General features: G+C 46.2%; 4 protein-coding genes across 4 annotated transcripts in view; all 4 read left to right on the top strand.

The window, feature by feature from the left end:
* Positions 1-42650: 42650 nt before the first annotated feature.
* Positions 42651-44300, top strand: LOC308304937 (EH domain-containing protein 1-like; the record flags this gene model as incomplete). The annotated part of the gene is made up of 1 exon (XM_080749561.1): positions 42651-44300. One exon carries the CDS (start codon positions 42651-42653, stop codon positions 44298-44300), a length of 1650 nt encoding a protein of 549 aa, XP_080605687.1.
* Positions 44301-58075: 13775 nt separating this feature from the next.
* On the top strand, positions 58076-59032 carry LOC308304938 (lysosomal thioesterase PPT2-A-like; the record flags this gene model as incomplete). The annotated part of the gene is made up of 1 exon (XM_080749562.1): positions 58076-59032. The coding sequence occupies one exon, from the start codon at positions 58076-58078 to the stop codon at positions 59030-59032; it is 957 nt and encodes a 318-aa protein (XP_080605688.1).
* A 6573-nt stretch (positions 59033-65605) lies between these two features.
* Positions 65606-66955, top strand: clp1 (cleavage factor polyribonucleotide kinase subunit 1; the record flags this gene model as incomplete). The annotated part of the gene is made up of 1 exon (XM_080749563.1): positions 65606-66955. The coding sequence occupies one exon, from the start codon at positions 65606-65608 to the stop codon at positions 66953-66955; it is 1350 nt and encodes a 449-aa protein (XP_080605689.1).
* Positions 66956-69661: 2706 nt separating this feature from the next.
* Positions 69662-71595, top strand: part of LOC308304940 (carbonic anhydrase 9-like) — a gene marked incomplete at both ends in the record, with an annotated part of 7248 nt that continues 5314 nt past the window's right edge. The window contains 2 exons of the mRNA XM_080749564.1: positions 69662-69722; positions 70289-70465. Coding sequence (XP_080605690.1) covers positions 69662-69722; positions 70289-70465 — 238 coding nt within the window. The remainder of the gene's footprint in view (positions 69723-70288; positions 70466-71595) is intronic.

Consider the following 71595-nt stretch of genomic DNA (forward strand, 5'->3'; position numbering starts at 1 on the left):
CAGTAGAAGGAGAGAGAGAGGTGGATGGTGGTGGGACAGTAGGAGAGAGAGAGAGGTGGGTGGGTGGTGGGACAGTAGAAGGAGAGAGAGAGGTGGATGGTGGTGGGACAGTAGGAGAGAGAGGTGGGTGGTGGTGGGACAGTAGGAGAGAGAGAGAGAGAGGTGGGTGGTGGTGGGACAGTAGGAGAGAGAGAGGCGGATGGTGGTGGGACAGTAGAAGGAGAGAGAGAGGTGGGTGGTGGTGGGACAGTAGAAGGAGAGAGAGAGGTGGGTGGTGGTGGGACAGTAGGAGAGAGAGAGAGGTGGGTGGTGGTGGGACAGTAGAAGGAGAGAGAGAGGTGGATGGTGGGACAGTAGGAGAGAGAGAGAGGTGGATGGTGGTGGGACAGTAGGAGAGAGAGAGGTGGGTGGGTGGTGGGACAGTAGGAGAGAGAGAGGTGGGTGGTGGTGGGACAGTAGGAGAGAGAGAGGTGGGTGGGTGGGTGGTGGGACAGTAGGAGAGAGAGAGAGGTGGATGGTGGTGGGACAGTAGGAGAGAGAGAGGTGGATGGTGGTGGGACAGTAGGAGAGAGAGAGGTGGGTGGGTGGTGGGACAGTAGGAGAGAGAGAGGTGGGTGGTGGTGGGACAGTAGAAGGAGAGAGAGAGGTGGATGGTGGTGGGACAGTAGGAGAGAGAGAGAGGTGGGTGGTGGTGGGACAGTAGAAGGAGAGAGAGAGGTGGATGGTGGGACAGTAGGAGAGAGAGAGAGGTGGATGGTGGTGGGACAGTAGAAGGAGAGAGAGAGGTGGATGGTGGGACAGTAGGAGAGAGAGAGAGGTGGATGGTGGTGGGACAGTAGGAGAGAGAGAGGTGGGTGGGTGGTGGGACAGTAGGAGAGAGAGAGGTGGGTGGTGGTGGGACAGTAGAAGGAGAGAGAGAGAGGTGGGTGGTGGTGGGACAGTAGGAGAGAGAAAGAGGTGGGTGGTGGTGGGACAGTAGAAGGAGAGAGAGAGGTGGGTGGGTGGTGGGACAGTAGGAGAGAGAGAGGTGGGTGGTGGTGGGACAGTAGAAGGAAAGAGAGAGGTGGGTGGTGGTGGGACAGTAGGAGAGAGAGAGAGGTGGGTGGTGGTGGGACAGTAGGAGAGAGAGAGAGGTGGGTGGTGGTGGGACAGTAGAAGGAGAGAGAGAGGTGGATGGTGGGACAGTAGGAGAGAGAGAGAGGTGGGTGGTGGTGGGACAGTAGAAGGAGAGAGAGAGGTGGATGGTGGGACAGTAGGAGAGAGAGAGAGGTGGATGGTGGTGGGACAGTAGGAGAGAGAGAGGTGGGTGGGTGGTGGGACAGTAGGAGAGAGAGAGGTGGGTGGTGGTGGGACAGTAGAAGGAGAGAGAGAGAGGTGGGTGGTGGTGGGACAGTAGGAGAGAGAGAGAGGTGGGTGGTGGTGGGACAGTAGAAGGAGAGAGAGAGGTGGGTGGGTGGTGGGACAGTAGGAGAGAGAGAGGTGGGTGGTGGTGGGACAGTAGAAGGAGAGAGAGAGGTGGGTGGTGGTGGGACAGTAGGAGAGAGAGAGAGGTGGGTGGTGGTGGGACAGTAGGAGAGAGAGAGGTGGGTGGTGGTGGGACAGTAGAAGGAGAGAGAGAGGTGGATGGTGGGACAGTAGAAGGAGAGAGAGAGTTGGGTGGTGGTGGGACAGTAGGAGAGAGAGAGGTGGGTGGGTGGGTGGTGGGACAGTAGGAGAGAGAGAGAGGTGGATGGTGGTGGGACAGTAGGAGAGAGAGAGGTGGATGGTGGTGGGACAGTAGGAGAGAGAGAGGTGGGTGGGTGGTGGGACAGTAGGAGAGAGAGAGGTGGGTGGTGGTGGGACAGTAGAAGGAGAGAGAGAGGTGGATGGTGGTGGGACAGTAGGAGAGAGAGAGAGGTGGGTGGTGGTGGGACAGTAGAAGGAGAGAGAGGTGGATGGTGGGACAGTAGGAGAGAGAGAGAGGTGGATGGTGGTGGGACAGTAGAAGGAGAGAAAGAGGTGGATGGTGGGACAGTAGGAGAGAGAGAGAGGTGGATGGTGGTGGGACAGTAGGAGAGAGAGAGGTGGGTGGGTGGTGGGACAGTAGGAGAGAGAGAGGTGGGTGGTGGTGGGACAGTAGAAGGAGAGAGAGAGAGGTGGGTGGTGGTGGGACAGTAGGAGAGAGAGAGAGGTGGGTGGTGGTGGGACAGTAGAAGGAGAGAGAGAGGTGGGTGGGTGGTGGGACAGTAGGAGAGAGAGAGGTGGGTGGTGGTGGGACAGTAGAAGGAGAGAGAGAGGTGGGTGGTGGTGGGACAGTAGGAGAGAGAGAGAGGTGGGTGGTGGTGGGACAGTAGGAGAGAGAGAGAGGTGGGTGGTGGTGGGACAGTAGAAGGAGAGAGAGAGGTGGATGGTGGGACAGTAGAAGGAGAGAGAGAGGTGGGTGGTGGTGGGACAGTAGAAGGAGAGAGAGAGGTGGGTGGTGGTGGGACAGTAGGAGAGAGAGAGAGAGAGGTGGGTGGTGGTGGGACAGTAGAAGGAGAGAGAGAGGTGGGTGGTGGTGGGACAGTAGGAGAGAGAGAGAGAGGTGGGTGGTGGTGGGACAGTAGAAGGAGAGAGAGAGGTGGATGGTGGGACAGTAGGAGAGAGAGAGAGAGGTGGGTGGTGGTGGGACAGTAGGAGAGAGAGAGAGGTGGGTGGTGGTGGGACAGTAGAAGGAGAGAGAGAGGTGGATGGTGGGACAGTAGAAGGAGAGAGAGAGGTGGGTGGTGGTGGGACAGTAGAAGGAGAGAGAGAGGTGGGTGGTGGTGGGACAGTAGGAGAGAGAGGTGGGTGGTGGTGGGACAGTAGGAGAGAGAGAGAGAGAGAGAGAGGTGGGTGGTGGTGGGACAGTAGAAGGAGAGAGAGAGGTGGGTGGTGGTGGGACAGTAGGAGAGAGAGAGAGGTGGGTGGTGGTGGGACAGTAGAAGGAGAGAGAGAGGTGGATGGTGGGTGGTGGGACAGTAGGAGAGAGAGAGGTGGGTGGTGGTGGGACAGTAGGAGAGAGAGAGAGGTGGGTGGGTGGTGGGACAGTAGGAGAGAGAGAGGTGGGTGGTGGTGGGACAGTAGGAGAGAGAGAGAGAGGTGGGTGGATGGTGGGACAGTAGGAGAGAGAGAGAGAGGTGGGTGGTGGTGGGACAGTAGGAGAGAGAGAGAGAGAGGTGGGTGGTGGTGGGACAGTAGAAGGAGAGAGAGAGGTGGATGGTGGGTGGTGGGACAGTAGGAGAGAGAGAGGTGGGTGGTGGTGGGACAGTAGGAGAGAGAGAGAGGTGGGTGGGTGGTGGGACAGTAGGAGAGAGAGAGGTGGGTGGTGGTGGGACAGTAGGAGAGAGAGAGAGGTGGGTGGGTGGTGGGACAGTAGAAGGAGAGAGAGAGGTGGATGGTGGTGGGACAGTAGGAGAGAGAGAGAGGTGGGTGGGTGGTGGGACAGTAGGAGAGAGAGAGAGGTGGGTGGTGGTGGGACAGTAGAAGGAGAGAGAGAGGTGGATGGTGGGACAGTAGAAGGAGAGAGAGAGGTGGATGGTGGGACAGTAGAAGGAGACAGAGAGGTGGGTGGTGGTGGGACAGTAGGAGAGAGAGAGAGGTGGGTGGTGGTGGGACAGTAGAAGGAGAGAGAGAGGTGGGTGGTGGTGGGACAGTAGGAGAGAGAGAGAGGTGGGTGGTGGTGGGACAGTAGAAGGAGAGAGAGAGGTGGATGGTGGGACAGTAGAAGGAGAGAGAGAGGTGGATGGTGGGACAGTAGAAGGAGAGAGAGAGGTGGGTGGTGGTGGGACAGTAGGAGAGAGAGAGAGGTGGGTGGTGGTGGGACAGTAGGAGAGAGAGAGAGAGAGAGGTGGGTGGTGGTGGGACAGTAGGAGAGAGAGAGAGAGAGGTGGGTGGTGGTGGGACAGTAGGAGAGAGAGAGAAGTGGGTGGTGGTGGGACAGTAGGAGAGAGAGAGGTGGATGGTGGTGGGACAGTAGGAGAGAGAGAGGTGGGTGGGTGGTGGGACAGTAGAAGGAGAGAGAGAGGTGGATGGTGGTGGGACAGTAGGAGAGAGAGAGAGGTGGGTGGGTGGTGGGACAGTAGAAGGAGAGAGAGAGGTGGATGGTGGTGGGACAGTAGGAGAGAGAGAGGTGGGTGGTGGTGGGACAGTAGGAGAGAGAGAGAGGTGGGTGGTGGTGGGACAGTAGGAGAGAGAGAGGTGGGTGGTGGTGGTGGGACAGTAGGAGAGAGAGAGAGGTGGGTGGGTGGTGGGACAGTAGGAGAGAGAGAGGTGGGTGGTGGTGGGACAGTAGGAGAGAGAGAGAGGTGGGTGGGTGGTGGGACAGTAGGAGAGAGAGAGGTGGGTGGTGGTGGGACAGTAGGAGAGAGAGAGGTGGATGGTGGTGGGACAGTAGGAGAGAGAGAGGTGGGTGGTGGTGGGACAGTAGAAGGAGAGAGAGAGGTGGGTGGTGGTGGGACAGTAGGAGAGAGAGAGAGGTGGGTGGTGGTGGGACAGTAGGAGAGAGAGAGAGGTGGGTGGTGGTGGGACAGTAGGAGAGAGAGAGGTGGGTGGTGGTGGGACAGTAGGAGAGAGAGAGAGGTGGGTGGTGGTGGGACAGTAGGAGAGAGAGAGAGGTGGGTGGATGGTGGGACAGTAGAAGGAGAGAGAGAGGTGGGTGGTGGTGGGACAGTAGAAGGAGAGAGAGAGGTGGGTGGTGGTGGGACAGTAGAAGGAGAGAGAGAGAGAGGTGGGTGATGGTCAAGGTTATAATAGTTTTGGATTTTTCCATTAGTTTGTATTTTGTATTAGTTTTGAGGTTTTGTTTTCAATTACAGTTTAGTTTTAATTCGTTTTTAAAGTGAGGTTGCTAGTTTCGTTTCGTTTTAAATTTTTTGAAAACGCTTAGTTTTAGTTTAGTTTTTGTTAGTTTTAGTGTTAGTTTTAGTCTTTTACGTAATATTTAGTTTTTATTAGTTTTAGTGTTAGTTTTAGTCTTTTACGTAATACGAGGTATTTGTCAGGGGTGAGATTAAAAAAAGCTGGAGATTTTCTCTAAAATTTTAGTTTATTTTAGTTAGTTTTGTAAACACAATACCGTTTCAGTTAGTTTCCGTTTTTTTTTAAAGCTTAGTTTTTATTTTTATTTCAGTTAACTAAAATGTTTTTCCATTCTAGTTTTCGTTTTTTAGTTAGTTTTAGTTTTCTATAATAACCTTGGTGGTGGTGGGACAGTAGGAGAGATAGAAGTGGGTGGTGGTGGGACAGTAGAAGGAGAGAGAGAGAGGTGGGTGATGGTGGGACAGTAGGAGAGAGAGAGGTGGGTGGTGGTGGGACAGTAGGAGAGAGAGAGAGGTGGATGGTGGTGGGACAGTAGGATAGAGAGAGAGAGAGAGAGAGAGAGAGGTGGATGGTGGTGGGACAGTAGAAGAGAGAGAGAGGTGGGTGGTGGTGGGACAGTAGGAGAGAGAGAGAGGTGGGTGGTGGTGGGACAGTAGTAGATAGAGAGAGAGAGGGGTGGGTGGTGGTGGGACAGTAGGAGAGAGAGAGAGAGAGGTGGGTGATGGTGGGACAGTAGGAGAGAGAGAGGTGGGTGGTGGTGGGACAGTAGGAGAGAGAGAGAGGTGGATGGTGGTGGGACAGTAGGATAGAGAGAGAGAGAGAGAGAGAGAGAGAGAGAGGTGGATGGTGGTGGGACAGTAGAAGAGAGAGGTGGGTGGTGGTGGGACAGTAGGAGAGAGAGAGAGGTGGGTGGTGGTGGGACAGTAGGAGAGAGAGAGAGGTGGGTGGTGGTGGGACAGTAGTAGATAGAGAGAGAGAGGGGTGGGTGGTGGTGGGACAGTAGGAGAGAGAGAGAGAGAGGTGGGTGGTGGGACAGTAGGAGAGAGAAAGAGAGGGGAGGGTGGTGGTGGGACAGTAGGAGAGAGAGAGAGGTGGGTGGTGGTGGGACAGTAGGAGAGAGAGAGAGAGAGGTGGGTGGTGGTGGGACAGTAGGAGAGAGAGAGAGAGAGGTGGGTGGTGGTGGGACAGTAGGAGAGAGAGATAGGTGGGTGGTGGTGGGACAGTAGGAGAGAGAGAGAGGTGGGTGGTGGTGGGACAGTAGGAGAGAGGACAGAGGTGGGTGGTGGTGGGACAGTAGGAGAGAGAGAGAGAGAGAGAGAGAGGTGGGTGGTGGTGGGACAGTAGGAGAGAGAGAGAGAGAGAGGTGGGTGGTGGTGGTGGGACAGTAGGAGAGAGAGAGAGGTGGATGGTGGTGGGACAGTAGGAGAGAGAGAGAGGTGGGTGGTGGTGGGACAGTAGGAGAGAGAGAGGTGGATGGTGGTGGGACAGTAGGAGAGAGAGAGAGAGAGGTGGGTGGTGGTGGGACAGTAGGAGAGAGAGAGAGAGGTGGATGGTGGTGGGACAGTAGGAGAGAGAGAGAGAGAGAGGTGGGTGGTGGTGGGACAGTAGGAGAAAGAGAGAGAGAGGTGGGTGGTGGTGGGACAGTAGGAGAGAGAGAGAGGTGGGTGGTGGTTGGACAGTAGGAGAGAGAGAGGTGGATGGTGGTGGGACAGTAGGAGAGAGAGAGGTGGGTGGGTGGTGGGACAGTAGAAGGAGAGAGAGGTGGATGGTGGTGGGACAGTAGGAGAGAGAGAGAGGTGGGTGGGTGGTGGGACAGTAGGAGAGAGAGAGAGGTGGGTGGTGGTGGGACAGTAGAAGGAGAGAGAGAGGTGGATGGTGGGACAGTAGAAGGAGAGAGAGAGGTGGATGGTGGGACAGTAGAAGGAGAGAGAGAGGTGGGTGGTGGTGGGACAGTAGAAGGAGAGAGAGAGGTGGATGGTGGGACAGTAGAAGGAGAGAGAGAGGTGGGTGGTGGTGGGACAGTAGGAGAGAGAGAGAGGTGGGTGGTGGTGGGACAGTAGAAGGAGAGAGAGAGGTGGGTGGTGGTGGGACAGTAGGAGAGAGAGAGAGGTGGGTGGTGGTGGGACAGTAGAAGGAGAGAGAGAGGTGGATGGTGGGACAGTAGAAGGAGAGAGAGAGGTGGATGGTGGGACAGTAGAAGGAGAGAGAGAGGTGGGTGGTGGTGGGACAGTAGGAGAGAGAGAGAGAGAGGTGGGTGGTGGTGGGACAGTAGGAGAGAGAGAGGTGGGTGGTGGTGGGACAGTAGGAGAGAGAGAGAGAGGTGGGTGGTGGTGGGACAGTAGGAGAGAGAGAGAGAGAGAGAGAGAGAGAGGTGGGTGGTGGTGGGACAGTAGGAGAGAGAGAGGTGGATGGTGGTGGGACAGTAGGAGAGAGAGAGGTGGATGGTGGTGGGACAGTAGGAGAGAGAGAGAGAGAGAGAGAGGTGGGTGGTGGTGGGACAGTAGGAGAGAGAGAGAGGTGGGTGGTGGTGGGACAGTAGAAGGAGAGAGAGAGGTGGGTGGTGGTGGGACAGTAGGAGAGAGAGAGGTGGGTGGGTGGTGGTGGGACAGTAGAAGGAGAGAGAGAGGTGGGTGGTGGTGGGACAGTAGGAGAGAGAGAGAGAGGTGGGTGGTGGTGGGACAGTAGAAGGAGAGAGAGAGGTGGATGGTGGGACAGTAGAAGGAGAGACAGAGGTGGATGGTGGGACAGTAGAAGGAGAGAGAGAGGTGGGTGGTGGTGGGACAGTAGAAGGAGAGAGAGAGGTGGATGGTGGGACAGTAGAAGGAGAGAGAGAGGTGGGTGGTGGTGGGACAGTAGGAGAGAGAGAGAGGTGGGTGGTGGTGGGACAGTAGAAGGAGAGAGAGAGGTGGATGGTGGGACAGTAGGAGAGAGAGAGAGGTGGATGGTGGGACAGTAGAAGGAGAGAGAGAGGTGGGTGGTGGTGGGACAGTAGGAGAGAGAGAGAGGTGGGTGGTGGTGGGACAGTAGGAGAGAGAGAGAGAGAGAGAGAGAGAGAGAGAGGTGGGTGGTGGTGGGACAGTAGGAGAGAGAGATAGGTGGGTGGTGGTGGGACAGTAGGAGAGAGAGAGAAGTGGGTGGTGGTGGGACAGTAGGAGAGAGAGAGGTGGGTGGTGGTGGGACAGTAGGAGAGAGAGAGAGAGGTGGGTGGTGGTGGGACAGTAGAAGGAGAGAGAGAGGTGGATGGTGGGACAGTAGAAGGAGAGAGAGGTGGGTGGTGGTGGGACAGTAGGAGAGAGAGAGAGGTGGGTGGTGGTGGGACAGTAGAAGGAGAGAGAGAGGTGGATGGTGGGACAGTAGAAGGAGAGAGAGAGGTGGATGGTGGGACAGTAGAAGGAGAGAGAGAGGTGGGTGGTGGTGGGACAGTAGGAGAGAGAGAGAGGTGGGTGGTGGTGGGACAGTAGGAGAGAGAGAGGTGGGTGGTGGTGGGACAGTAGGAGAGAGAGAGGTGGGTGGTGGTGGGACAGTAGGAGAGAGAGAGAGGTGGGTGGTGGTGGGACAGTAGAAGGAGAGAGAGAGGTGGGTGGTGGTGGGACAGTAGGAGAGAGAGAGGTGGATGGTGGTGGGACAGTAGAAGGAGAGAGAGAGAGAGGTGGGTGGTGGGACAGTAGGAGAGAGTGAGAGGTGGGTGGTGGTGGGACAGTAGAAGGAGAGAGAGAGGTGGGTGGTGAGACAGTAGGAGAGAGAGAGAGGTGGGTGGTGGTGGGACAGTAGAAGGAGAGAGAGAGGTGGGTGGTGGTGGGACAGTAGGAGAGAGAGAGGTGGGTGGTGGTGGGACAGTAGAAGGAGAGAGAGAGAGAGAGGTGGGTGATGGTCAAGGTTATAATAGTTTTGGATTTTTCCATTAGTTTGTATTTTGTATTAGTTTTGAGGTTTTGTTTTCAATTACAGTTTAGTTTTAATTCGTTTTTAAAGTGAGGTTGCTAGTTTCGTTTCGTTTTTAATTTTTTGAAAACGCTTAGTTTTAGTTTAGTTTTTGTTAGTTTTAGTGTTAGTTTTAGTCTTTTACGTAATATTTAGTTTTTATTAGTTTTAGTGTTAGTTTTAGTCTTTTACGTAATACGAGGTATTTGTCAGGGGTGAGATTAAAAAAAGCTGGAGATTTTCTCTAAAATTTTAGTTTATTTTAGTTAGTTTTGTAAACACACAATACCGTTTCAGTTAGTTTCCGTTTTTTTTTAAAGGTTAGTTTTTATTTTTATTTCAGTTAACTAACATGTTTTTCCATTCTAGTTTTCGTTTTTTAGTTAGTTTTAGTTTTCTATAATAACCTTGGTGGTGGTGGGACAGTAGGAGAGATAGAAGTGGGTGGTGGTGGGACAGTAGAAGGAGAGAGAGAGAGAGAGAGAGAGAGAGAGAGAGAGAGAGAGGTGGGTGGTGGTGGGACAGTAGGAGAGAGAGAGGTGGGTGGTGGTGGGACAGTAGGAGAGAGAGAGAGGTGGATGGTGGTGGGACAGTAGGATAGAGAGAGAGAGAGAGAGGTGGATGGTGGTGGGACAGTAGAAGAGAGAGGTGGGTGGTGGTGGGACAGTAGGAGAGAGAGAGAGGTGGGTGGTGGTGGGACAGTAGGAGAGAGAGAGAGGTGGGTGGTGGTGGGACAGTAGGAGAGAGAGAGAGGTGGGTGGTGGTGGGACAGTAGTAGATAGAGAGAGAGAGGGGTGGGTGGTGGTGGGACAGTAGGAGAGAGAGAGAGGTGGGTGGTGGGACAGTAGGAGAGAGAAAGAGAGGGGAGGGTGGTGGTGGGACAGTAGGAGAGAGAGAGAGAGAGGTGGGTGGTGGTGGGACAGTAGGAGAGAGAGAGAGAGAGAGAGGTGGGTGGTGGTGGGACAGTAGGAGAGAGAGAGAGAGAGAGGGGTGGGTGGTGGTGGGACAGTAGGAGAGAGAGATAGGTGGGTGGTGGTGGGACAGTAGGAGAGAGAGAGAGGTGGGTGGTGGTGGGACAGTAGGAGAGAGAGAGGTGGGTGGTGGTGGGACAGTAGGAGAGAGAGAGAGAGAGAGGTGGGTGGTGGTGGGACAGTAGGAGAGAGAGAGAGAGAGGTGGGTGGTGGTGGGACAGTAGGAGAGAGAGAGAGAGAGGGGTGGGTGGTGGTGGGACAGTAGGAGAGAGAGAGAAGTGGATGGTGGTGGGACAGTAGGAGAGAGAGAGAGGTGGGTGGTGGTGGGACAGTAGGAGAGAGAGAGGTGGGTGGTGGTGGGACAGTAGGAGAGAGAGAGAGAGAGAGAGAGAGATAGGTGGGTGGTGGTGGGACAGTAGGAGAGAGAGAGAGGTGGGTGGTGGTGGGACAGTAGGAGAGAGAGAGAGAGAGAGAGAGGTGGGTGGTGGTGGGACAGTAGGAGAGAGAGAGAGAGAGGTGGGTGGTGGTGGGACAGTAGGAGAGAGAGAGAGGTGGATGGTGGTGGGACAGTAGGAGAGAGAGAAAGGTGGGTGGTGGTGGGACAGTAGGAGAGAGAGAGGTGGATGGTGGTGGGACAGTAGGAGAGAGAGAGAGGTGGGTGGTGGTGGGACAATAGGAGAGAGAGAGGTGGATGGTGGTGGGACAGTAGGAGAGAGAGAGGTGGGTGATGGTGGGACAGTAGAAGGAGAGAGAGAGGTGGATGGTGGTGGGACAGTAGGAGAGAGAGAGGTGGGTGGGTGGTGGGACAGTAGAAGGAGAGAGAGAGGTGGATGGTGGTGGGACAGTAGGAGAGAGAGAGAGGTGGGTGGGTGGTGGGACAGTAGAAGGAGAGAGAGAGGTGGATGGTGGTGGGACAGTAGGAGAGAGAGAGGTGGGTGGTGGTGGGACAGTAGGAGAGAGAGAGAGGTGGGTGGTGGTGGGACAGTAGGAGAGAGAGAGGTGGGTGGTGGTGGGACAGTAGGAGAGAGAGAGAGGTGGGTGGTGGTGGGACAGTAGGAGAGAGAGAGGTGGATGGTGGTGGGACAGTAGGAGAGAGAGAGGTGGGTGGTGGTGGGACAGTAGGAGAGAGAGAGAGGTGGGTGGTGGTGGGACAGTAGGAGAGAGAGAGGTGGATGGTGGTGGGACAGTAGGAGAGAGAGAGGTGGGTGGTGGTGGGACAGTAGAAGGAGAGAGAGAGGTGGGTGGTGGTGGGACAGTAGGAGAGAGAGAGAGGTGGGTGGTGGTGGGACAGTAGGAGAGAGAGAGGTGGATGGTGGTGGGACAGTAGGAGAGAGAGAGGTGGGTGGTGGTGGGACAGTAGAAGGAGAGAGAGAGGTGGGTGGTGGTGGGACAGTAGGAGAGAGAGAGAGGTGGGTGGTGGTGGGACAGTAGAAGTCGAGAGAGAGGTGGATGGTGGGACAGTAGAAGGAGAGAGAGAGGTGGGTGGTGGTGGGACAGTAGGAGAGAGAGAGAGGTGGGTGGTGGTGGGACAGTAGAAGGAGAGAGAGAGGTGGATGGTGGGACAGTAGAAGGAGAGAGAGAGGTGGGTGGTGGTGGGACAGTAGAAGGAGAGAGAGAGGTGGATGGTGGGACAGTAGAAGGAGAGAGAGAGGTGGGTGGTGGTGGGACAGTAGGAGAGAGAGAGAGGTGGGTGGTGGTGGGACAGTAGAAGGAGAGAGAGAGAGGTGGGTGGTGGTGGGACAGTAGGAGAGAGAGAGAGGTGGGTGGTGGTGGGACAGTAGAAGGAGAGAGAGAGGTGGATGGTGGGACAGTAGAAGGAGAGAGAGAGGTGGGTGGTGGTGGGACAGTAGGAGAGAGAGAGAGAGAGAGAGGTGGGTGGTGGTGGGACAGTAGGAGAGAGAGATAGGTGGGTGGTGGTGGGACAGTAGGAGAGAGAGAGAGGTGGGTGGTGGTGGGACAGTAGGAGAGAGAGAGGTGGGTGGTGGTGGGACAGTAGGAGAGAGAGAGAGAGAGGTGGGTGGTGGTGGGACAGTAGAAGGAGAGAGAGAGGTGGATGGTGGGACAGTAGAAGGAGAGAGAGAGGTGGGTGGTGGTGGGACAGTAGAAGGAGAGAGAGAGGTGGGTGGTGGTGGGACAGTAGGAGAGAGAGAGAGGTGGGTGGTGGTGGGACAGTAGGAGGAGAGAGAGAGGTGGGTGGTGGTGGGACAGTAGGAGAGAGAGAGAGGTGGGTGGTGGTGGGACAGTAGGAGAGAGAGAGAGGTGGGTGGTGGTGGGACAGTAGGAGAGAGAGAGAGGTGGGTGGTGGTGGGACAGTAGTAGGGAGAGAGAGAGGTGGGTGGTGGGACAGTAGGAGAGAGAGAGAGAGAGGTGGGTGGTGGTGGGACAGTAGGAGAGAGAGAGGTGGGTGGTGGTGGGACAGTAGGAGAGAGAGAGAGAGAGAGAGGTGGGTGGTGGTGGGACAGTAGGAGAGAGAGAGGTGGATGGTGGTGGGACAGTAGGAGAGAGAGAGAGGTGGGTGGTGGTGGGACAGTAGGAGAGAGAGAGGTGGATGGTGGTGGGACAGTAGGAGAGAGAGAGGTGGGTGATGGTGGGACAGTAGAAGGAGAGAGAGAGGTGGATGGTGGTGGGACAGTAGAAGGAGAGAGAGAGGTGGGTGGGTGGTGGGACAGTAGAAGGAGAGAGAGAGGTGGATGGTGGTGGGACAGTAGGAGAGAGAGAGAGGTGGGTGGGTGGTGGGACAGTAGAAGGAGAGAGAGAGGTGGATGGTGGTGGGACAGTAGGAGAGAGAGAGGTGGGTGGTGGTGGGACAGTAGGAGAGAGAGAGAGGTGGGTGGTGGTGGGACAGTAGGAGAGAGAGAGGTGGGTGGTGGTGGGACAGTAGGAGAGAGAGAGAGGTGGGTGGTGGTGGGACAGTAGGAGAGAGAGAGGTGGATGGTGGTGGGACAGTAGGAGAGAGAGAGGTGGGTGGTGGTGGGACAGTAGGAGAGAGAGAGAGGTGGGTGGTGGTGGGACAGTAGGAGAGAGAGAGGTGGATGGTGGTGGGACAGTAGGAGAGAGAGAGGTGGGTGGTGGTGGGACAGTAGAAGGAGAGAGAGAGGTGGGTGGTGGTGGGACAGTAGGAGAGAGAGAGAGGTGGGTGGTGGTGGGACAGTAGGAGAGAGAGAGGTGGATGGTGGTGGGACAGTAGGAGAGAGAGAGGTGGGTGGTGGTGGGACAGTAGAAGGAGAGAGAGAGGTGGGTGGTGGTCGGACAGTAGGAGAGAGAGAGAGGTGGGTGGTGGTGGGACAGTAGAAGGAGAGAGAGAGGTGGATGGTGGGACAGTAGAAGGAGAGAGAGAGGTGGGTGGTGGTGGGACAGTAGGAGAGAGAGAGAGGTGGGTGGTGGTGGGACAGTAGAAGGAGAGAGAGAGGTGGATGGTGGGACAGTAGAAGGAGAGAGAGAGGTGGGTGGTGGTGGGACAGTAGAAGGAGAGAGAGAGGTGGATGGTGGGACAGTAGAAGGAGAGAGAGAGGTGGGTGGTGGTGGGACAGTAGGAGAGAGAGAGAGGTGGGTGGTGGTGGGACAGTAGAAGGAGAGAGAGAGGTGGGTGGTGGTGGGACAGTAGGAGAGAGAGAGAGGTGGGTGGTGGTGGGACAGTAGAAGGAGAGAGAGAGGTGGATGGTGGGACAGTAGAAGGAGAGAGAGAGGTGGGTGGTGGTGGGACAGTAGGAGAGAGAGAGAGAGAGAGAGGTGGGTGGTGGTGGGACAGTAGGAGAGAGAGATAGGTGGGTGGTGGTGGGACAGTAGGAGAGAGAGAGAGAGAGAGAGAGAGAGAGGTGGGTGGTGGTGGGACAGTAGGAGAGAGAGAGAGGTGGGTGGTGGTGGGACAGTAGAAGGAGAGAGAGAGGTGGATGGTGGGACAGTAGAAGGAGAGAGAGAGGTGGGTGGTGGTGGGACAGTAGGAGAGAGAGAGAGAGAGAGAGAGGTGGGTGGTGGTGGGACAGTAGGAGAGAGAGAGGTGGGTGGTGGTGGGACAGTAGGAGAGAGAGAGAGAGAGAGAGAGGTGGGTGGTGGTGGGACAGTAGAAGGAGAGAGAGAGGTGGATGGTGGGACAGTAGAAGGAGAGAGAGAGGTGGGTGGTGGTGGGACAGTAGAAGGAGAGAGAGAGGTGGGTGGTGGTGGGACAGTAGGAGAGAGAGAGAGGTGGGTGGTGGTGGGACAGTAGAAGGAGAGAGAGAGGTGGGTGGTGGTGGGACAGTAGGAGAGAGAGAGAGGTGGGTGGTGGTGGGACAGTAGGAGAGAGAGAGAGGTGGGTGGTGGTGGGACAGTAGGAGAGAGAGAGAGGTGGGTGGTGGTGGGACAGTAGGAGAGAGAGAGAGGTGGGTGGTGGTGGGACAGTAGTAGGGAGAGAGAGAGGTGGGTGGTGGGACAGTAGGAGAGAGAGAGAGAGAGGTGGGTGGTGGTGGGACAGTAGGAGAGAGAGAGGTGGGTGGTGGTGGGACAGTAGGAGAGAGAGAGAGAGAGAGAGAGAGAGAGGTGGGTGGTGGTGGGACAGTAGGAGAGAGAGAGAGAGGTGGGTGGTGGTGGGACAGTAGAAGAGAGATAGAGGTGGGTGGTGGTGGGACAGTAGGAGAGAGAGAGGTGGATGGTGGTGGGACAGTAGGTGAGAGAGAGAGAGAGGTGGGTGGTGGTGGGACAGTAGTAGATAGAGAGAGAGGTGGGTGGTGGTGGGACAGTAGAAGGAGAGAGAGAGAGGTGGGTGGTGGTGGGACAGTAGAAGGAGAGAGAGAGGTGGGGGTGGTGGGACAGTAGTAGAGAGAGAGGTGGGTGGTGGTGGGACAGTAGAAGGAGAGAGAGAGAGAGAGGTGGGTGATGGTCAAGGTTATAATAGTTTTGGATTTTTCCATTAGTTTGTATTTTGTATTAGTTTTGAGGTTTTGTTTTCAATTACAGTTTAGTTTTAATTCGTTTTTAAAGTGAGGTTGCTAGTTTCGTTTCGTTTTTAATTTTTTGAAAACGCTTAGTTTTAGTTTAGTTTTTGTTAGTTTTAGTGTTAGTTTTAGTCTTTTACGTAATACGAGGTATTTGTCAGGGGTGAGATTAAAAAAAGCTGGAGATTTTCTCTAAAATTTTAGTTTATTTTAGTTAGTTTTGTAAACACACAATACCGTTTCAGTTAGTTTCCGTTTTTTTTTAAAGCTTAGTTTTTATTTTTATTTCAGTTAACTAAAATGTTTTTCCATTCTAGTTTTCGTTTTTTAGTTAGTTTTAGTTTTCTATAATAACCTTGGTGGTGGTGGGACAGTAGGAGAGATAGAAGTGGGTGGTGGTGGGACAGTAGAAGGAGAGAGAGAGAGAGAGAGAGAGAGAGAGAGAGAGAGGTGGGTGGTGGTGGGACAGTAGGAGAGAGAGAGGTGGGTGGTGGTGGGACAGTAGGAGAGAGAGAGAGGTGGATGGTGGTGGGACAGTAGGATAGAGAGAGAGAGAGAGAGAGAGGTGGATGGTGGTGGGACAGTAGAAGAGAGAGGTGGGTGGTGGTGGGACAGTAGGAGAGAGAGAGAGAGAGGTGGGTGGTGGTGGGACAGTAGGAGAGAGAGAGAGGTGGGTGGTGGTGGGACAGTAGGAGAGAGAGAGAGGTGGGTGGTGGTGGGACAGTAGGAGAGAGAGAGAGGTGGGTGGTGGTGGGACAGTATTAGATAGAGAGAGAGAGGGGTGGGTGGTGGTGGGACAGTAGGAGAGAGAGAGAGGTGGGTGGTGGGACAGTAGGAGAGAGAAAGAGAGGGGAGGGTGGTGGTGGGACAGTAGGAGAGAGAGAGGTGGGTGGTGGTGGGACAGTAGAAGAGAGAGGTGGGTGGTGGTGGGACAGTAGGAGAGAGAGAGGTGGGTGGTGGTGGGACAGTAGAAGAGAGAGGTGGATGGTGGTGGGACAGTAGGAGAGAGAGAGAGGTGGGTGGTGGTGGGACAGTAGGAGAGAGAGAGAGGTGGGTGGTGGTGGGACAGTAGGAGAGAGAGAGAGGTGGGTGGTGGTGGGACAGTAGAAGGAGAGAGAGAGGTGGGTGGTGGTGGGACAGTAGGAGAGAGAGAGAGGTGGGTGGTGGTGGGACAGTAGGAGAGAGAGAGGTGGGTGGTGGGACAGTAGGAGAGAGAGAGAGGTGGGTGGTGGTGGGACAGTAGGAGAGAGAAGGGTGGGTGGTGGTGGTGGGACAGTAGGAGAGAGAGAGAGAGAGGTGGGTGGTGGTGGGACAGTAGGAGAGAGAGAGAGAGAGAGGTGGGTGGTGGTGGGACAGTAGAAGGAGAGAGGTGGGTGGTGGTGGGACAGTAGGAGAGAGAGAGGTGGGTGGTGGTGGGACAGTAGAAGGAGAGAGAGAGGTGGGTGGTGGTGGGACAGTAGGAGAGAGAGAGAGAGGTGGATGGTGGTGGGACAGTAGGAGAGAGAGAGAGAGGTGGGTGGTGGTGGGACAGTAGGAGAGAGAGAGAGAGGTGGGTGGTGGTGGGACAGTAGGAGAGAGAGAGAGGTGGATGGTGGTGGGACAGTAGAAGGAGAGAGAGAGAGGTGGGTGGTGGTGGGACAGTAGGAGAGAGAGAGGTGGGTGGTGGTGGGACAGTAGGATAGAGAGAGGTGGGTGGTGGGACAGTAGGATAGAGAGAGAGGTGGGACAGTAGGAGAGAGAGAGAGAGAGAGAGAGAGAGAGGTGGGTGGTGGTGGGACAGTAGTATAGAGAGAGGTGGGTGGTGGGACAGTAGGATAGAGAGAGAGAGAGAGAGAGGTGGGTGGTGGTGGGACAGTAGGATAGAGAGAGAGGTGGGTGGTGGTGGGACAGTAGGAGAGAGAGAGAGGTGGGTGGTGGTGGGACAGTAGGATAGAGAGAGAGAGAGGGGTGGGTGGTGGTGGGACAGTAGGATAGAGAGAGAGGTGGGTGGTGGTGGGACAGTAGGAGAGAGAGAGAGAGAGAGAGGTGGGTGGTGGTGGGACAGTAGGAGGAATCTGGAACCAGAGGAACTTTCCAGTGTGGTTTGACTTTGTATTGTCCTGTATTGTCCTGCACATAGACATAGAAAGGTAGACGCCTCCTTCAGCTAGGGGGCGTATGCATTGAGCAACTAAGGGAATCTTCGTTGCTTCCGTGTTCATTGCATCCGCGTGCGTCACACATACGGAAGTCGCTAAGCCAATCAGAGGCAGGTAGGGGCTGGTCTTTACGTATGCAGCCTATAAGAACAGCTGAGCAGCGCAACATCGGAACTGTTTGTTGAATTGAATTGTGGTCCTTGGTTAAGTCACGGAAAAGACACGCTGTGATTGGCCAGTAGTCACTTTGACTGACAGCGTTCCCTTTGTTTTTTCAGGAAGTCCGGACTAGAACTTTTGCACATCGCTCTAATTAACTGCAGAGGCGAATGAGGCATCTAGCTCTTTATATCTGTGGGTGGTGGGACAGTAGAAGGAGAGAGAGAGGTGGGTGGTGGGACAGTAGGAGGAATCTGGAACCAGAGGAACTTTCCAGTGTGGTTTGACTTTGTATTGTCCTGCGAACATCTGACACGCCCCTTTGCATCAGGTATCATCTGTGTGACTACTCCATCTCTTCCAAAACAAGTCAGCAAGACACGTCACTTGCTTCCAACTTTAGTGTGCATCCTTTGGTGAACGGTCCAAGTGGCATGACAAGTCTGTTCCTACATTAGCAATAGTCTTTAGAAGTCAGTGGCTCAAGATCTGTAGGATCATCTGATAACTTGGCAATCAACTTAAGTGTCTGTCTCACAGATGAGGCATAGCTTGTGAACAAGTCTTTCCAGTGTGCTGTCGTTGGCTTGTCCTGCACACATCTGACAAGCTCAGGTTTCATCGGTGTGACTCTACCCCATCTCTTCTTTTGTGAACAGTCCAAGTTCCATGACTGGCTTCTTCTTCAAGTCCGTAGCAATCGCAGATGTCGTGCTGTCAATATTGGGCACAAGCCACAGCTGATGGGGTAGGTTCTGCCAGGTATTCTGGACTGCACATTCCAGTAGGTGGGACCTTGTGTGCACTGATCCACAGCTGCACGTGTCTTATGTTGTGTAGTTCCAGACTTTCATGCGTTGCACCTCCCTTCGCACGCAGTCTATTAAATGATATCCATACTGGCCAGCCAAGGTTGTGGCCACTATAGCAAGGCTTTCTGTTGGTGCGATTCCCCTGTCCAACCATTCTGGAGTTTGTGTGTCGTTGATCTGCCATTCTTCCCAGATGTTGGCCCTTGCTTCTTCTTTGGTTCTCTGGAGGGCAGGACTGTCTGCATAAAACTGGATCTGGATCAGAGCCTGCGTGGGGGTGCTACCTGGCAATGCAAGGGATGTATAATGTCCCTCTCCTGTGTTCTCTGTTCACCTTGAGCTATATGAATTCTTCTGATGTGTGGGGGAGAGATGCCGGCTATTCCCAACCTCCTCCTGGCGGTTTCAAAAAGGGTTTTCACTCTGGTTCAGTAGTCAACCCCACGACCTCCCACGCTTGCCAGCACCCCATGATATTCTCTGGGCATTGAAGTCGCCGATGCTGATGTGAAATCTTTCTGGTAGTTTTGTGTACAGGAAGGGGATTGCAGGTGATGTGAGACATTTGGGAGGGCAACCGTTATGGTTTCCATGTGCACTTCCATAGTTTGGGTCCAGACTTCCTCAAGCTTGAGGTTTGGTTTGCTGAGAACAGCTGATTCATACCGTCTCTGTCGGATATCTATGGCCATTGTCATCCCAGTAGGTCATTCAGGGGTCAAACGTATTCGCTGATAGCTTCCACAGATGGTTGTTCTTCGACTTTGATTCTAGTCAGTGTATGGCTCACGATGCAAAGCAGTTGGGATCTATGACCAGAGAGGAATATATGCCAGTAAAGCATTGTTTGATGTTATTTGCGATTTGAGGTTAACATAAAGCCAGTCCACGGTCTGTTGTGCCAAATTACATTGCAGGAGTCAAATTGGATTTTAATACAGGTTTGAAAGATGATGCCAATGTAATGGAGGCCTAAAATGACTAAATGCCTCTTGCACAGTTGCGCAATTGCTGGTAGGTGAGGGCTAACAGTTAAATTACCTCAGCTACACAAATTTAGAATGCAATCACACAGTTAAGCAAACGCAAAAAAAAAAGAAAAAAGAAATCATACAAATAATGTAAGCCTCAAGTGACTAAACTGCCTCTTGCACAGTTGCGCAATGGCTGGTAGATGAGGGCTAACCGTTAAATATAATGTACTTTTAAGAAAAGACAGGTCTTCTATTTGTTAAAATTGCATGACGGGCTGAATTCATAGGGCCGGAAAATTCTTGAGGTCTTCTAAGTACACTGTATTTACAACGTATTCTTCCAGTCTGCGTTGTGCAATTCTGCAAGATCAAAAAGGCAAACAAGCGGCAATCCTATGCCCTACTTCAACCTCACCTCCATCTTGGTTGTTGTTCTCATAACCCCATGATGTTCTCTGGGCATTGAAGTCGCCGATGCTGATGTGAAATCTCCTCCTGCATCTTTCTGGTAGTTCTGTGTACAGAAAGGGGGTTGCGGGTGATGTGAGACATTTGGGAGGGCAACCGTGATTTTTTTTCCATGTGCACTTCCATAGTTTGGGTCCAGACTTCCTCAAGCTTGAGGTTTGGTTTTCTTGAGAACAGCTGATCCATATTTTCTCTGTCAGATATCTATGGCCATTTTCATTCCAGTAGGTCATTGAGGGGTCAAATGTATTTGCTGATAGCTTCCACAGATGGTTCTTCTTCGACTTTGAGTTCTAGTCATCTTATGGCTTACGATGCAAAGCAGTAGGTATCTATGGCCAAAGAGGAATATATGCCAGTAAAGCATTGTTTGATATTATTTGCGATTTGAGGTTAAAGCCAGTCCAAGGTCTGTTGTACCAAATGACATTGCAGGAGTCAAATTGGATTTGATTACAGGTTTGAAAGATGACAGGATCTTACTGCATACTCCAGATAAGACTCACGTATGAATGAACCCGTCATGCAAATTGATTCCTGAAAGAGAAATCTCATGGATACCCCCCACCCCCCCAATCAATACCAACAAACAACTAGTAGAAAGCAACACATTTGCGCTGCTTTTCATTCCAAATAAAAGCTGCACAATGCACAGCTTACCTCAGCTAAACAAATTTAGAACGCAATTGCACAACCGCAAAACATTGTTCACTAAGTAATGGAGGCCTAAAATGACTAAACTTACACAGTTGCGCAATGGCTGGTAGGTGAGGGCCAACAGTTAAATTACCTCAGCTACACAAATGATTTCCTTTGCTGACACACAGCAGAGGCCAGGTCTAGGTTGGTATGGGTGTTGCATTGTGCAGTGAAGAAGCTTGGGGGCTCTTTTGGGTCAAACAACAGCCGCTAGAGGCCCATGGGCTCTGTATCTCTACATTTGATGTTTAGCTGTCACTCCAATCCTTGTGTTAGCAGTTCAAGTCTCCTGCATAGATGGCAAGTGCAAGCACCAGTGGGAGTGGCAAGTTCACATTGTCATGCATCTTCTACAGATCCGCTTCCACCACCACCACTAAGACCTCATGGAAAGAGATGGTGTTAGGAGATGGTGTTAAAAGGTGGTGTTAGAAAGAGGTGTTAGGAGGTTTTGTTAGAAGGAGGTGGTGTTAGAAAGAGGTGTTAGAAGGAGGTCTTAGAAGGAGGTGTTGGAAGCCGATCTGTTGAAGACACATGACAATGTGATTCGCCACTCCCACTCGTACCTGCACCTGCCATCTATGCAGGGAACTTCAACTGCGAACACAAGGATTGGGGTCACAGCTAAACATCAAATGTAGAGATACAGAGCCCATGGGCCTCTAGAGGCTGTTGTTTGACCCAGAAGAGCCACACAAGCTTCTTCACTGCACAATCTAACACCCATACCAAAGACTAATATATGCCAGTAAAGCATTGTTTGGTATTATTTGCGATTTAAGCTTAACATAAAGCCAGTCCAAGGTCTGTTGTGCCAAATGACATTGCCGGAGTCAAATTGGATTTCATTACAGGTTTGAAAGATGATGCTAATGTAATGGAGGCCTAAAATGATTAAAATGCCTCTTGCACAGTTGCGCAATGGCTGGTAGGTGAGGGCTAACAGTTAAATTACCTCAGCTACACAAATTTAGAATGCGTTCGCACAGTTACGCAAACGCAAAAAGAAAAAACCATACAAATAATGTAAGCCTAAAGTGACTAAACTCCCTCTTGCACAGTTGTGCAATGGCTGGTAGATGAGGGCTAACCGTTAAATATAATGTACTTTTAAAAAAGACCGGTCTTCTATTTGTTAAAATTGCATGACGGGCTGAATTCATAGGGCCGGAAAATTCTTGAGGTCTTCTAAGTACACTGTATTTACAACGTATTCTTCCAGTCTGCGTTGTGCAATTCTGCAAGATCAAAAAGGCAAACAAGCGGCAATCCTATGCCCTACTTCAACTTCACCTCCATCTTGGTTGTTGTTCTCATAACCCCATGATGTTCTCTGGGCATTGAAGTCGCCGATGTTGATGTGAAATCTCCTCCTGCATCTTTCTGGTAGTTCTGTGTACAGAAAGGGGGTTGCGGGTGATGTGAGACATTTGGGAGGGCAACCGTGATTTTTTCCATGTGCACTTCCATAGTTTGGGTCCAGACTTCCTCAAGCTTGAGGTTTGGTTTTCTTGAGAACAGCTGATCCATATTTTCTCTGTCAGATATCTATGGCCATTTTCATTCCAGTAGGTCATTGAGGGGTCAAATGTATTTGCTGATAGCTTCCACAGATGGTTCTTCTTCGACTTTGAGTTCTAGTCATCTTATGGCTTACGATGCAAAGCAGTAGGTATCTATGGCCAAAGAGGAATATATGCCAGTAAAGCATTGTTTGATATTATTTGCGATTTGAGGTTAAAGCCAGTCCAAGGTCTGTTGTACCAAATGACATTGCAGGAGTCAAATTGGATTTGATTACAGGTTTGAAAGATGACAGGATCTTACTGCATACTCCAGATAAGACTCACGTATGAATGAACCCGTCATGCAAATTGATTCCTGAAAGAGAAATCTCATGGATACCCCCCACCCCCCCAATCAATACCAACAAACAACTAGTAGAAAGCAACACATTTGCGCTGCTTTTCATTCCAAATAAAAGCTGCACAATGCACAGCTTACCTCAGCTAAACAAATTTAGAACGCAATTGCACAACCGCAAAACATTGTTCACTAAGTAATGGAGGCCTAAAATGACTAAACTTACACAGTTGCGCAATGGCTGGTAGGTGAGGGCCAACAGTTAAATTACCTCAGCTACACAAATGATTTCCTTTGCTGACACACAGCAGAGGCCAGGTCTAGGTTGGTATGGGTGTTGCATTGTGCAGTGAAGAAGCTTGGGGGCTCTTTTGGGTCAAACAACAGCCGCTAGAGGCCCATGGGCTCTGTATCTCTACATTTGATGTTTAGCTGTCACTCCAATCCTTGTGTTAGCAGTTCAAGTCTCCTGCATAGATGGCAAGTGCAAGCACCAGTGGGAGTGGCGAGTTCACATTGTCATGCATCTTCTACAGATCCGCTTCCACCACCACCACTAAGACCTCATGGAAAGAGATGGTGTTAGGAGATGGTGTTAGAAAGAGGTGCATGTTAGGAGGTTTTGTTAGAATGAGTTGGTGTTAGAAAGAAGTGTTAGAAGGAGGTTTTGTTAGAAGGAGGTGGTGTTAGAAAGAGGTGTTAGAAGGAGGTGATAGAAAGAGGTGTTGGAAGCCGATCTGTTGAAGACACATGACAATGTGAATCGCCACTCCCACTCGTACCTGCACCTGCCATCTATGCAGGGAACTTCAACTGCTAACATAAGGATTGGGGTTACAGCTAAACATCAAATGTAGAGATACAGAGCCCATGGGCATCTAGAGGCTGTTGTTTGACCCAGAAGAGCCACACAAGCTTCTTCACTGCACAATGTAACACCCATACCAAAGACTAATATATGCCAGTAAAGCATTGTTTGGTATTATTTGCGATTTAAGCTTAACATAAAGCCAGTCCAAGGTCTGTTGTGCCAAATGACATTGCAGGAGTCAAATTGGATTTCATTACAGGTTTGAAAGATGATGCTAATGTAATGGAGGCCTAAAATGATTAAAATGCCTCTTGCACAGTTGCGCAATGGCTGGTAGGTGAGGGCTAACAGTTAAATTACCTCAGCTACACAAATTTAGAATGCGTTCGCACAGTTACGCAAACGCAAAAAGAAAAAAATCATACAAATAATGTAAGCCTAAAGTGACTAAACTGCCTCTTGCACAGTTGCGCAATGGCTGGTAGATGAGGGCTAACCGTTAAATATAATGTACTTTTAAAAAAGACCGGTCTTCTATTTGTTAAAATTGCATGACGGGCTGAATTCATAGGGCCGGAAAATTCTTGAGGTCTTCTAAGTACACTGTATTTACAACGTATTCTTCCAGTCTGCGTTGTGCAATTCTGCAAGATCAAAAAGGCAAACAAGCGGGCAATCCTATGCCCTACTTCAACTTCACCTCCATCTTGGTTGTTGTTCTCATAACCCCATGATGTTCTCTGGGCATTGAAGTCACCGATGCTGATGTGAAATTTCCTCCTGCATCTTTCTGGTAGTTCTGTGTACAGAAAGGGGGTTGCGGGCATGTGAGACATTTGGGAGGGCAACCGTGATTTTTTCCATGTGCACTTCCATAGTTTGGGTCCAGACTTCCTCAAGCTTGAGGTTTGGTTTGCTGAGAACAGCTGATCCATATTTTCTCTGTCGGATATCTATGGCCATTTTCATTCCAGTAGGTCATTGAGGGGTCAAATGTATTTGCTGACAGCTTCCACAGATGGTTCTTCTTCGACTTTGAGTTCTAGTCATCTTATGGCTTACAATGCAAAGCAGATCTATGGCCAAAGAGGAACATATGCCAGTAAAGCATTGTTTGATATTATTTCATTCAAGATTCAATAACTTTATTGCCAAGTCATTATAGTTGATAGGAATTTGTCTTGGTTCACTCTCAGACGTAAAACATAATACATAGAGCAAGGACAGGGTAGCAGCACACCCAGCAGCATATTGAAGTGCATACAATGGTTTAAAGTGCTATATACATATTGCCACATATATGCATAATGGGTCAGTACAAGTTCAGATGACTAATGGCTAATCGGTAGGTGCTGTCTCAGAAGCAGGATGTTTTAGTCTTAATGCTTCTTTATCTCCTGTCTGATGGGAGGCATTTGAGGTCAACATAAAGCCAGTCCCATGACATTTGATAGATATGAATTATGATACATAATTGTATGATTTGTGTATGAGGTTCATATGACGATATAAGGTTATATTCTATGAACCACTCTGAACAGTATAGGAGATTAACAGGTCATGGTGACTGTGGTTACCCTGACTACGACATCATGTTTTGGTTATACTGTATGTCACTAGTGGAACGTTACCAACACTACCGTACATGTCTGTCTTCTTGTTATGATCTGGGAACGAATCAATGAGTCCCACGATCTTGTCTGTCATATACTGTACTCTTTATATACTGTATATTAACTTCCATCTAGGAAGAGAGAGAACTATCAATCTGCCACTAGGATGGTAAGCTCACTATATCGTCTTCCTTATCTGACTCTCCTTTGGCTCGTCTCTGTCTTATTTTGGTTATGGATTTATCCATATCCATATTTATTTAACTTATTTAATTAATTTATTTAACAACATTGCAGGAGTCAAATTGGATTTGATTACAGGTTTTGCCTCTTGCACAGTTGTGGAATGGCTGGTAGGCGAGGGCTTACAGTTAAATTACCTCAGCTACACAAATATAGAATGCAATCGCACAGTTGCACACCAGCACAATAAATTCACAAAGTAATGGAAGCCTGGAATGGCTAAAATGCCTCTTGCACAGTTGCACAATGGCTAGTAGCTGAGGGCTAACAGTTAAATGGACTTAACTTATTTTTCAAATAAAAACTTCACAATGCACAGCTTACCTCAGCTACAGAAATTTAGAATGCAATTGCACAGTTGCACAACTGCAAAACAATTTCACTAAGTAATAGAAGCCTAGAATGACTAAACTGCCCCTTGCACAGTTGCGCAATGGCCTGTAGCTGAGGGCAAACCGTTAAATTGATTTTACTTGCTTTAGAGACAAACGTCTAGCCCCCACGGGCGTCGGCCGTTGCCTCCCCTCCTGGACCGCTCCAGGGCTCAGTTTGAGCTTTCTGGCTTGGAGTCTTGGCCGCCCAGAGGGCTCCCATGCCGTGGACTTCAGTTAGGCAATACTCTTCCCCCCCCACGCAACATGTGCTCGCAAACTGGCGGTGCCCACCCAAGGTGGGTTTGCCGTCAGGGCTAAGCCATCAGAGCATGGGAGGGTTCTTTGATTACCCATCATGGAATTCTCTTTTTGGGCTGAAGTGAACCGGAATGGCTTCTTCTCCTTAGAAAGAAAGAAAGAAAGAAAGAAAGAAAGAAAGAAAGAAAGAAAGAAAGACAAATATAATTATTAGATTATATACGTAGGCTGCACAAACACACACAAGAGGTTTGGATTGTATAATTACCTTGCCATGACGTAACTCCAAAGGCGGCGAGAAATCAGAAATTGTCCTCCGTTGGTTAGAAATGTGCTCCGTTGACTCATGTTGAAATCCCCCCACCCGCCCCAACAACGCAATAAAACAAAAAAAAGACCAGGTCCAGGACCCGGGTTTACCACTATGTAACCCTAACCATGACCCCAACCCTAACCCTGGATGCACAGCATCCCAAGCACACATCCAGCGAAGGTAAAGGAAATATTAGGGCGTGTCACAATCATATTCTATACGAGCGACCGAACGAACGAACGTTACCCACTGGGGAGGCGGCCGCGGGGAGATGCAGATCAGGAGCCTTGCGAGAAACGTCAATTCAGACATCATAATTATGACAGCCCTAAATGGGGGTCCTACTCAGAGCGCAGACCAATCCACGGTTGGAGAGAGATATCCAGATCTCCATCTCTAAGGGCATCCTCGGTTGGAGAGAGATGTCCAGATCTCCATCTCTAAGGGCGTCCTCGGGTGTAGTGGATAAGTCTTATTCGCTCTGCAGTGGCACATCCTCCTTGCTCTGGCTGCGGCCACACAGTAGGATTTGTAACGGCAAAATAAGATAAGATAAGAAAACTTTATTGTCCATCAAATTTAGCATAAAATGGAAAATTGTCTTTGGCACACAGCCAGTCAGTCAGTATACAACATTAAAACATACATAAAATACACAGTGCATCAAAACTATATAAAATGCATCCCATGACATAGCAACAGTACAACAGGTGATCAAGGGCTGAGGGGGGTTGGAGCTATTCAAATATTTCCTTATTTAAAATCTCCACTGCAGTTGGCACAAACGATGTCTTATAGGCCTTCTTCTTTAGGCCAGTCAATCTAAGCAAAACAAGGGCCTGACCCAAAAGAAATTGCAATAGTAATGGTTCAAGGTTTTTTATGATCCTTAGAGTCATCCAAAACACATGTTAAAAATCTACCAAAATATTCTTAGTGGATCAAGGTGAATTCAGGGGGTTCACGTTTGGGTCCCTTCACTTACTATACAGGAAAAAAAATACCCCTCTTTAAGTAGCATGTGAGGGGTCTAACTAGGGTTTTTTCATGATTCTAATTCCATTCCAAGCATTTGTTTTGCACCAAAAACATTCCTCGGACCAATAACTGACCCCCAATACTATGGTTTAGTGATGAGTCATCACTTTTCTGGGGTCAGCTCAGTTTTGCTGTGTCCCTTTTTAGCCTGGGGAATGTTTTTCATGCAAAACAAATGCTTGCAATGGATTCAGGATCATGAAGAACCCCTAGTTAGACCCCTCACATGCTACTTAAATAAGATTTATTTGGAGGTCTTTTTTTCCTGTATAGTAAGTGAAGGGACCCAAACGTGAACCCCCTGAATTCACCTTGATCCACTAAGAATATTTTGGTAGATTGTTAACATGTGTTTTGGATGACCCTAAGGATCATAAAAAACCTTGAACCATTACTATTGCAATTTCTTTTGGGTCAAACCTCAGAGTGACTAGCCTATCTTTGCTAGTTTTGTTCTAAGCCTCCTGCCCGATGGTAACAGCTCAAATGAGGGGCGAAGAGGGTGTGTGGAGTCATTATAAATCTGGGTTGCCTTTTTGGTTATGTTGCAGTTGTATATGTCCTGCAGTTGCAATTGTTCGTCTCCAATAATCTTACCTGACGCTCCGGTCGTCGTCCTAACACCACTTCCGGGTTATATCCACCGCACAGATGGCTTCTTCTTGTCAACGTCATGTTCTGTAAAGACAAAAAAGAAAGAAAAACTAAGCGTTTGAGTCGGGTCGGCTAACAGGGTGACATTTTGTTATTGTCATCATCATCATCATCATAACCTGGTGGTCACTGACAGGACTGTGTCACCATTATCACATTTTACCATTAATTGTCACAAATAAATTTGATCAACGATTTAAATTGTTTGGCACGGAGCATTTGCATCATTGATGTCAGAACAGGTCAATGCAAATGAATTCTGTCTTGGCCATTCATTTGCAACATCAGTGTTTTCTCAGAAAAACAAGAGGTGTGACAGACAGGCGGACGGAAGGGCGGACGGACGGACGGACGGACGGACATGAGCTGGAGGTTTTCATACTAAACAGCAACCATCTCATAGTGCATTTGGCCAATTAAGGATTAATGAATTAATTAAGGACCCCAAATCTGAAACTCTTGTGGGCCAGGGATCCACACGAAAGATTTGTGTTTGAAAGGAACTTTCAAACTCATTCGAAAATGTTCAAGCTTGGAAAATTGGCTTCTCCACAAGCTCACATTGCGGCATTGTGCGCTTGCAGATGGGATATTCTCAAATAGCCAATGTCATAATATTGAGGCACACAGTATATAAGGGCCATGAGAGGGGCCGTCAATGACAGTAGCAGCATATACCAGATGGGCATGATTCACATGACACTTTGACGAGCCTATAAGTGGGACAATTCTTTTTTAAATAATTGAGTACCTGAGACGAATAATATAGAAGTCTTTTCCTGTATAGTGAAGTCGATGGGATAGTGAATATACAAATGGCCATAACCTTTTTTCGTGTGTGTCCGGCAGAGCAGGCCTCTCATTCTGTGGACCTTATTGACCAAATTAATAGGAAGAAAAAAAACTAAAATAAAAAGTATGTCATGACATCACAGGTCCTCTCACATTTTGGGTAGGGCCCTTAGCCAATGAGGTGCAGCCAAAGGGTAGATCTTTGTGCCCATACATGGTGTTACATGCGAGCCCACACTGTTTCGTAGGAACAGTATTTCTAGTTTTGTGGGCTCACTGAAAGCGAGCACACGTATGTTATCTTCATTATGTATCTATCAAGTTCTCCTCAAAAATGACAGCTTGACCAACAGCTTAAAGGAGTAGTTCACCCCAATAATGGAGAGTGGAGTTCAATAATATTTTTTGTTTTTTGTCACATTCCTAAGACAAAAATTTGATTTGAGTAAATTTACCCCCATTGATTCTGGATGGGGGTACATTTATTGTTATCACATTTTTGTCTTAGGGATGTGACAAAAACCTAAAAATATTATTGAACTCCACTCTCCATGGCGTGAGTAATCAATAGAAAAAAAGTCATTTTGGGGGTGAACTACTCCTTTAACCCTCTAAGGCCCGCATTAAGAAATACTTGAAATAAAAAATTGAAAAAAAAGAGGAAAATGTAATGTTTTTTTCAAAAAAATGTTTTTGTAAGATTTTATAGCCATAAATCAAAAATCATAAATCATGCTCTAATTTACATATGGGGGATATTTTTCAAAATAATAACATATGTACATGTTCTAGACATTCTAATGATCACCAAAAAGAATAGTACAGGCATTTTACTTATGTTTTTTTGAGGTATAGCTTCCATGAAAAAGTGAGATGTTGTTCGTCAAAACTCTGGAATTTCAGCGGGTGTGGCGGGTGTGAATGTCAGCCCCTGTGGGGGGTATTTATATGCAAATAATGTGGCCAATGGCATTGTAATACTAAACAATAGAATCCAATGGTGGTGTTTAGGTGGTAGGGGGAGCTAAAATAAAATGATTTAAACCTTTTTTTGGATAAAATACAAACGTTGTAATATTACAACCGTGGGCCTTAGAGGGTTAACCTTACAACCCGGATAACATCACTCAAAAAGTTTACAAAAAACAGGTTTTCACTTTGCTGGCAAAACATTCTTGGACTGAATACAATATGTGTGTTCACACTATTGTGAACACACAGAGCTTTGGTGAAGAGGGGAAAAAGAGCAGACTAAGTACAGAGTGAAAGGTCAAGTTTATCAAGTATTAACTCAAGTTGTTAAATATCTGAAAACACAAATTGACATGAATCCAAACTACACTGACATCACGCTCTGGCTTCACTGTGATCACACTAACAGGTCGCACGTCGCCCTGAGGCGTATTACTAGTTCCTTTAAAGACTGACTCGGGCCAAATCATGTTCTTTTTTTTAACACATTTTTTACACGTTTTTGAAGATTACCTATGAAATCCTGGTGGTTTTTTTTAGCACTCTGCTCTTCTCTAAAGCATTCATTAGATTTTTACCCCCCAAAATGTCCTTCAGAGCCCCCTGTCTGTGAAAGCAGGTTTGACACTCAGTGTCAAGTGTGTTGTCATCCTGTACAGCCAGGGACAGAGATGAGTACCCGCCCAGCTCACATGTTTATGCATGCGTGAAGTCACCCTCTGATTGGGCAACATACCAGGAAGAGACACATAGAACCACACTGTGAGCTTGCAGTGGAAGAAATATGTAACAAAAATAGGCTAATGTGTTCACTTCCGGCAGAAAGCGTGAAAATTTGCACCTAGAGTTATTTTTGCGCGCCCCCAAGCACTTTTCCCATGGGATCTGGTGGCTCTAATTCACTTACCATACTAGGGAAAAAAGACCCCCCAAAAATCTTCTTTAAATAGCATGTGAGGGGTCTATCTAGGGGGTTTTCATGATTCTGAATCCATTGCAAGCATTTGTTTTGCACGAAAAACATTCCTTGGGCAAGAAATGGACCCTACACAACTGTGAAAAGTGATGACTCATCACTAAACCATAGTTTTGTGGGGTCCATTTCTTGCCCCAGGAATGTTTTTGTGCAAAACAAATGCTTGCAATGGATTCAGAATCATGAAAACCCCCTAGATAGACCCCTCACATGCTACTTAAAGAAGATTTTTGGGGGGTCTTTTTTTTCCTAAACCCTATGCCTATGGTAATTGTGAATTAGAGAAAAGTGAATTTGAGAAAATTGGGACCGTCAATCTTTTTATTCAGCGCACAAAAATTCCCCTATAGGTGCACATTTTCACGCTTTCTGCCGGAAGTGAACACCTTTTTCACATATTTCTCCCACTATTGTAAAACAATGTGGCAGATTTTCAAAACATGCAGTTATTTTTCAAAACGTTTGCACTGAACACAATTACATTTATACTATCACTGCCTACATCGTAAAATTATAATTAGTTTGTAGATCTAGGATATTCTCAGATAGCGGCGCACACTGTAGGGTTTAAAGTAGTTAAATAATACTGATACCATGTCAGCTCCTTTGGCTGGGGACCCCCTGGCCCTAGTGGGGACCCCCTGGAACCACAGTTTGAGAACCACTTTGGCCGTGTTCCACACTGGCAGCACAAATGTGATTTTGAATCCAGATTGGTCATTGGTTTGATTCAGCCGTACACGCACCATCGCACGTGTGTTTGCGCTCCAAAGCAGACATATATACGCATGACTGCCGAGTCATTCCACACACACACACACACACGCACGCACGCACACACACACGCACACACGCACACACGCACACACACGCGACAAGTTTGTTTTGCCGTTCGGACAATAATCACATGGGCTGACAGTGTGACCACAGCCCTCCCTGCTGGTCAAAACAATGAATGACAGGAGAAAATAGTTGAAGCCAAATGGGCTCCATCTGTGCATCTGAGCCTTATTGGAAAGACATCGGTCCTCTTCTTACTTCCCTCACAGGTCTTGACAATTATAAGGCTCTGTTCCATTTAGTGTAGCATGGTGGTTCTCAAATCATTTAATTGGTTTCAAGGACCCCCAGACCTCTGTTTGAGCAGAATGGAACAGAGCCTTCATCATTGGTAACACTGACTCTGTTTGAGCAGAATGGAACAGAGCATTGCCCAAGTCGTAAATTGCAACTCTTGATTTACTGTATTTTTAAATATGCTGAATCTAGAGTTGCGGTTGGGAGATACACACGCACATCCACACAACTGCGACGGATGCTGGATAAAAAATGTAGACTTTGTCAGTACGTACACCTGACGAAGGCCGGATAGGCCGAAACGTTGTGTATTTATTTATACCGCTGTTTAATAAAATCATATGGGGAGCTGTGAGACAGTGTGCAGATCCATTCTTCTCTTCGAATCTAGAGTTTTAACACCAACCATTGACAGCCCATACATCCAAACAGAAAAGTGCCATTTGATTCTATTAAACGACATTAAAATCACCAACATTGCAGCTGTATGGAAAGCTAGAATTTCCTCATTCCTCTTTCTTTCTTGTGCAAAGTGTTTGTTTGATGAAAAATCCACCGTAGACATGTTATGAGCTACGTTCTGTCAAGTAATTCTGTGGTGCCGATGATTTTTTTTCCCCGAAGTCTTGGAGTTTGGAAGCGTTCGTGGGAAATCACTCAACAGTCCTGCACCACCCGTTTCTAAATTGCACATAGGCCTAATGCAGGAGGCAGCTGGACGCTGCGTTATTGAAGACGAGTGCTTCCAAAATCCAACATTTTGAAAAATAATCACCTGCACGAAGGTTCTTGACAGAAAGTAGCTCATACAGTAACATGTCTTACCGTGAATTTGCAATGTTGGTGAGTTTAATGTTGTTTAATACAAACAGAGAGCACTTTTCTGTCTGGATGTGTAGCAATGAAATTACTACACCAATCCCACAAACCATAGCATTAAAGGAGTAGTTCACCCCAAAAAGAAACAAAAAGAAAATACTTTTTTCCTATTGATTACTCACGACACACACACACACACACACACACACACACACACACACACACACACACACACACACACACACACACACACACACACACACACACACACACACACACACACACACACACACACACACACACACACACACACACACACACACACACACACACTTTATGTGCTAGCCGCAAATTGCAACACTAGATTTTATTTTAATCGGATGAATCTAGGGTTGCAATACCTCCCATAGGCAGCCAATGCATCAAAACAGTTTTTTGCTATCTGATTGTAATAAACAACCTCAAATTCACCTATATTGGGGCTCTATGGAAAGCTCGGAGTATCCTCTTTCTATCTGCAAAGAGTTTCTTTCACAAAACTCCACTGTAGACATGTTATGAGCCACTTTCTGTCAAGAAATCCGAGCAGTCATGGTTTATTTTCTAAGTGTTGAACTTCGGAAGCGCTCGGTCTTCTATTACGCAGCGTCCCGCTGCCTCCTGCATTATGTTACACTTAGAACCAGCTGGTACACAGGACCGCTGAGTGACTTCCCACAAGCGCTTCCAAACTCCAGCACTTAGAAAAAATAATGACCTGAAGCCAATTTCTTGATAGAAAGTAGCTCATAACATGTCTACGGTGGATTTTTATGAAACAAACACTTTGCAGATAGAAAGAGGATAATCCAAGCTTTCCATACAGCCCCAATATTGGTGAGTTTGACGTAGTTTAATACAATCAGATAGCAAAAAACTGTTTTGATGCATTGGCTGCCTATGGGAGGTATTGCAACCCTAGATTCATCCGATTAAAATAAAATCTAGTGTTGCAATTTGCGGCTAATTGCAACCCTAGATTCAACCGATTACAAATCTAGTGTTGCAATTTGAGGCTAGGTAGATATGGCAAAGTTTTAGATCCCTTAAAGTTAATTTAGGAACATTTTAGGGGCAGGGGAAATTATCACCATGTAGTTTTATTGATCAGAGATTCATTTTTCTGAGAATTAAACCACACTTTGGATGTTTGGAGTGCAACTTTAACCTACTGTAAATGCTGGACAATGTAACTGAACAAGGTAGGGTTCCCCAATATAGGCTAGTCAATCTAAGGTTTGACCCAAAAGAAATTGCAATAGTAATGGTTCAAGGTTTTTTATGATCCTTAGGGTTAGCCAAATAACATATCAAAAGTTGTGAATTATATATTTGGGGATCAAGGTGAATTCAGGGCATTCAAGTTTGGGTCCATTCACTTACTATACAGGAAAAGAATACCCCCCAAAGAAGCTTCTTTAAGTAGCATGTGAGGGGTCTAACTAGGGTTTTTTCATGATCCTGAATACATTGCAAGCATTTGTCCGGTTAAAAACGGACACCACAAAACGGAGCTGACCCCAGAAAAGTGATGACTCATCACTAATCCATAGTTTTGTGGTGTCCGTTTTTAGCCCAAGGAATGTTTTTCGTGCAAAACAAATGCTTGCAATGGATTCAGAATCATGAAAAAAAACCTAGTTAGACCCCTGACATGCGACTTATGCGATTTTTTGGGGGTCTTTTTTTCCTGTATAGTAAGGGAATGGACCCAAACTTGAACCCCCTGAATTCACCTTGATCCACTAAATATATAATTCACAACTTTTAATATGTTATTTGGATGAACCTGAGGATCATAAAAAACCTTGAACCATTACTATTGCAATTTATTTTGGGTCAGGCCCTTTTTTAGCTTAGATTGACTGACCTAATAGGCTCTATGCACAGCAGCCATGTTGGAGAGAAGTTGGGTCTTCTGTCCCTTCCTTCAAAGGTGTTATGATACCAATATAGGCCCTGTTCCATTTCATGTACTGTAGCACAATGGTTTTCAAACTTTTAATTTCAAGGACCCCCATAACAACTGAGTGTACAACTGGTACCAATGCACCACACTTTGAGACCCAATGGTGTAGAAGAGGGTTTCCAGTGGGCCAACATGCACCATATCAGCACCCTGACTGTTAGGAGCCTTCATTAGTATCATTGGTAGCACATGAATGAACATAACCAGAGGCCGATGTAACCAGGGACGTGCTGGCCATTGGGAAAAGCGGGACAACTCCCAAACGGCCGGTTAATTACTGGCCGGTCCAGGCCGGCCATTAGGAAAAAAAATGAAAATAAAATGGCCTTCGTTCCATTTTGGGTGCTGGGCTGCCAACAAAGTAATTTGTCACTGTCGGGCAGAAACCTTGTATCACCAAGTTTCAAATGTATACATTTTTTTTTCTCAAAGCAAAGCCCTGCTTCATCATACAAGGCTTCATCATACAAGGCAACGCCTCGCACGTTTGCTTGTAGATCGGCTGTTTTCACTAGGCGTTGTGTGCTTGTAGATCGGCTGTTTTCACTAGTTTAAATAATTTTTAAAATGATAAATACAAAACAAACGGTTTTGGACGTACAAGGTTTTCACCCGACAACGACGAGATATAACTCATGTAATTGGCCCACTGGCTTGTCACTTGTCATGATCTGAAATGGCAAAGTGGCTATAGAGAGAGATCTCTCTCTATAGCGCGCAATGAGGGCCTCTACAACTCTTTTTCCCGGGCCAGCACGTCCCTGGATGTAACAAAAGTATCAAGTTTATTTAGAAACATAATGTTAAAATACAGAAGGGAAGAGGGGTGATTATAGCTGGGAAATCAGGATGCTAAAAGTGGTAGTGAAGGCTTGAGGTAGCCGCAAATTGCAACACTAGATTTTTTTATACTCGGATGAATCTAGGGTTGCAATACCTCCCTAGCTGCAAATTGCAACACTAGATTTTTTTATACTCGGATGAATCTAGGGTTGCAATACCTCCCATAGGGATCCAATGCATGAAAACAGTTTTTTGCTATCTGATTGTATTAAACGACTTCAAACTCACCAATATTGTGGCTCTATGGAAAGCTTGGAATTTACTCATAACAATTCCACGTTGGATTTTTCAGAAACAAACACTTTGCAGATAGCAAGAGTAAATTCCAAGCCTTCCATAGAGCCACAATATTGGTGAGTTTGAAGTCGTTTAATACAATCAGATAGCAAAAAACTGTTTTCATGCATTGGATCCCTATGGGAGGTATTGCAACCCTAGATTCATCCGAGTATAAAAAAATCTAGTGTTGCAATTTGCAGCTAGGCTTGAGGGCCTACTGGGTCCTCTCTAAACCATGGTTCTCAACCTTTTCAGGCAGTGACCCCCAAAATAATCATATTTTAACTGGGGTCCTTAAATTGCCACTTTAGAAATGTGCAGATATCCTCTATACACTTACACTTTATGTTGGTTGGTTTACTGTTGGGTGAGAAAACAATGTTGCACATCCGGGGACCCCCCTGTTCCCACAAGTTGAGAACCACTGTTCTAAACTAAACATGCACGGCAAATAAACAAATCAAATCAGAATAATCAGAATAACCAATAGTCAAAACCAAAAGCAAATAAAGTAATTCAAGTAATTTAAGTAACCACAGCAAACAGAACCCAAACCATGGACTATTAATGAATAGCCTCTATACATCCTTGCCCTCAGCACAACAAACTATCTGACAAAAGCCATTCTCAATTAGAATATTGCAAGGTGGGAAAACAGTGAAAGCTTGGTAGGTTAGGGTGGTTGGTTGTCCTCCTCACATACTAGCCTACATCTGGTTACTCCTCAATACAGATTCATTACATTATACAAAATATAGCAAAAAGACTCAAATACAACAAAATACCAAAACTTACCCAGTCAATATATTCAAGGCTCCCACTGGATTACCCGGTGGGGATGAAATCAACATTGCAGTCAACATGCTTCCAGGTACACAACAAACACTCAAATTAGGCTACTGGGCCAAAACAGGTGGCAGATAAAATGGCCACCTCTTATATGCACTACCCTTAAAGGGACAGTGCATGTTAAGAGGTTGCCATGTTTGAGATGCATGGGCTTTCAATGGTTGGTGTTGCAACTCTAGATTCAATATATTAAAGCATCTTGAGTTGCAATTTGAGTCTTTTAATGTGTTTGTGCACCAATGACCATCTGTTTCTGTCTCTATATTGTGGTATTGATACTTTGAAATAAAAATGAGAGTAGCCTACTTTTTCCACCACAGGTTGTGAGTTTCAGGAGAGGTTTAACAATGTATAACAATGAACATAATAAGTGTTGCATGCAGGAAGCAGGGACGTGCTGGGCCCCTGATTCAGCCCGGGAAAAAGAGTTGGAGAGGCCCTCTTTGCGCGTTATAGAGAGAGATCTCTCTCTAGCGCTGCTGCTACTCAAAGATTTGCCATTTCAGATCATGACAAGTGACAAGCCAGTGGGCCAATTACATGAGTTATATTTCATCGTTGTCGGGTGCCGTTCGTTTTGAATTTATCATTTTAAAAATGATTTAAACTAGTGAAAACAGACGATCTACAAGCACACAACGCCTCGCACCGTGAGGCGTTGTGTGCTTGTAGATCTGCTGTTTTCACTACTTTTGTGCAACAGCCTTGTATGATGAAGCAAACAAAAAGCGAAAACATTTACAAATTTGAAACTTGGAGGTACAAGGTTTCTGCCCGACAGTGACGATTTACTTTGTAGGCCGCCCAGCCCCCAAAATGGAACGAAGGCAGACATTTTATTTTTAATTTTTTCCTAATGGCAGGCCTGGACTGGCCGGGAATGAACCGGCCGTTCGGGAGTTGTCCCGCTTTTCCCAATGGCCAGCACATCCCTGGCAGGAAATCTAGGAAAACAACACAATGAGAACAAGTGTTGTATCTCCACTGTAGCACCTCAGTGCAGAGTTGTAGTCAACAGATCATTAAAGGTTAAATATGGAGATACAAAGTTTCTGCCCGACAGACTATATATTCCTTGTTGTTTCTGCCAATGGTAGAAAGAAAGAGACAATGTTTTGCATCCCGCAAGCATTTTGCGGCACCGTTGTTGCATGCATATCACTGAACAGAATAAGTATTGCATTGCATATTAATGAATAATGAACATGACTTTTTATATTAATGAATAATGTACATGACTTTTTATTCTGACAAATGTGCACAGAAACCGATGCTAATATTGTTCTACCAATAAGACCCTTTAAACTGAAAGGAATAATTCAAGTTCAGAATAAAAACATTTGCATTTCCGTTGTGTCAAAAATAAGATCCATACTCAGGATAAATTGTCCGGTTATTTAATTCCTCTGCTTTGTTATTCTTGTCACTTTCATCCTGGATTAGACTGATTGATCATATGTGTCTGTGTGTGACTAACTTAAATTTAGGCTTTCCATCTGTATTGTCTTCATGTGTGTTTTTAGACGACCCTTTTCAGCAAAGGCTCTATGACAAACTGTACAAGAATAGGGCTTTTCGCCTGTATGCGTCATCATGTGTGTTTTTGAAGCGGTGAAAACCGCTTCCAATGAGTGGCTTTGTGTGTCCCACGCCCATATATGGTCATTTCAGTCCAGAATGAACAGGTTTTTTCAAAAACAAAATGTGTGTTTAATGTCCATAATGGTCATATTAGTCCAGAATGAACAGGCTTTTTCAAAAACACAATGTATGTCACCTCATGTCCATATATGGTCACTCCGGTCCAGAATGAACAGTTTTTTTCTGTCCCGTACGTCCAGAATATCAGTCCAGAATGAATAGACTTTTTCAAAAAGCAAAATGTGTGTCCCATGTCCATATATGGACATTTCAGTTCAGAATGAATAGGATTTATCTGTCCTGTACGTCCAGAATATGTGTGTAGTGTCCCTCCCGGTCTGATGAATGGATACTTTGAGGATTGGTCAAGCTTCACATGATAATTTGGCCCTCCATTCTTTATATATTCATATATATTCATATATAATTCTTTATATATTCATATATAAAGAATGTAGAATTCAGAATATATAAAGAATGAATAGATCACAGAGTCCATAACTGTATAGATGTATAGATCACAGAGTTCATAACTCTAGAACACATAGAATAAAAGTTCACCGCTTCACTTCGAACCGAGGTTTGATTTTTAGATTACTTGTGTTAGTACAGCCTTTAAAACTAATTGTACAAGAAAAGGGCCTTCCCCCTTTATGAGTCATTGTGTGTGTGTGTGTGTGTGTGTGTGTGTGTGTGTGTGTGTGTGTGTGTGTGTGTGTGTGTGTGTGTGTGTGTGTGTGTGTGTGTGTGTGTGTGTTTTTTTTTTAGACGACCCGCTTCAGCAAAGCTTCTACCACAAACAGTACAAGAACAGGGCTTTTTACCTGTATGAGCCCTCATGTGTATTTTTAGATGATTTGCCTTTAAAACAAATTGTACAGGAATAGGGCTATTCCCCTGTATGAGTGCTCATGTGTGATATTTGACTACCACTTTCTACAAAAGCCTTTACCACATACTGTACGAGAAAAGGACTTTTCGCCTGTATGAGACCTCATATGTATTTTTAGATGACAACGCAATGACATCACGACATTGTCATCACCACCATCAAACTGTGATTTAAAATCAACATCCTCCCTTACAGCTCCCTCCCCTTGTAAATTAGTTGTGAACGATGAATCACGGTGGTTCTGGCGTGTGAGATGTTTCGATGGACGGTGTATCTGAATGGAGGTCAAGGTAAATACTTCCATTGTGCTGTGGTAGTTGGACACGAGGTCTACTGCTTCGGAGGAAATCACAATGAGGTGCACGTCTTCAACACAGTGTCTCTGCGCTGGATGACGGTGCCCCCACCTGTGACAGCTGAAAGAGGAGGACGTCACCTCCACTGCCACCTAGCTGTGCTGATAGAACATTACGTCTACATTCATGGGGAGTACAAGTTCTTATTGGAGTACAAGCTTCATGCGTTTAATGTTAGCACCCACAAATGGTTCGAGCCCAGGACTTCTGGGACCTGTCCAGAGGGAAGGTGGTGCCACTCAGCCTGTGTCTTGGGGAAGGTCATGTACGTCTATGGAGGAGCGACCAGTGATGGAAACACTACTGATATGTACAAGTTGGACACCACCACCATGGTCTGGTCTTTAATTAACACCAGAGGCACTCTGCCTCCTGCATCAGCAGGTCACTCTGCCACCATCATCGGGACAAAGATGTATGTATTTGGTGGGGCAAGGGGCCAGGAGGAGAGCGACATCATGAGAGTGTTTGACACAGAGACCGACAGGTGGCTGAATACGCCCTCTGCACAGATTCTTCCAGAAGGATGTACATCTTTACGACGCAGGGATCATTCAGCCTTCGCCTACAATGGAGAGCTGTACATATTGGGTGGCCAGAGGCCACTGAATGGACTTCGGTGGCCGAATAGACTTCTGGACTCCAATGAGCTGTGGAGATTCACTCCAGAGACCTTCTCCTGGAAGTGGGTTCTTCCTAAAGGGAACTACCCGTGTCCAATGCATAGAATGTGCTGCTGCATGGTGGGAGATCGTATCTTCGTCTTTGGTGGATACAAACAACGATACAAACAATTCTGGCCGGGCCGAATACCACTCACTGATAAACTGTTCATGTTAGATTTAAGGCCTAGTCTGAAGACATTATGCAAGCTAGCAGTCATTCAGTACAAGCTGATACAGTCAGGACTGCCACATAACATCAGGTGGGAACTGGCAGCCATGACTACAGACAGCAACATTACTTTGATTGATTTGTGTTGGGATTTGCTTAATATAATGATAGAGAGAATGGTATAGGCCAGATATAGGCTACACTTTTAAGCCCAGACAAAGACAGATGTTGGAGCTTAGCTCCTTCCAGGAGCACCGCTCTAGAAATGTGTACATCAGTAACGGTAAAATGCAGTGAATTCCAGACACTGAATAATGTCTCGGTTGGGACAATGGAATGGAAGGAGACGGACGCGCCAACCGCGGCCTGGCCGCAGTTGACCCAGAGCTGGCCTTGAAGAAAGATCAAGAAAATGTGGATATAAACCCCTACTGCCAGGAATACGTTGGTGTAACTGAAACATGGCTAACTGAGTAAGCATCTGAAGCTTCTATCATGCCCACTGGCTTCATTGCCTATAGGAAAGACAGATGGACTAAGCGCTTAGCGATGTGGGGAAGGTGTCATGTGGCAATGACATCTGGTGCAAAGATGTGAAAATCCTGGACTGCATCTGCTCACCAAGACTTGTATTCATTTTATTTTTTACCCACGTGACTTTAGCATTGTGATTGTAGACGCTTTCTAGCCAACAAGGACACAGCAATGATGGAATTACACTGGGAGTTGGACACTGCATCCTCTGGCTATCCAACAACAGCTCAATTGAAGGTGTTCTAAATTGTAATCTCTAGAGCTTTGCGACCGCTTCGCCCTTTTTCATGACATGACATCACATGTTTTTTTAAGGGTTTTCCCATTGGATGACGTCACCATGTGTTTTCTCAAGGGTTTTCCCATTGGATCCCATCGGACATAATTATGCCTGTTTATGCCCATCTATGCCCATCTGGCATATGCTATGCTACGGGCATAGCTATGCTACGGGCATAGACGGCCCCTCTCATGGCCCTTATAACAGTCCCAGAAACCTTGGGCCTTGTGGGCCTCTTGTCCCCTGTAATTACCTCCCCAGATGTAGATGATATATTCTATCAGCACAGCTGTGTGGCCCCAGCAAAAATGTGGGAATGTCATGGTGGACTTTGTCCTCCATCTGTTACTGGAGGCAACTTCTCCAAGCGCAATGACACTGTGTTGAAGACATTCACATCAATAGTATTTGCAATGGTGAAGTAGGGATGTTCATGCTTCACTACAGAAGCATGGTAGACTTGCTTTGGAAACGGTCCAGCGCAACATCTCTCTGTCTCTGTTCCTACCTCTCTCTCACTCTGTCCCAACGTCTGCAGTAATTTTCGACACAGTGCATCATATATATGGGCCTATATATTCTGGTGTGAATTTAGACGTGGCACAAACTGTCGCCATCCATATCTTAACAACGCCAATTTGTACTGCTATTCTGATCTCCAGCCTTTTATACTCTCTTAAAACCCTGTTCAAACCTAGGCCTACTGGTAATACTAATACTGTCAACGTGCTGGAATGTTTAGGAAGTAAACACAACTGACAATATGCTGGTGGCGGGGAGGCTGACAGAACATTACAGACACAGGACAGAATCTGCGCAGGACGGAATTCATTTGCAAGTGTGAATCGAGTTGCGGTTGGTTGTTTAAGTTGGACAAAATGTGGACAAAATATTTTCCCAAATATGGATATGACTGACGTCTGACATCATAGATGTCTTATGTTATAGACCACATGAGACTCACACATTATGTCCATATGGGCATTCCAAGCTATGGGCTTAATATTGATGACATCAGGCATCTTCTGGGAATGCCCATATATGGACTTTTATTTCATTTTATCCGTTATTAATAGAACCATATTCATATGGACTTAATATGACGTTTGTGGGGAAGGTATGGCGTAAATGTATGCTAATTAGTAAGGCGAGGTGGGGCCTCAGACCAGTCAGGGATCTCCATATGGGCATAAAAGGGATTCTGTCGGGCCATATATGGAGCATCATTATATAGGTATTGCCAAATATGGGTCAACAATGTGAGGTCACAACAGGTCAGTCAGCTATAGACATTGAGGCGTTAAGCTGCCTTGGTCATTGAGTCACTAATGTGATGACAAAACGAGGACATCAGGGATCTCCATATTATATGATTGCCAGAAAAGGCTGTCTTGGTCATTGAGTCTACAATGTGATGTCACAACAGGTCAGCTATAGACATTGAGGCGTAACTCTACCCTCGGAGAAGGTGTGACTGTTTTCATAGTTAACTGCGACCTACAGTCGCAATAAATAGGCAACCAACCACACTTGCAATTTCCTAGAATTGCATCTTTCTTAGCTTTTGTGGGCTCGCTTTAGTGAGCACACTTAGTTGCCCCATCCGGATGGCACCTATAACTAGTGTTTTGTTTTTGAGCTACACATTTTTTGATTTCATGACACATTTAATGTTGACCTTGCAAATTGTCGTTATTAAGCCTGCATGGCTGCATACTGTGCAGTGGGCAGAACCAACAGGAAATAATTTATATTTTTCGTAAAGGTAATTACATTCCAGCTGTAACAAAGACCCTCACTCACCTTCACGTCACGTGGGTAGTTGATAGGTAGCCATAGTTACCCATTGAATATGGTACTCCATATAAGGGGATAACCATCTCACTAAGTCTGACCTTACAAGCTCCATATATGGACCCGGACGAGATATACCCCCATATATGGAGCCAGCAAAGACATCTAGCTGCTGACATCAGTTTGACGTTATCTGATGTTACAAGTACACAGCCGGGCACTATATAAAGAGTGGCCATTACCTACTGAAGGTCAGATGCAAGCTCTTTACCTATCTCCAAGACCCAAGAACCTCGGCGTATAGCTTATAACCACATCAAAACTTCTCAAGATCTTTAGCTAGTTCACACGGCGAGATCTCAGAGCCTTCCGTACGGGTCAAGACATCTCGGTTAAGTTCTTACCGGACACCACTGCGGCGGGTCTTCATCCAGGACAGCCAGTCCCCTTGAGTAGTATTTTATAGCAGCAGACAAGCTGATACAAAGAACCTCTCCATACATATAAATAGGTTTGGAACTGACAGTCACCGGGCAGGACCCAACAGAAAGGATTGTTATTTTTGCCCGAACGTAATCATTCCTGCAGGCAAGCTGGGACGGAAAACCACACCATAATTGAACAGGTTTGAAACGTAACAACGCTACCGCAAAAAGCCAAGTTCACCATGTTCAGGAAGAATATGAAGAAAAATCCTGAGGTGTTTAACAACGTGTCAGAGGGGCTGCGGCGACTGTACCGGACCAAACTCTTACCACTGGAGAACACCTATCGATTCCACGACTTCCACTCCCCGGCACTGGAAGACGCCCACTTTGACAACAAGCCCATGGTGCTCCTGGTGGGTCAGTACTCCACCGGAAAGACCACCTTCATTCGACACCTGCTGGACCAGGACTTTCCCGGCATGCGGATTGGCCCTGAGCCGACGACGGACTCTTTCATCGCCGTGATGCACGGCGAACAGGAAGGGGTGATACCGGGCAACGCTCTGGTGGTCGACCCCAAAAGGCCCTTCCGCAAGCTAAACAGTTTCGGAAACCAGTTCCTCAATAGGTTCATGTGTGCGCAGATGCCTAATCCGGTCTTGGAGAGCATCAGTATCATCGATACTCCTGGGATCCTTTCGGGGGAGAAGCAGAGGCTCAGCCGAGGTTATGACTTTGCGGCCGTGCTCGAGTGGTTCGCAGAGCGAGTGGACCGCATCATCCTCCTCTTCGATGCCCACAAGCTGGACATCTCCGACGAGTTCTCTGAGGTAATCCGAGCCCTGAAGAACCACGAGGATAAGATGCGCGTCGTACTCAACAAGGCCGACCAGATCAGCACCCAGCAGCTGATGAGGGTCTATGGCGCCCTCATGTGGGCCCTGGGCAAAATCATCAACACGCCCGAGGTGGTGCGCGTGTACATCGGCTCGTTCTGGGCCCAGGCGCAGATGGTCCCCGACAACCGGCAGCTGTTTGAAGCGGAGGAGCAAGACCTGTTTCTGGACATCCAGACGCTGCCGCGTAACGCGGCCGTGCGCAAGCTCAACGACCTGATCAAGCGGGCCCGCCTCGCCACGGTGCACGCCCACATCATCAGCTCCCTGAAGAGCGAGATGCCCAGCGTGTTCCGGAAGGAGTCCAAGAAGAAGGAGCTCCTCTCAAACCTCGGCCTGGTCTACCAGAAGATCGAGAGGGAGCACAAGATCTCGCGCGGCGACTTCCCCAACATCCACAAGATGAGGGAGCTCCTGGACGGCCAGGACTTCTCCAAGTTCCCGTCGCTGAAGCCCAAGCTGCTGCAGAAGGTGGAGGACATGCTGGCCAACGACATCGCCCGCCTCATGAGCATGGTGCGCCACGAGGAGGCCTCCATGCCCTGCCCTTCGGTCAAGGGCGGAGCCTTCCAGGGCCCCACGAGGGGGCCTTTCGGGCTGGGGTATGGCGTGGGGGCCAGCGAGGGCATGGACGACAAGGGGTGGGTGGTGAGCCGCGACAAGCCCGCCTACGACGAGGTCTTCTACTCTCTCTCTCCCATCAACGGCAAAGTGTCGGGCGCGGCGGCCAAGCAGGAGATGCAGAAGTCCAAGCTCCCCAACTCGGTCCTGGGGAAGATCTGGAAGCTGGCCGACATGGACAACGACGGCTTCCTGGACGACGAGGAGTTTGCCCTGGCCAGCCATCTGATCAAGGTTAAGCTGGAAGGCCACGAGCTTCCTGCCATGCTGCCCGAGCACCTGCTGCCGCCGTCCAAGCGTGCGCCGCTGCCGGGGGCCCAGTTGTCTGGAGCCAAGATGAGCAGCCTGGAGAGCAACCGTGTCACAGCCTAAAGGGCCACGTGTCGCCTACAGCAGTGGTTCCCAAACCAGGGGGGTTAGGGTCGACGTCGACGTGTCCATACATGGAAAAATGTGTCCGTGGCAAAGACTCAGCCTTGTCCTTGACATAATACCCAACTAAACTGCACTCTGTCGAGGTGCCAACTTGCGCCTTGTGCACTCGTAGCCAAATATGGTCTACTTGTTCGCCAGCAGAGCGTGCAAGTAGGGTGATCGGTGCTGTCTGTGGCACCATTTGGCTAATTGCCGACAACGCCTTCATTGGCTAATTGGTGCCACATAGATAAAGGTTAAGTTCAAAGGCCCCTGTTCCCTCATTGGCTAATTGATGCCAACGTTGCCCCCTCTTTGGCTAATCGGTGCCAACGCTGCCCCCTCTTTGGCTAATTGCAGCCAAATACAGACAGGTTGAGTTCAAAGGCCCTGCTTCCTAATTGGCTAATTGTGCCAATGCTGCTCCCTCATTGGCTAATTGATACAGACAATTGGTTCTGCATACAGACAGCATTGAACACCCCACTACCCTAGTAATAATTACTGAATGTCAAGTCTCCAGGTTCTCTTCAGAAATAAGTATGACACTGATTTACTACGACACATTGTGGCACAATTATGAGTCCTCAAACGTTTTATTTGCAAAAACACCCATAACTCTGAGAGCGTTCAAATGGAACCAAATGGACCAGTAGGACTATTATGGTCATTCAGGGCTATCTCTATGTGTTTCTGGTAATATTATTGTCCGCTCATTTTGTGTGTCCGCGGCAAAGATTAGATTTGGACAAAATGTCCACCACAAGCCAACATGGCGATGACCCCTGTCCCAAACTCTTTTGTCTCAAGAGTCGAGACCCCTGTAAATAACTTTTTCCATCCACCGGCAATCCTGAATGACATTGTTACTTTATGTCACATTATGGTATATAAATATGTAAATCTTTACCCCTAAAATACGTTATGTCACAAGGAAAATCCTTCAATTTCCATTTGGGCAGATTGAAAGTTGCTTTATATGTGATATTTATTTAACCACTTGAACCCCAGCATCCCTATTCTGGGGGAACATTTGGCCAAAAAAATCAATTTCACAACATGTTGCACCACATTGTGAGCTTGTAGATTGGGTAGTCTGGGCGAAGATATTTAGTATAGATATCGCTGGTGTAGTCTGGCAAACTAAGTATATAGGATTTGAGTGGCTAAGCAATAACCTTTTCAACTAATGCATTTGTTTTTTTGTTTTGTTTTGATAAGGAACACAAAATGCTAAATTTGAGGTAGGGTAGGTGATATTTGTCTTGCAACAAGTGCTCTATTTTCTGCTTCTGTAGAGTGTTTGTTCAGAAACAGGAGTCTCCATGTCTCTCCTGCTCAGCTGCTCTATTAAAGAAATTAAGAAAATGCCCTTTCTGATCGGGATACCTATTTCATGCAATCAACTCATACACTATGCAAAGTGAAATGTTAAGTGATGACACAAACAAAACTGAGAACACTATATAAAATTGAAGATGATAAATGGGTACTCTCTCCTGATTGGCTTACTATTATTACTATCACTTTTTTCTTTAAAGATATCACTTATCTTATCTTTAATTTCATGATTCAACAGGCAGATTCATAACTCTTCATTAATGCTTAACTAGCCCTTACCCGTTCAAAGATATGAGCTCCAAAATGATGTGCAGTGTGTGGGTTATGGGATGTGCACTGTGCACACAGTATATGAGGGATGGAAAGTAACTTTAACTGGTGCTTGCATGATGTAGGAGCATCAATGGAAGAAACCCGTTTCGTTTAATGGCTACAGAGATACTGAACCCCAGTGACTTCCATTATAAAATGAAAGACGAGTCTTTCAAAATATATAGAAAATAGGTGAAATACCCAGAATTAGTGGCCTACTGACAGTGTGCACAACAACCGTGGCACTTATTGGTCTGGATGGAGGCTTGTGTCGTTTGCTCCAGACACGTACAGATGCTCCCATGTACTCATGTGGTTCTCCTCAGAATGACGTAATCTATCAGTCAGGTTCTCCTCAAAATTACATAATCTATCAGTCAGGTTCTCCTCAAAATTACATAATCTATCAGTCAGGTTCTCCTCAAAGTCAGGTTCTCCTCAAAATGACGTAAGACAATGAGGTGCAGCCAAAGGGTAGATCTTTGTGCCCATACATGGTGTTACATGCGAGCCCACACTGTTTTGTAGGAACAGTATTTCTAGTTATTTTTCCTTGTCTCAGTGTTAATGTCCTTGGCAAACAAGTTCTTCTGAATCAACCCATTGTGTGCTGAAATGGTATGAGGAACAAAAAAACAACATCGATACTTTCAAGGAAAGCGTTAAGACGTGGCAAACGTGCTTGAGCATCTGTAACACATCCTGTTTTCTGTTTTTTATTGCCATGTTCACAGCAGGCTGTGCTGGCGACAAGATTCATCTTTCTGACCGGTAAGAAGAACAAAGAAATATTAACCTGAGGCCTAAAAGTTTCTTCTAAATCCTAATGGATTTCTGAAAATAAATAATAATAACTAGAAAAATATTGTTCCTTCGAAACAATTGTGGGCTCGCTTCAAGCCAGAAAACAATGGCTATAAAAGCACAAAATGTCAAGATCGCAGGCAGTGCTCTCTTTGACGTTACTGACGTCAAAGATTGGTCCATTTTGTTCCAAAAATGTGTTGTGCAAAAGTTGACCCGCTGGTGGCGCTATAACAGGCCAATGTGAGAAGGTTGGTATCTGTTCCTTGACCTATTGGGAATGTGCTTGCAAGATTTCACGCACATCCCAGGCTGTGTTCATGATTTGAGGTGTTTTTGGCTTTGGACACTTTATCGCTGCTTGCAGCTATATTTATTATTATTATTTTATAATTTTTTTGTGTGCACTTCATAGGCATGTTAGATAAAGGTCCTTAGATTGCGTGTAGAATGTTTCATGCAAATTGCAAAAAAAATCCTAGAATAAAAACGGGTTTAAGCGTTTTACAAACTGCTCAAAATTATATAGCGCCCCCCTTTGGCCATTTGGGGTAAGATTGGTTTCAGTGATATTTGAACTAACCCTCTACACTATTTTGTCATGAAAATGTGACTTTGCTTGTATGTTTTAGAGGCAGAAGAATAATTTGCATAAAAATGCAATATTGTTTGAATTATTTAAAAAAGCATGTTTCAATGTTAAAGAAATCCGATCTGACAGATCTTTAGATATCGGTCCAAAGTTCACGTAAAAAAAGTTTTGTGCACGTGACGCGAAAATTCCAGAATAAAAGCGGGTTTACGCGTTTTACAAACTGCTCAAAGTGGCGGAAAATCGAAGGGCGGAGCTTACTTAACAACGACACAGATGTCTTCCGCTTGAGTCAAAGCACGCGTGTAACAAGTTGCATGTCTTCAAACGAAACGAGTCATGACTTATGCCCGTTTGAAGTTTGAATTTTCAGACGCTTCGTATAGCGCCCCCCTTTGGCCGATTGGAATAAAATTGGTTTCAGTGATACTTTGACTAACCCTCCACATCTTTGCCAAATGCCATGAACGTGTAACTTTGCATGTATGATTTAGAGGCCGAAGAATAATTTGCATAAAACCGCAATATTGATTGAATTATTAAAAAATTATATTTCACTTTAAAAAAAATCCGACCAGACAGTTTGACCGTATTGGTCCAAAGTTCATGTGAAAAAAGTTTTGTGCGCGTAACGAAAGAAACCCAGGAGGAGATAGATTTTTACTGTTTTTCATATTATTCCGAATTGTGGGAGACCTAAAGGTCAGAGGTCAAAAGTTAGAGGGTAAAAGTTGTTCGGCATGAGGAGACGCATACGTGTATACAGGTTTCATGGCTGTACCTCAAACACAGCATGAGCTATACCTGTTCAAAGATCGCACTTTCGAAGGCTTCCTACAGCGCCACCATTTGGCCGATTGCTATAGAAAGTAATAGCACACTTCGCCACAGTAAACTGAACACATTGATGTTTTTATTTTCATTTTCTCACTAAGTATGTAGGAGTAGAAAGGAACCGAAGTTCCCGTCTACAGTATGACTGCATGACTGATAGATAAACTAGAAAAATATTGTTCCTTCGAAACAATTGTGGGCTCGCTTCAAGCCGGAAAACAATGGCTATAAAAGTACAAAATGTCAAGATCGCAGGCAGTGCTCTCTTTGACGTTACTGACGTCAAAGATTGGTCCATTTTGTTCCAAAAATGTGTTGTGCAAAAGTTGACCCGCTGGTGGCGCTATAACAGGCCAATGTAAGAAGGGTGGTATCTGTTCCTTGACCTATTGGGAATGTGCTTGCAAGATTTCACGCACATTGCAGGCTTTGTTCATGATTTGAGGTGTTTTTGGCTTTGGCCACTTTATCGCTGCTTGCAGCTATATTCATTATTTTATTTTTTGTGTGTGTGTGTGCAGACTGTGCACTTCATAGGCATATTAGATAAAGGTCCTTAGATTGTGTGTAGAATGTTTCATGCAAATTGCAAAAAAAAATCCTAACGGGTTTAAGCGTTTCACAAACTGCTCAAAATGATATAGCACCCCCCTTTGGCCAATTGGGGTAAGATTGGTTTTAGTGATATTTGGACTAACACTCTACATCTTTGCCAAATGCCATGAACATGTTACTTTGCATGTATGATTTAGAGGCAGAAGAATAATTTGCATAAAACTGCAATATTCATTGAATTTATTTAAAAAAGCATGTTTCAATTTTAAAGAAATCCGATCTGACAGATCTTTAGATATTGGTCCAAAGTTCACGTAAAAAAAGTTTTGTGCACGTGGAGCGAAAATTCCAGAATAAAAGCGGGTTTACGCGTTTTACAAACTGCTCAAAATGGCGGAAAATCGAAGGGCGGAGCTTACTTAACAACGACACAGATGTCTTCCGCTTGAGTCAAAGCACGCGTGTAACAAGTTGCGTGTCTTCAAACGAAACGAGTCATGACTTATGCCCGTTTGAAGTTTGAATTTTCAAACGCTTCGTATAGCGCCCCCCTTTGGCCGATTGGAATAAAATCGGTTTCAGTGATACTTTGACTAACCCTCCACATCTTTGCCAAATGCCATGAACGTGTAACTTTGCATGTATGATTTAGAGGGCGAAGAATAATTTGCATAAAACCGCAATATTGATTGAATTATTAAAAAATTATATTTCACTTTAAAAGAAATCCGTGAAGACAGTTTGACCGTATTGGTCCAAAGTTCATGTGAAAAAAGTTTCATGCGCGTATCGCAAAAATCCCAGGAGGAGATAGATTTTTACTGTTTTTCATATTATTCCGAATTGTGGGAGACCTAAAGGTCAGAGGTCAAAAGTTAGAGGGTAAAAGTTGTTCGGCATGAGGAGACGCATACGTGTATACAGGTTTCATGGCTGTACCTCAAACACAGCATGAGCTATACCTGTTCAAAGATCGCACTTTCGAAGGCTTCCTACAGCGCCACCATTTGGCCGATTGCTATAGAAAACTAGAAAAGAAAATTTCCAAGAAATTTTAAGTGTGCCTGCAGCTCGTTAAGTCTGTGCAACCTTGTGTAGCGGTTGGTGTTAGCATTAGCGTTACATTTTTTAACATTAGCATTTTTTGCATAAGCTTTAACATTATGGTTCTTCATATGACACCAACCACAGCCATTTCGACTAATTCGTGGCGTTTTGGCGCATTTTTGGCCGTTATCACGGGTCGCACTTTAACGACAGTTTTTTTGAGAAAAAATTGTTTTGTGAGGAAAAAAAAGTTTTTTGAAAAAAAAAAGGTTTTTGAGAAAAAAAAAATTTGAGAAAAAAAAATTTGAGAAAAAAAGATTTTGAGAAAAAAAAAATTTGAGAAAAAAAATTTGAGAAAAAAAATTTGAGAAAAAAAAAATGTTTGAGAAAAAAGAATTTTTGAGAAAAAAAAATTTGAGAAAAAAAAAAAAAAAAAAAAAAATTATGACACCAGCCGTGAGTCTGTACGACAAACGGTTCATGAGTTATAGAGGCACTTCCTGTTTGGCGAAGGACACTTCCTGTTACAGAGGGGGCGGGGCTTAATCAATTACAGCTCATCCCTATTGGCCGGAAAAAGACCAAAGTTGTGTGTGCATTTTAAAGTTTAAATCACGTTGCTAGGCCCCCATTCTAAGTCAATGGGGTTTTTGGGCGTCGTTTTTTTGCGAATTACGTCGCAATGGTAACGCGGATCGGAAAGAAAAGTAATAGCACACCATTCCCGGCCGAGCCGCACGTTTTGATGTATATATTGCGGGGGTGGCGTAAATTGTGCGGCAGTTATTACGAGCAGAAATTTGCAAGAACATGACTGACTTACCGACCGACTTAAGTATGGCGGATTACAATAAGTGTTCTGCTATTGCATAGCAGGCACACTTAATAATAGCACACTTCGCCACTGTAAACTGAACACATTGATGTTTTTATTTTCATTTTCTCACTAAGTATGTAGGAGTAGAACGGAACCGAAGTTTTTGGTCTACTTGATCTAGTATAGAAATAAATAATGACAATAACTAAAGTGTGCTCGCCTTTAGGCGAGCCCACAATAATGACAACATCTAAAGTGTGCTCGCCTATAAGGCAAGCCCACAATAACGAGTTTTGTCAGTTTTTTACACAGGTTTCTATGGTTTCTTGAGCTGGATATGGCAGCCTGGAATTGTTGTTCAAGTGCAGCTAAACTTAGAATGTTAGTAAACGTGACACATGAATTGCACCTGTGCAGCTGACCTGGGAATTTACAATTTTTGTCAAGATGGGGAGAATAAAAGTGTGGGGAATATAATTATTATACTTGTTAAATGACCATTTGCATTTGTAGTTATTTTACTGTAATGTAACAACATAATAACCAGCACAGATAGACAAAGAGACATTCATGGATTTATCTTTAAATGTAACTTTTATTTTCCCCCCTTGACCCAGGGTATGGCAGCTGCATACCCCTGCCATAGTTTTTTTTTTTTCATTTCCTGTGTCACGCTGAAATATCAGTTTATTTCCATTTCTGATCAGTAAGATGCCTTGTTCAGAGAAACGCATCCGTACGTAACATATCTGTTTATTTCCATGTCTGATCGGTGCGATAACTTGTTCTGAGATATACCCAATATGGTCATGCTGACGATGTCTGAAAAGGTGCAAAGTAAGGTTTTTTACACATGGATGTGTGTGCGCACCTACTGTACGTGCACACACACACATACACACACTCATGTCTGGGGAACTTCCTTGAGACCCTGACTACCATACGGGTTCTCATGAGACCATCTTTAGGCTTTTTGGGAGGCTTTTTGGGGTGCTTTTGGGGGGATTCCTCTCCTGCATCTCGGGAGCGTGTCGCTGTTACTACATGTCATCTTTTCGACACCCGACTGTAACCCTCACCCCGTGGAGAGTGAGTCGCTAACCCTCCGGTCGAAATGATGGTCGTTTGAAAGAGTGCGATTTTGCCCTGCATCTTGCTCAGACGTCAAGGAGCCACATACATTTCCCATGCCAAGAGAGAGAGAGAGAGAGAGAGAGAGAGAGAGAGAGAGAGAGAGAGAGAGAGAGAGAGAGAGATTAGATTTTCTGTTTTAGTTCTCTCTGCCTCATGTTTAATATGGACTTATAGATATTTAAGATTGTAAGAAAGAGATAAGAGACGGTAGGGAGGGTCAGCAAGAGGACAAGGTATATTATTTAGATAGGAAAAATGGATGTGTGTGTGTGTGCGTGTGTGCGTGTGTGTGTGCGTGCGTGCGTGCGTGTTTGTGTGCATGCGTGTCTGTGTTAATAGAGGTGGGAGAGAGACCGAGAGAGAAGGAGAGAGAGGGATAGAGAATGAAATGACCGCAGACAATTGAATTGCCTCTCTTTAATATTGCTGCAGTGTGCAATAAAGCAGTGTAATGGACACGCACACACTGGAACACTGAGCTGGAAGAACTGCTCTCGTTTCATTTAAATGTTTGTAGAAAATAGGGGTGTAACGATATAGTAACTGTATCGAAATATCGTTTTTAACATAAAAAATTAAAGTATATAGAAATGAAAACAGCTAAAATCGAATCGAATCGTTTTATTGTGGGCTCGCCTATAAGGCGAGCACACTTTAGATATTGTCATTATTTATCTATCAGGCAGGCAATCAGTAGACGGGATCTTCGGTTCCTTTCTACTCCTACATACTTAGTGAGAAAATGAAAATAAAAACATCAATGTGTTCAGTTTACAGTGGCGAAGTGTGCTATTATTTTTTATAGCAATCGGCCAAATGGTGGCGCTGTAGGAAGCCTTCGAAAGTGCGAACTTTGAACAGGTATAGCTCATGCTGTGTTTTAGGTACAGCCATGAAACCTGTATACACGTTTGTGTCTCCTCATGCCGAACAACTTTTACACTCTGACTTTTGACCTCTGACCTTTAGATCCCCCAGAATTGTGAATTATATGAAAAACAGTAAAAATCTATCTCCTCCTGGGATTTTTGCATAACGCGCACAAAACTTTTTTCACATGAACTTTTGACCAATACGGTCAAACTGTCTGGTCGGATTTCTTTTAAAGTGAAATATATTTTTTTAATAGTTCAATCAATATTGCGGTTTTATGCAAATTATTCTTCGGCCTCTAAATCATACATGCAAAGTTACACGTTCATGGCATTTGGGAAAGATGTAGAGGGTTAGTCAAAGTATCACTGAAACCAATTTTATTCCAATCGGCCAAAGGGGGGCGCTATACGAAGCGTTTGAAAATTCAAACTTCAAACGGGCATAAGTCATGACTCGTTTCGTTTGAAGACATGCAACTTGTTACACGCGTGCTTTGACTCAAGCGGAAGACATCTGTGTTGTTGTTAAGTAAGCTCCGCCCTTCGATTTTCAGCCATTTTGAGCAGTTTGTAAAACGCGTAAACCCGCTTCTATTCTGGAATTTTCGCTCCACGTGCACAAAACTTTTTTTACGTGAACTTTGGACCAATATCTAAAGATCTGTCAGATTGGATTTCTTTAAAATTGAAACATGCTTTTTAAAATAAATTCAATGAATATTGCAGTTTTATGCAAATTATTCTTCTGCCTCTAAATCATACATGCAAAGTAACATGTTCATGGCATTTGGCAAAGATGTAGAGTGTTAGTCCAAATATCACTAAAACCAATCTTACCCCAATTGGCCAAAGGGGGGCGCTATATCATTTTGAGCAGTTTGTGAAACGCTTAAACCCGTTAGGATTTTTTTTTGCAATTTGCATGAAACATTCTACACACAATTCTACACACAATCTAAGCCAAAAACACCTCAAATCATGAACAAAGCCTGCAATGTGCGTGAAATCTTGCAAGCACATTCCCAATAGGTCAAGGAACAGATACCACCCTTCTTACATTGGCCTGTTATAGCGCCACCAGTGGGTCAACTTTTGCACAACACATTTTTGGAACAAAATGGACCAATCTTTGACGTCAGTAACGTCAAAGAGAGCACTGCCTGCGATCTTGACATTTTGTACTTTTATAGCCATTGTTTTCTGGCTTGAAGCGAGCCCACAATTGTTTCGAAGGAACAATATTTTTCTAGTTTTGTATCGTATCGAATCGGCAGTGCAAAGAATCGATTGTATCGATACTACTACTTGTGCATTGTATTTAGCAAGAAGAAAAAATGGGAGTGGTTTAATTACTTTTCCTTTCCATATAGCTACTCTGGTGTCTGGTCTATCTATAAATGTGTTATAATCTCAAGGTGCAGGTTTGTCAATATACAATGACCATGTATTTGGCGGATAATCACTGTGTTTACTTATTTATAACCATAATAATACATGTTTCCCTTAAAAACCTGCACTATCCACACCTTTCACATGTTTTAATTTCTTTGCTAAATAGTTACTATATCGATTTTTAATCATTGAATCGAATCTTATCGCCATGAATTAACCAATATCGTCCATGTATCGTATCGTCAACCACGTATCGTGATATGTATCGAATCGCTATTAAAATGTATCGTTACACCCCTAGTAGAAGAAAACGATATTGGCACCAGAATTGGGGTTGAGTATTGTTTGGGTTTTATCCAATACCGGTGCTAAACCGATACTTTTGACTGTAACTTATACTTTTCATTATAAAAAAATGTAAGAATAGTCATCTCGGACCGTGGGGTCCGTTTTTAGCCCAAGGAATATGTTTTGTGCAAAACAAATGCTTGCAATGGATTCAGAATCATGAAAAAATCCTAGTTTGACCCCTCACGTGCTACTTAAAGCAGATTTATTTTTTGTATTTTGTTCCTGTATGGTAAATTCAATGGGACCCCAACTTTAAAAAAATAAAAGAATAGTGCCCATATTGAAACGTTGTGCAAAATGTGGCGCTTGTATCACAAAGTGAACGATTCTTAAAAAAAAAAAAATACAATAAAATAAAATAAATGACAGTAGGATGCACTGTCCAAGTTACTTTCCACCACTGCATACATTATAGTCTGCTATCTCCCTGGTACAGCACAGTACATGTAATGGTTGTGGGGGAGGAATTGATTGTCTTCCCTCCGAAGAAGAGCTGGATGATGAAGCTCTTGAGTACAGCTAATGGGTCTCTCTCTCTCTCTCTCTCTCTCTCTCTCTCTCTCTCTCTCTCTCTCTCTCTCTCTCTCTCTCTCTCTCTCTCTCTCTCTCCCTCCAGAGTCTTGTTAGCCTGCTCTTTGGTCAGTGAATTATTATTTGAAAGCCACACAGCGTCAGACAGAATGACTCACCTGCTGATGCTCCCTTGGACCCTTCAGAACAAATGTCCATGATGATTCAATGAGGTTTGAATCACTCTGTGGCAAAGAACAATCAAACCAAGAGGACAGAAAATGGCCTCTGCGTGAGAGGTTATATAAATCATATTGGGTGGATGACTCATGTATTGATTTGGAACCATTATTATTGCTGGAATTCAAACAAATGGTTATTTTTAACGTGTAGGAAATTATACGACCACACAGCACAGCTACATCTCTACAGGTGGTCACAGGTTACTGCTGAGCGGAATGTTCATGGTTCAAAGATCAATGTGGAACAAACTGTCTCTTAAAATAAGCAAAAAACTATTACACTTTCAGTTTAAATTGTCCTTCACTAAAGCCCTTTTTCCACAGCCCCAACACCACACCACACCACTCCACACCACACCGCCCACTTGTGCCAGGTTTTCCACTACAAGGACCTGGGTAGAGTGGTGTGAAAGTGTTACTAAACGTGGTACTAAAAAGTATCCAATCTAGAGTAGGTCTGAGCTAGGCCAAGCAGGGCCTAACACTTCATAATGACTGATCACTCACTGACTTTTCATTTAGACCACCAGGATATAGTTGTAATACATGATAATAGATTATATTGTGTTATAACCACTATTAAAATCTATTATAGTGTATTATAATTATCATAGTAATACATTACTACTTTATAGTGTACTATAATCATATTATAGTGTATTATAATTTAGGATAGTTGTAATAGAAATGTATATTGTATTATAATCACAGTTAAAAGGGTCGATTTGTTTCTTACCGATAGGGATACTTTTGTGTAATGGAAAATGTAGATATTTTTATGTGGTGCGGTGTGGTGTGGTGTGGTGTGGTGTGGTGTGGTGTGGTGTAGTGTGGTGTGGTGTGGTGCTAAAGCTGCAGTCGAAAAGGGGCTTTAGGGTGAATCTTCTAGTGGTACTTTGACTCCACCATGTGGCTAATGATGGGAGTGTTGGTAATGATGTACTTTGCCCTTTCAGAGCAACACTGCTATTGTTTTGTTGTGTTTATTTGTGCTGTTAGTTGTATTTGCTGCTGCATCCCTTGCCTTCCCTTCAGCAATGGTATGTTCTTAATTCCCCATGGCAGGTCTGTGGAAATGCTTCACCAAGATGGACAATGAATGAGCTGGAGCTGAAGTGTTTATTTATGACAAACAACAAACAATGATAATGCAAATGGCAAACAGCTCTCTTGGCCTGAATAAACTCATCATGTTCTATGGCACACTTCTAGTGGTGGTTAGTACTCACGTTTTACTCCAATTTACCCTTATTGATTCCAGATGGAGACACAAATGCATTTGTCTCCATCCCGAATCACTGCATGGGGGTATATTTATTATAATCAAATTATTGTCTTAGGAATGCAACAAAAACAAAACAACATTTTGGTGAACTACTCTGTAGAAACACTCTGTTACAAGTAAAAGTCTGGAATATAAAATTGTAAAATTACGAAAGTATTGCTATCAAAATGGACTTAAAAGTACCAAAAGTTGAAAGTAGGCCTACTCATTGTGCAGAAAGTTCTGCTTCAAAAAAACAAAAAAACAAAAAAAAAACATTCTACCAGCTCACAATGCGTTGCGATGAGACGAATTGTTAGCTTGTAGATCGACTATTTTCAAACGTCTGAAATGTATATAGGGATGAAGTGGTTAATGGATCTTTTGTAATCATAATCAACATGTACAAAGTTGAGCCAGAAGGAAAAGCTCTCTGCCTAGCGAGCAATCTTCGTTCCTACTCTCACCTATGGTCATGAAGTGTGGGTCATGACCCAAAGCACAATCGGCCGAAATGGGTTTCCTCAGACGGGTGGCTGGCATCTTCCTTAGAGATAGGGTGAAAAGTTCAGTCACCCGCGAGGGAGACTTGGAGTCAAGAAAACCCAAGGTGGGATCTATTAATGGCACCATAAAGGCCCATAAGTGTCCATTTGGTTCAATTAGGTTCTGGACATGCAGTATGTACTGTTGTTTCCTGTTGAGGTTGGCACATTTCACATGAAATAAACAGAGAATAAACAAAAATAAAATAAAACAATTCACAGGAGGCAAGCAGTGATCACCCCATGATGTGCACTGCATTGCAGGTGCTTTTTGAGAGTGAAAAAATTAGAAGACACGTGTGACATGTGTGATCTGGGTAGCTGGCCCCAGGAAATGTGCCAAGCTCAATAGGGAACAACGATAGGCGAGGGACAAATTACCAGGGGACAAAATCTGTTTGCCTGTCATATATGGAGATCCCTGAAGCCATCAATATTATGTCATATTAGTACTGATAACCTGACTAACTTCCCAATCAGTGAATCACTCCCTTGCTTGGTTCCTTGGCGATATGAGTTTGAAGTCGATCGGCCGGACGGTTCGTAAGGTATGTGGGACACACACAGATTTAGATAGAAGATGTATAGCTGTTTGCTGCAAGTGCAACACATTCTCACTCCCAAGGTCTTTTTTGCGTGTGTTTGTGTAGACGCCCAACAAAGGGACTTTAGCACTGCGCCACCCGAGAGCCCGACAACGCCATGTCATGATACAATGACACAATGACATCATGATGCAGACATCACATCATATCACGTTCACGTGATTTAGCAACTTACCAGCCCCATACACCATCCCTCCAGCAACTATACCACCCCCAAATCCTGGTCTACTCTGGTGACATCACTGATGATGTCTCCCAGTGTATAAAGGGTTTGGGTTCTTCCCATTTTTGTCTCTGGAACACAAGTTGCAAAATTGCTTATATCCTTGGTAAAAACTATCAGCTGTGTTTCTTCAAAATGTATATCCATGAAGTAACACTCATGTTGCTCTAAAAGAAGCTAATGACAATAGTTTCAAGCACCAGTATATTAAAACGTTTAGCCGAACCAGGTTTTCTATAGCTTTTGCAGCTGCCTTCGTCTAGAAGCGCATAGCTCTTGACCACGCCAGCATGAAAGGTCCATATTGGACAGATTCCAGCTGGAGGAGAAGCGGGGCGTCCGGACTGCTGTGCCTGCTGATCGGCGCATGCCTCTGTGCGGCGGTCGCCGGCTACAAGCCGGTGATTATAGTCCACGGACTGTTAGACGGCCCCGGCCAATTTGGGACCTTACTCAACTTCATCGAGGACGCTCACCCGGGAACCGAGGTGCACGTCATCAACCTGTTCAACGGCATCGACCCGTTCAGCGACGACAGCCTGCGACCGCTGTGGAAGCAGGTGGAGACGTTCAAGGAGGCCGTCTCGCCCATCATGCGGAGCGCCCCGGACGGCGTCCACCTGATCTGCTACTCCCAGGGCGGGCTCATCTGCCGGGGGATCGTCTCCACGCTCGCGGACCACAACGTGCACTCCTTCGTCTCCCTGGCCTCGCCGCAGGCCGGCCAGTACGGCGAGACGGAGTACCCCGCGGACTACCTCACGTACGTCCCCCGCTTCATCACGTCCAGCCTGTCTCGCTTCGTCAAGTCCAACCTGTACCGCCTGTGCTACACGCAGCTCGGACAGAAGAAGGTCTCCATCTGCAACTACTGGAAGGACCCGCACCACAGGGACCTGTACGTGACTAGCAGCGATTACTTGGCGCTGCTCGACGGCGAGAGGCCTCACCCCGACTCGGCCGCGTGGAGGGAGAACTTCCTACGGGTCAAGAAGCTGGTGCTGATCGGGGGGCCGGACGACGGGGTCGTCACGCCCTGGCAGTCCAGCCAGTTCGGCTTCTACGACGACGGCGAGCGCGTGGTCGAGATGCGGCGCCAGGACGTGTACTCCAGAGACGTGTTTGGTCTGAGGACGTTGGAGGCTCGGGGTGACCTGGCGGCGTGTTCCGTGTCCGGGGTGAAACACGTGCGGTGGCACCACAATGAAATGGTCTTCCGCAAGTGCATCGAGGAGTGGCTGGTGTAGCGTTATAGCGCTACAAGAAAACCCAAGGTGGGATCTGATAGCGGCACGCACTCGGTGTGGATCTCCGAGACTTCGCGTCATAGATGACTGGCGTCATCTAGCACGTGTGACTCCAAATTTGGGCAAGGTTTCAGGGAGATCATGTGGCTCATTGACTTCCATTATTATGACATTAATAAAGGTACTTCAAGGTACATAGTTGGCCTACTTCAGGCCAGCATGTACACAAGATTTGGTATTGATTAGTCTAGTCACCAAACCAGGGCGCTGCGCCAAAGAAGGCCGGTCGTCAGGAGTACTGAAAGCGTGACGCTCGGGCACTGGGAAGAGGCGCGCACCAGAGAGTCTTGAAAGGCAGTTACGTAGAGATACCATTATTCTTTCCTGATACTAATTTCAATACCCAAAACATTTAATTAAAATAGGACAGTGGTTCTCAGAGTTACAGACCTGTAAGGATCCATTTGGAACCTTCTCAAGGAGTGCACAAATGGAACCAAATGGACCCTGCTCTGTGTGTACATATGGAACCACATGTACCTGCTAGTGTCCATGTACTCTCAGAGTTATGGGCTGTGAGAGTATTGCAAGTGGGCCCCTAAAGCAAAACATTGATACAAAAACGTTCAGAAATCGGTGACATCATCGATGGGGAATCCAAGCTAATAGAATAAAATACATAAAAAAGCTGCTCAATGATCGCTGTCCACAGTCCTCCTCTGAAACACAGACTTGAGTAGCATTAATGAAGACCAATTATATTTCAATGCCATTACAAACATCTTGGAATGCTTATCATTACGATCGGATCTGTCTGGAACCCTAATTCGCATATTTTCCAAGATGGCGGCTATGTGATTTTTTTTTTGAGCGGTGGTAAACTGCTCCATAGAGTGGCTGTGCGTGTGTCTGTAGCCACTTTTCCTCAGCGTTTTGCCATAGCAATGTGTGTGTGTGTAGCCTGTATTACATCACCAATTACCAATTGAAGACGTTTTGATTGATTGATTGATTGATTGATTGAAGACTTTATTAGAAGTATGCATAGGAAAAGGTACAGTTTCATGACGGTACAGTTCACTGGTACAAGGTCTACTAAAAGGAGATCCATGAAAAGACTAAGCTTATTTCCACTGGAAACCATTGAAGTATCTCATATAACATTGAATGACAGACAAATAGAACACAGTACTATGCAGTAGATATGTAAAGAAAAACAAAAAAGAAAACAGTAAGTCTAAACAAACAGTACAAAGAAGGGGCAGGGGAGGGTAGGGTTGGGCTAGGTTAGTTTTTTACCAGTTGCGAACGGCTGCTGCCTGTAAGTGATTTTTCAGGGCAATTTTAAAGGATGCTAGTGATCCACACTCCTTTATGACCTTCGGTAAGGCTTTCCACATTTTGGTGTTATAGCAGAAAAAAGAGTTTGACCCTTTGTTGGTTTTGACTCTGGGGTGAAAGTGATCTGTGGCGCTGCCTCTGGTGTTGTAATTATGGACATCCTTAATGTTTATATATTACACCAACGTTATGGAAGCACGACCACCGCTCACTTCACATTGGGTGTGTTTTTTTTTTTACATTATTTAGGGCCCATCCATCCATCCATCTTCAATCGGAATCGGGTCGCAGGGGTAACAGTTCCAACAGAGATTTTCAGTCTTCCCTTTCCAGAGCAACTTTAGCAATTTCCTTGAGAGTAGGTGAGAGTAAGAACGAAGATTGATCTGTATATTGAGAGCTTTGGTGGTGAAAATATTAACATTCGCCAAAAAAATTGCCAATCTCCAAGTTCACAACGCATCGCAACGCAACGCGTTGTGAGCTTGTAGATTCGCAATTTGTTGGCAAAGAGATTTGGTAGAGAGTGAAAAAATTACTATATCAAGTATGTCTATTATAAGTACGTTTTACCATTAGGGGGGTTGAAATGGTACTGATTGCCAGCTCGGAAAAATAAAAGGTGAATTGATCCCAGTGCATGACGGAGGACGATATCACGATAAATGTAATCTCCACGATACGATTATCATGAGTGTTTTTCTTTTTTTTTTTTATCACGATAAACGATAATATCGCTTATCGTCCCATCCCCAGTTGGAGGTGCTGGTGAACATCACGGCGCTCCCCAGAGCACAGTGCTGTACTTCAACCAAGGGCGTCACACCAAATTCTGGGACCTGGATACAAGGATTCACTGCGGGCCCCCCAAGAATGTTAACTATTGAAAAATAGCAGATATACAAGCTCACAGCGCGGCACCGAGTGCCGCGCTGCGAGCTTGTATATCTGCTATTTTTTGAAAAATCGTGAAAATGTGTGCAAGAAACCTATGTCAAGGACCCCCAAGATGATATGTATTTGGCCACGGACCCCGATCTCAAAATATTTCGTTCCAGGGGACCACCGAGAAGCAGAATTTGAGTTAGAAATGTTCGCTTAAAAAATACATATATTCAAAGATTTTCACACATTTTCACAACTTTTCAAAAATAGCAGATCTACAAGCTTGCAGCGCGCTTGTATATCTGCTATTTTTCAATAGCTAAAGTTACTAGGGCCTCTCCACCTTGGGCCCTGGTAACTCAGTCCCACTTTCCTACCCCTTGTGACGCCCCTGACTTCAACTACAAGACATGTCACCTACAGAAGTACTCAGATGACACCGCGGTGGTCAGCTGACTCAGGGGAAAACACTGTTGAACAGTCATGCCTTCATTACATCCCGCCTCGCAGGGACGTGCTGGCCATTGGGAAAAGCGGGACAACTCCCGAACGGCCGGTTCATTCCCGGCCAGTCCAGGCCGGCCATTAGGAAAAAAAATTTAATAAAATGTCGGCCTTCGTTCCATTTTGGGGGCTGGGCGGCCAACAAAGTAAATCGTCACTGTCGGACAGAAACCTCGTATCCCCAAGTTTCAAATGTATACATTTTTTCGCAAAACAAAGCCCTGCTTCATCATACAAGGCCTTTGGACAAAAGTAGTGAAAACAGCAGATCTACAAGCACACACCGCCTCGCGGTGCGAGGCGTTGTGTGCTTGTAGATCTGCTGTTTTCACTAGTTTAAATCATTTTTAAAATGATAAATACAAAACAAAAGGTTTTGGACATACAAGGTTTCAACCCGACAACGACGAAATATAACTTGTACAATAATTGGCCCACTGTCATGATCTGAAATGACAAATCTTTGAGTAGCAGCAGCGCTATAGAGAGATCTGCGCGCAATGAGGGCCTCTCCAACTCTTTTTCCCGGGCTGAATCAGGGGCCCAGCACGTCCCTTCCGCCTCGACTATTGCAACAGTATCCTCCACGGCACCACCTCCAAAGTCCTCAATAAACGTCAATATGTCCAGAACTCTGCTGCCCGCCTGCTCACCAGTACCCGCTCAAGAGACCATATTACACCTGTCCTCCGTGACCTTCAGCTCTAAACCACCTCGCTCCTCCATACCTCTGTGATCTCCTGGAACCCTATACCCCATCCCGCTCCCTCAGGTCTGGTGACGCAAACCTCCTTGTTGTCCCCACGACCAATAAACATACCTGGGGCAACAGAGCTTTTGCTGCCCCAACCCTTTGGAATGCACTCCCCCAAACCCTCAGAGACGCCCCCACCATCCAAACCTTCAAAACCGGTCTCAAAACCCACCTCTTTCATATTGCTTTCCCCAGCTAATCTACCTTATGTTAATTTTTTTTTAATTGGTTTTATTTCTCAGTGTTTTTTTTTCTTTAATAAAGTTGTTATTTTTTTGCCCCATGTAAAGCGTCTTTGGGTACTCGGAAAAGCGCTATATAAATTTGAGATATTATTAACCCTTACAGTGCCTATCCCGAACAAGTTCGGCTTTATTTCAATCCAATACAATATTTTATTTGCTATTTTACTTACCCCGAGCTGCTTGGAGCAACGTGGGTGGTCCCGGCTCGTCCAGCGCTAGCCAACGAGAGACGCTAGATGGTCCGACGATTTATTCCATTGAAAATGGTTTAAAATAAAGTTTAGAGCCCCCCCAAAAAAACTCAATATATACTGTCGGCGGCGCGACGTATGCCAGGGTGCCTATCCCGAACTAGTTCGGGATATTTAATAAAATGAATTATTTAATCGGAGGCCTCAACGAAGCCCCGGTCTAAATTTCCATCCATGGCCGGGACTTAGACTCGGCCATCCACGGGCCGTAGTCGCGCTAACGGCCGCATCGCGCCACCCACTCCAATGATAAATCACATCTTTAGACAGGATTTTCTCCGGATTGTGTTCCCAGACCCAAAGAAAAAGTTTTTTGCGACTGAAATAGCTTTAGATCGGGCTTCTAAATGGGTTAGCATTTTGGCTACGTGTCAGCTAGCTTCCTCCTTTTGGCTGGAGTGAAATCCCAAGGCACTTGGGAAGCTAGAGCGAAGGTCTATGGAGACATTTCTGGCACTCTAGCGCCCCTTGTGGCCGGCGGCACTGTATGAGTTAACACGAGAAAAGATGCAATTCTGGGAAAGTGTGGTTGCCGTGATGTGAGTCACACTTGCAAATTAATTCCGTCTTACCATGTGAATTTTCCCCGTTCAAGTCAACATGGAAAATGTATTCACTAATCATTTAACACCTTCTAAGCCACGGGGAGCCCCTTAATGTTAAAACCGTACTATATCGCACATCCCCCCAGGGACTCTCAGCCACGCCGTACATTCCCGGACTTTGTCTTTAAAACCGGAATAAAAGCTTTTGATCCGAAAATCGGCGATCGTCTAACCTTCCCTAGTCACCACTCGTGCATTGATAGCTCATGCAGACCGTGCATGAAGCAGAGGTGACGTCAGCGCCTCTCCTTCACCAAGGCTACTCCCAGCCCATACGTTTGCTGTCTGCACACTCGAGCTCCTACAGCAGCCATGCTTGGGGCTATGCTAGCGAAACTTTTCAGTTTTGTTCTTCAGTCACACATGGACTATTTGCGGGGACATTTACGTGAAAGGATCGCGCACGCGAAACGCACGGGGACATCGACGATCGGCCAAAACCCCCATTCTATCCCAACGGAAATCGAGAAAATCATGGTGAGTTACTGGCCTGGGGGAAAAAAAAAAAGAAAAAACAGCGGCGCTGTTCAAGATGGAGGGGCTGCGGGGTCATGTTTATAAACATAATATTATGTCTCAGATCACAATACAATAATAGAAATTTCACGGCTAATCTACCAACCACCATTCTATTTCGGACGGCAAGGTGTTAATGGCCATATATGGAGATCTCTGTGTCAGTCCTTGTCCCTTTTATGCCCATATATGGAGATCTCTGTGTCAGTCCTTGTCCCTTTTATGCCCATATATGGAGATATCTGATGTCATCAATATTAAGCCTGCATATCTTGGAATGTCCATAAATGGGCATACTGTGTCAGTCTCATGTGGTCCATGGTGTCAGTCATCTCCATATTTGGGAAAAGTGAAATCTTTGCCTTTTCCCATTCAAATAAAAATATCAATAGACAGACTGGTGAACTGCTTAGGAAACATTGGCACAGCAACCCATGAGCTCTAGTAGCCTTCAAAGTATGACATTTCGTATAGCTTATAGGCCTACTCATCACCACTAGTTGAAGGGGACTCCACGCTCTGCGCTGCAAAATCATCCACTTGTATTTTTGTATGCCCAGTTTCTTTGGCCCCGTTCACTTTCTATTGGCAGCATGGCCAGTCCAGTAAGTCTCTCTTGTCCCATTGTGCTTCTCAAGTATAGTTTTTAATCCTTTTCAATTTTGAGAATTACCGCTTGGCAGTTCATATGCATTTCCGCTCATGATTAAGCCATGCGTAAACAACACATTGCTGAAGGCTACCTGTCTTGTGTTGACAAGTGATTGATGATGACGTAGTGTGCGCCAATGGGCAGCTGTTGATAATGATAAAGTTTTAAATGGGCCCGCCTGCCCCACCTAGAGGCGGAGCACTCAAAGTGCGTCCAAATCCTAATAAGCAGCCGCTTACCCAGCTTACTCGGACGCTCCACCCTGTATAGTGTATAGCAGTGTTTCTCAACCTTTTTTCTGCATGGGCACACTTTTCATGTCCCAAGAATCCATGGGCACACCAACATAATACGGGGGTGTAAATATCGTCACTGTCGGGAAGAAACCTTGTAAGTTTCATAATGTGTACGTGTCTTCGTCAAGTAACACCCTGCTTCATCATACAAGGCTGTCACACAACAGCAGATCTACAAGCACACAACGCCTCGCACCGCGAGGCGTTGTGTGCTTGTAGATCAGCTGTTTTCACTAGTTTAAATCATTTTTAAAATGATAAATACAATACTGGCTTTCAAGCAGTTTCAAGGGGCACACTTGACCCTTCTCAGGGGCACACCAAAGGTCCCCAGGCACAGTGGTTGAGAAACACTGCTGTATAGTCTGGTTGCCCAAACACAACAACAATAAATAGCATGTGTCATCATGACATCATCTCCACACGACTGACTGGTGGATGCAACGAAATAAGCTCATTTAAAAGAAAAGCTTTTATCATTTGAGCTCATTTCTCCTACAAATAAGGCTTCCAGCTCGCTTTCCATGGCGACAGAAGGTGCAGATAAGACTAGTAAGGATGTGCCAGTTCCTGGAGCAGAAGACACCAGGTTTGACCTGGAGAAAGAGACGGAGCTTCGCTTCGAGGCTGCGGCAGGGGAACGCGTCCAACTGGAGCTCCTCACCGGGACGGCTGAGGTCTTCGGTTCAGAGCTCACCCGGAGCAAGAAGTACACATTCGGACCAGGCTCCAAGATAGCGGTGTTCACCTGGCAGGGCTGCAGCGTGTCCCTGTATGGTAAAACAGCAGTCGCATGCGTGTCCAAGGACACTCCCATGCTACTGTACCTCAACACACACGCTGCTTTGGAACAGATGAGAAGACAGGCCAAGAGAGACAACGAGAGAGGACCCAGGGTGATGGTGGTAGGGCCTACAGATGTGGGGAAGTCCACAGTGTGCCGGCTGCTGCTAAACTACGCCGCGAGACTTGGCAGGAGTCCTACCCTGGTGGAGCTGGATGTAGGACAAGGCGGGGTGTCGGTCCCGGGGACCGTGTCGGCGCTGCGTATTGAGCGCCCGGCAGACGTCGAGGAGGGGTTCTCCGTCCAGGCTCCTCTGGTGTACCACTTTGGCTCGATCACCCCGGCGACCAACATCAGACTTTACAATGAGCTGACGTCCTGTTTGGCCGAAGCGTTTGCCCAGCGCTGTGGGGAGAACAGGAGAGCCAGCGTCGGAGGCTGCATCATCAACACCTGCGGCTGGGTGACGCAAGCCGGTTATCACGCTCTGGTGCACTGCGCCTCCGCCTTCGAGGTGGACGTGGTGCTGGTGCTCGACCGGGAGAGGCTCTACGACCAGCTCAGGCGAGACCTCCCGCACTTCGTGCAGACGGTCCTCCTGCCCAAGTCTGGCGGGGTAGCGGAGCGCACCAAGGGGGGTCGGCGGGAGGCACGGGACGAACAGATCCGCGAGTATTTCTATGGCTTCCGCGGGGCGCCCTTCCGCCCTCACGCTTTCGACGTGCGCTTCTCAGATGTCCGCATCTACAAGATCGGGGCGCCGTCCGTCCCGGACTCGTGCCTGCCGCTGGGGACGTCTCGGGACGACGCGCAGCTCAAGCTAGTGCCCGTGGTGCCAGGGCCAGACCTCACGCATCATGTGCTGAGCGTGAGCTGTGCTGAGGAAGGGGAGGAGGGGTCTAGAAGAGGTATAGTGGGGAGCCCGGTTTGTGGGTTTATTGTGGTGACTAGTGTGGACACTCAGGCACAGGTGATGACCGTGCTGTCACCAGCGCCCCGTCTACCAAGAAGACACACTCTGCTGATCATGGACATCCGCTTCATTGATGAGGCGGCTGTGGCTCAGGAGGTAGAGCAGGTTGGCCACTGATCCATGGGTTGGTGGTTCGAATCCCGGCTCCTCCTGTCTACATGTCGAAGTGTCCTTGGGCAAGACACTGAACCCCACGTTGCCTCCAATGAGTTGGTGGGTGCAAGCCTGCCACCATTGGTGTGTGAATTGGGAAGTGAGGACGCTGGCGTCGACTGTTCTACACTTCACCTCCCAATGTATGAATGAATGAACCAGCACTTGGAAAAGGGCTATAAAAATGCAATCCATTATTATTATTATTATATTATTCACGTGTGTTATCTTCATTATTTATCTATCAGTCAAGTTCTCCTCGACAGTGCAAAGGCAGGGCCCTTAGCCAATGAGGTGCAGCCAAAGGGTAGATCTTTATGCCCATACATGGTGTTACATGCGAGCCCACACTGTTTCGTAGGAACAGTATTTCTAGTTATTATTATAATCATTATTAAATAAAGGAGATTTCTAGGCACCAAGGATAATTTGATGAGGCCCTTGTCCCATCGTCGGGATACAATGAGCTCTGTTGGCCAGGTCTGGTGAGGCCTGCTAGAAAATGGAGCAAATCTCAAAGCATCTTGAGCATTTGACCACAGATTTAAAGTAAAAAAATCAAACACGACAAACGTGCATATCTCCTTTTATGGGCCGTTCTGTCCGTGACGTCAGTTATCTCCATACATGGAGATCCCTGCTCATACACACATCCGTGCTCATACACACAAAGCCAGACGTAGGATTGGTCAGCACCGCTCAGAAATAATCATAATTCTACAATTGTGATTCCGTGTCACAACAGTATATAATATTGACTACTATAAAATGTAATATAGTTATCTCCATACATGGAGATCCGTGCTCCTACAGACAAAACCAGATGTAGGAGCGGTTATCACCGCTCATAAATAATCATAATTCTACAATTGTGATTCTCTGTCACAACAATATTTCGAAAAAGGATAACTTTCATCAGTCCTCCATTGCTTCCATCCGGTTGTCCAGAACTACAGAACCGACTGATATGCCCATATATGGCCATATAGAGATGATATCTGCACGTGTGTCTGGGTCGTTATAGACTCGTGGGGAACATAGAACCTTTTTTGCCAGACCCATGAAATGGGTAGGCCTACATAAGCAAATGTCGGTCTGTCCGGGTTTTCTATATAAAGGGTATATATGATGATGACATGATGATGACATGCCTACAAAAGGCATGATGTCATAAATGATGATGACAGACAGGGGGTCTGGCACAACCAGGTTGACCTGGTCTAGTTTAAGTTGAGCGGGGAACATAGAACCTTTTTTTGAGGGGGTAAGTGGGGAACATAGAACCTGGGGAACATAGAACCTGGGGAACATAGGTACGGTCCCTTCTCCAATATGATGTAAGATTCTAAAAATGTACAGTAATTCAGGGATGCCGTAGTTGAAAAGGTTATTTACAGGGGTGCCCTGAGACCAACAAGTTTGAAAATCCCTGGTCTAATGACCTCCGTTATATATGTCTCTTTAAGAAGAATTGGTTGCCATGGTTTTGGTGATATATTGATTGGCTGCTTCCCAGTCACAGGTGATTCAATCACCATGCAAGCCTAAATAAACCTCTCCAATCACACCACATTGCTGCTGTGCTCTGATGAAGGCCAACTAGCCTGAAACGTTAGCGCTTTGTCCTCCTTGTGTGGCCACAGTTAAACAGGTGAAATCGAGCCACTGTCCCTGTTCTTTTCTGAAAGGTTGGTCACGTTGGTGAGTGCGACCACACTTTTTTGACCACTTAACCCATTAAGCTGAGGCTGATTCCCAGGGGTGTCACACCAAATTCTGGGCCCTGGGTACAAGGATTCACTGCAGGCCCCCCATGAATGTTCTTCATATAGGGGAGGGGGTTTAACCCATTTAGACTGGGAACGTGTTATGTTGTGCTTTAACTATTGAAAAATAGCAGAGTGCCGTGCTGCGAGCTTGTATATTTGCTATTTTTGAAACCGTGAAAATGTGTGCAAGTCTTTGAATATTTCATTTCCTTCTAAGGTTTTTTGAAAAACCTATGTTTCTATGTCAGTGGTGCTCAAACCTTTTCATGTCAAGGACCCCCAAAATGACCCCCCCCCCCCCCCCCCCCCCCCCCCCAATGTTTGTGTAAAAAAGACATATTCAAAGATTTGCACACATTGTCACGCATTTTCAAAAATGGCAGATCTACAAGCTCGCAGCATGGCACTCGGTGCCGCACTGTGAGGTTGTAGACCTGCTATTGATGTCATGTTTAAACAATCAAGAAAAGAGGCGATCAAGTACTATCCATAATATAAAGCAATTTAACACTTATTGCACACTAATGAATGATTTTGTCAATTGTCATCCTCATAGATGATGGTCAGCCACAAACTCACAGTAAATAAAAAAAGATACTAGTTATGTTTTGAATTTGTCGTCTCACATCTTTCCACAAAATATTAGAAAACGCTCAGTAGTGAGCTCGATAAAAGCTTGGCTCAATAAGCAGGATCGATAAGGTGCTCATTATTAATGCAAATTAACGAGCTCCGTCCCTAACCTCGAGTGCATTCTCCAGCAACGGCGGCGTCACCGCGTCCAATGGGAATCCTGGAGAATGCATTCGCTCGTTCTGGGACAGCTTGCTAGATGAATTGCATTCAATCAATACAAGCAAGTAACTCCTTGTTAATTGTTATGCAGTTGTTTTTCCCAAAGATGCATCTACCCTGCCTTCTGCTTTGTCTGTGCTTGGGAGGACTTGCTGTAGTGACTGGTGGTGAGTACACAACAAACTAGCTGCAAATTGCAACACTAGATTATTATTATTTTTTATACATGTTGATTTGTTGAATCTAGGGTTGCAATAGGCTACCTTGATTGGCATCCAATGCATCCAAACAGTGTTTTTTGCTTTCTGCGTACCTTCCCCAAATATGGAGATGACTGACATCTATGATGTCTGACATCATTCACCACATGAGACAGTATGTCCATATATGGGCGTTTCAAGATATGGGCTTAATATTGATGACAGGGATCAGGGATCTCCATATGGACATAAAAGGGACAAGTACTGACAGATCTCCATATATGGCCATTAATGTATTGTAATGTAATGTAATTATCTTGCTTATTGCAAGTCCCTCTGGCTAAGAGCGTATAGGCATACTGCTAAATGCCTTTTTAATTGTAAACTGTCAATGTGTCTTTCAGGGGGCAGTGATTGGTGCTATCATGGCTGTGGTGAGGAGACTGTTTTTACATCCGGATCAAAATGCAGGAACATTCTTCTCTGGTGTGTGTGGTAAATGTATTAATAAAGTCTTAATCGTGTCCTGTCAGTACACACTCCCAGCTACTGGAGAGACATCCCGGGTGCTTTCTGTGGAGGGAAGTGGCAGTCTCCCGTTAATATCGTCACCGGCCAGGTCGTCACCAACGCCAAACTGGAGAACTTCACGCTTGACAACTTCTCCAACCGACACGTGCTCAAGAATCTGACCAACACCGGCCATACAGGTAACAGAGGCGTAATTTCAGAAAGACAGAGGGTGGCGCTTAAAGGACAACTCTGCACTAAATAACATCTAGGCTCATTTTCCTACTTGGAGTATATTGATCAGGCAGAAATGCCCCTGTCGGTCATTTTCCCCAGCAGACCACAACATTCCTCATAGCATGGAGTGGAGTGGAGCCCTTAAGCCTACTTCACCACTTTTCAACCTGTCTTCATATGGAGACACTAATGTCCTCACTAATGTTCATGATAAAATAGCTCATTTATTTTTTCCTACTCAGTCTGGGTCTAGGAGAGCATGTGGGCGGGTCAAATCCATCCACCAGTGACATCATCAATGGGGAATCCAAGCTAATAGAAACTGCAGGCTTTCTATTCCTGAAAAGTTGCAATGTTAAAGTGGACGCCATTATTCTTTTCAAAAATATTGTTTAAAAAGAAAATCTGTCAAATGATGATGTCACTGGTGGATGGATTAGACCCGCCCACAGCTCTCCTATGAGACCCAGACTGAGTGGAAAAAAACTGTGCTATTTTATCATGAACGTTTTGTTTTTTATTAGTTGTCATTGTCTACACATCTATGCCTGTCAAACGCTCACCCCAAAACATGATTTACGAGATTGTGGCGGCTTGTGTGGGGCAACAATTTTCAAATCGTAACATTCTCAAACGAGGGTCTGTGGCTAAATGCATATCGATTCTGGAGTCCTTGTGTTTCCAGCAGTGTTTACCAGCAGTAAATGCATCCTATCAACAAGCCAACAATGATAAGAACAGTTAAAGTGGAAAAGATCCAAGGCTGACAGTAGTAAGATTTGGACTGTGTACCATAGACTATAAGTTGTAGTTTCACTCCAGTAGATGGTGCACATTAACCACAACATGAAGAGAAGCAGACCAGTGGTTCTCAAACATTCAGCTCTAAGACTCCATATTGATATGCATTTGGCTAAAGATCCCCATTGAAATGGTCTGACTTGTACCAGGGGGACCCCATACATTTTTTTCTCAATCTCAACATGTTTTGGAGGAAGACATCTGCAAACTGTGAGCTTGCAACATTGGCAATTGTCTTATAGCTGAAAAGTCTAATGTGTTGTTGGAACGCGGTTCTTCATTTAGCTGGGGA

This window comes from Nannobrachium achirus, assembly GCF_963921795.1.
Source record: "Nannobrachium achirus genome assembly, chromosome: 19".
Lineage (NCBI taxonomy): Eukaryota > Metazoa > Chordata > Actinopteri > Myctophiformes > Myctophidae > Nannobrachium > Nannobrachium achirus.